This window comes from Pseudophryne corroboree, chromosome 11, assembly GCF_028390025.1.
Source record: "Pseudophryne corroboree isolate aPseCor3 chromosome 11, aPseCor3.hap2, whole genome shotgun sequence".
NCBI classification, from domain to species: domain Eukaryota; kingdom Metazoa; phylum Chordata; class Amphibia; order Anura; family Myobatrachidae; genus Pseudophryne; species Pseudophryne corroboree.
Window position 1 is genome coordinate 305,880,108 of NC_086454.1, and position 72,089 is coordinate 305,952,196.

General features: G+C 46.9%; 2 protein-coding genes across 3 annotated transcripts in view; one reads left to right on the forward strand and one right to left on the reverse strand.

Moving 5' to 3' along the window:
- The first annotated feature begins 32,431 nt into the window (after positions 1-32,431).
- On the forward strand, positions 32,432-46,470 carry RBMX2 (RNA binding motif protein X-linked 2). Its single transcript, XM_063945569.1, has 6 exons — positions 32,432-32,659; positions 33,680-33,795; positions 35,659-35,710; positions 36,719-36,848; positions 37,631-37,802; positions 45,976-46,470. The coding sequence occupies exons 1-6, from the start codon at positions 32,655-32,657 to the stop codon at positions 46,128-46,130; spliced, it is 630 nt and encodes a 209-aa protein (XP_063801639.1). The 5' UTR covers positions 32,432-32,654; the 3' UTR covers positions 46,131-46,470.
- Positions 46,471-64,241: 17,771 nt separating this feature from the next.
- The window catches only part of NETO2 (neuropilin and tolloid like 2), a 61,902-nt gene continuing 54,054 nt past the window's right edge, over positions 64,242-72,089 (reverse strand). For both annotated transcript variants that reach the window (XM_063945570.1, XM_063945571.1), the window contains exons 5-9: positions 70,581-70,625; positions 70,365-70,492; positions 68,532-68,760; positions 68,131-68,244; positions 64,242-65,529 (exon numbers count right to left, since the gene is read on the reverse strand). In XM_063945570.1, the coding sequence (XP_063801640.1) occupies positions 64,949-65,529; positions 68,131-68,244; positions 68,532-68,760; positions 70,365-70,492; positions 70,581-70,625 (1,097 nt within the window). In that variant the 3' untranslated portion in view covers positions 64,242-64,948. The remainder of the gene's footprint in view (positions 65,530-68,130; positions 68,245-68,531; positions 68,761-70,364; positions 70,493-70,580; positions 70,626-72,089) is intronic.

Here is a 72,089-nt window from a genome sequence, read left to right on the forward strand (position 1 = left end):
CGGTAGTGTCTGGAATTGGTAATGGCAATCCTGTACCACAAATCTGAGGTACTCCTGGTGAGGAAGGTAAATTGGGACATGCAGGTAAGCATCCTTGATGTCCAGGGATACCATGTAATCCCCCTCGTCCAGGCTTGCAATAACCGCCCTGAGCGATTCCATCTTGAACTTGAATCTTTTTATGTATGTGTTCAAGGATTTCAAATTTAAAATGGGTCTCATTGAACCGTCCGGTTTCGGTACCACAAACAGTGTGGAATAGTAACCCCGTCCTTGTTGAAGTAGGGGTACCTTGACTATCACCTGCTGGGAATACAGCTTGTGAATTGCCTCTAGTACAGCCTCCCTGCCCGAGGGAGTTGTCGGTAAGGCCGATTTGAGGAAACGGCGGGGGGGAGGCGCCTCGAATTCCAGCTTGTACCCCTGAGATACTACTTGAAGGATCCAGGGATCCACCCGTGAGCGAACCCACTGATCGCTGAAATTTTTGAGGCGGCCCCCCACCGTACCTGGCTCCGCCTGTGGAGCCCCACCGTCATGCGGCGGATTTGGAAGAAGCGGGGGAGGACTTTTGTTCCTGGGAACCTGCTGCGTGGTGCAGCTTTTTTCCCCTTCCTCTGCCTCTAGACAGAAAGGATCCACCTTTTCCCCGTCTGTTTTTCTGGGGTCGAAAGGACTGTACCTGATAATATGGCGCTTTCTTAGGCTGTGAGGGGACATGGGGCAAAAATGCTGACTTCCCAGCTGTTGCTGTGGAAACAAGGTCTGAGAGACCATCCCCGAATAACTCCTCACCCTTATAAGGCAAAACTTCCATGTGCCTTTTAGAATCTGCATCCCCTGTCCACTGCCGAGTCCATAAGCCTCTCCTAGCAGAAATGGACAATGCACTTATTCTAGATGCCAGCCGGCAGATCTCCCTCTGTGCATCTCTCATGTACAAGACTGAGTCTTTTATTTGCTCTACGGTTAGCAATATAGTGTCCCTGTCTAGGGTGTCAATATTTTCCGACAGGGAATCTGACCAAGCAGCAGCAGCACTGCACATCCACGCTGAAGCAATAGCTGGTCTCAGTATAACACCAGTGTGTGTATATATAGACTTTAGGATAGCCTCCTGCTTTCTATCAGCAGGTTCCTTTAGGGCGGCCGTATCCGGAGACGGTAGTGCCACCTTTTTAGACAAACGTGTGAGCGCTTTATCCACCCTAGGGGGAGTTTCCCAACGTGACCTATCCTCTGGCGAGAAAGGGAACGCCATTAGTAATTTTTTTTAAATCACCAATTTTTTATCGGGAAAAGCCCACGCTTCTTCACACACTTCATTTAATTCTTCAGATGGGGGAAAAACTATTGGTAGTTTTTTCTCCCCAAACATAATACCCTTTTTTGAGGTACCTGGGTTTATATCAGAAATGTGTAATACCTCTTTCATTGCCTCAATCATGCAACGAATGGCCCTAGTGGACATTAAATTTGACTCATCGTCGTCGACACTGGTATCAGTATCCGTGTCGACATCTGTGTCTGCCATCTGAGGTAGTGGGCGTTTTAGAGCCCCTGATGGCCTTTGAATTGCCTGGGCAGGCACGAGCTGAGAAGCCGGCTGTCCCGCATTTGGCATGTCGTCAAATTTTTTATGTAAGGAGTCGACACTTGCACGTAATTCCTTCCATAAGTCCATCCACTCAGGTGTCTGCCCCGCAGGGGGTGACATCACATTTATAGGCATCTGCTCCGCCTCCACATAAGTCTCCTCATCAAACATGTCGACACAGCCGTACCGACACACCGCACACACACACACACACACACACACACACACACACACACACAGGGAATGCTCTTAAAGGAGACAGGACCCCACAAAAGCCCTTTGGGGAGACAGAGAGAGAGTATGCCAGCACACACCAGAGCGCTATATAATGCAGGGACTAACTGAATTATGTCCCCTATAGCTGCTATAATATTTACTGCGCCTCAATTTAGTGCCCCCCCCTCTCTTTTTTACCCTTTTCTGTAGTGTAGACTGCAGGGGAGAGTCAGGGAGCTTCCATCCAGCGGAACTGTGAGGGAGAAATGGCGCCAGTGTGCTGAGGGAGATGGCTCCGCCCCTTTTTCGGCTGACTTTTCTCCCGCTTTTTTCTGTATTCTGGCAGGGGTAATTACCACATATATAGCCTCTGGGGCTATATATTGTGGTTATTTTGCCAGCCAAGGTGATTTTATTGCTGCTCAGGGCGCCCCCCCCAGCGCCCTGCACCCTCAGTGACCGGAGTGTGAAGTGTGTATGAGGAGCAATGGCGCACAGCTGCAGTGCTGTGCGCTACCTTGGTGAAGACTGAAGTCTTCTGCCGCCGATTTTCCGGACCATCTTCTTGCTTCTGGCTCTGTAAGGGGGACGGCGGCGCGGCTCCGGGAACGAACACCAAGGACGGGTCCTGCGGTCGATCCCTCTGGAGCTAATGGTGTCCAGTAGCCTAAGAAGCCCAAGCTAGCTGCAAGCAGGTAGGTTCGCTTCTTCTCCCCTTAGTCCCTCGTTGCAGTGAGCCTGTTGCCAGCAGGTCTCACTGTAAAATAAAAAACCTAACATATACTTTCTTTCTAGGAGCTCAGGAGAGCCCCTAGTGTGCATCCAGCTCGGCCGGGCACAGAAATCTAACTGAGGTCTGGAGGAGGGGCATAGAGGGAGGAGCCAGTGCACACCAGATAGTACCAAATCTTTCTTATAGAGTGCCCAGTCTCCTGCAGAGCCCGTCTATTCCCCATGGTCCTTACGGAGTCCCCAGCATCCACTAGGACGTCAGAGAAAAAAGTTTAACAAGCTTCTAGGTCATGCAAAGTATTTCATTCAATCCCTCTCATCCCGTACTTAGGATCTGTACATGGTTCAACAAACATTTCCAAGCTCATCTTTACTAGGGGCATTACTAGGAATGCATACTTCTTATATGGTAACTGAAAGAAATACCCTGGGGTTACCTTGCCTCTGTCCGCTTTCCTACTGGCAAATACTAATGTGCGGACAGGTTTTTCTCCATTTCTGACGTTACTTTCTTGATTTTTTTGTTTTATTTTTGGGTTTTACTATATGTGTACACGAATGATACCATACTTACCTGTTCCACTGGTCTCAGCCACTTCCCCCACAGGCTACTGCTCTTCTTTTACCGGTTGGATACTCCTCTGGGTGTATGAGAAATGGCTGAAAACGATCAGGTCACCTTCTCCTCCTAAATAAAACTTCAACATTCATTAGTACATATATAGGTTACAGTCATATTTTTCATATTTTTATTATTTTCTATAGTTTGTATGCTGGCCGTAACTGCTTCCACATCTACATATGGCGGTGTACTTGCATTCTCTCTTTTTTTTTTTCCTTCCTACTTATTTATTGTTGCTACAAGTTCAAACAGTTCTTATATTTCCATTCTTGTCTTATATGACTTTGGTTAGACATACCACCTGCAATACCTTAGGATAAAACTCGCCAACCCCTCTTGCTGTCACAGGTTTAAACAATTTGTATGTCTGACCCTTTGTTTTTGGGATTTTATCAGACATATTCTTATCCTTAAGTTCTGCAATACCTCTGGTTCAAAGCTGCCCACTTTAGGGAATGGTTCCCTATCATTGTTAGTCATACATACCCACTCATTGCATAAAACTTCTGTGTGTGAACCATATTTTTCACACATGATAAACCTTGCTGAGCCTTTTGGCCACAATTCTACCTGAACCCTGTCTAAACTTCTCTTACTTGAGCAACTGGCTCCCATATTTGTGGGTCTCTTCCAATAATTTTAAAAGATTCCCACAAACACCAAAATACTCAATATAAGTAGACGGTGGAAGTATACCCGAGCGCCTTCCACTCGCTCTCGCCCACGCTGGCCAGTACAACGATACACTGTTGGTAGCGGATCGCAATGTACCCAACTTAGGGCTCCTATCAGACCTTACACCGTAATTTCTTTCGGTGGAAGTTCTGTTTGGAATATTTTCCTGAGAGAGGCAGTGAAAATTTCCTTTTCGGTATCTTTCAACTGGAATTGTTTGTAGGGTGAAAAACAGAAAAATTAGATAACTATCCTTCACCCTTTCCAGTGAAGCCACCAGGGAGATTTCCCGAAGTTATCAAAGAAAAACCCCTTTGTCTATACAATCATGTCTGCGTATGCTCTTCCACAGCGCATATGACACAATAATATCACGTTGCGCTGTGCAGAACAAACGGACATGTGATGCAATAGCACAGCCTATAGATACTAGTTATCTATATGCCCTACGATTGCTGTAGACCACCTAGCCTAGACCACTTCAGACCACTAAGAGTTGTATGGGATACCACTCAGTCCACTAAGACCACCTAGTTAATAACGCAGGTTTGCGAACCCTACGCCACCGGGCCTCTACTAACCCAGTGTGTCCACCTAGACCACCTAGGTTAGACCACCTAGACCACTTCAGTTCTTGGGTTCAGTATCCACTCACTCCTGCATTCGCTCACTCAAATACACTTTATTTTTCTGTACAGAAAATTAGGATTCATTCAAGTTGGCAGCTTTACCCCCAGAGGCAATTTAAAAAAATTATTTATACTAAATTTTGTTTTTATACTAAATTTCTTTAGAAACCGGGTGGTTTGGTGCTATTGTAGCATGGCTACTGTCCAACCTTTAAACTAAACGAACTATTGTGTAATTTGTACCTAGCGACCGTACTTCTTACGCAATTTGCGTAAGCACGCGTTCGTGCGTGTCTCTTACGCTGCGTGCGCAGTCCTGTACTTTGTCTGAGACACGTGTACAAAACCCTGCGTCAGCAGTAAATCACACAGCTCTATAAATGTGAACAATACTAATTACTATTGCCCACTAGAAACAACTTGTTCTGTATAAACTTTTATGCAGAACTGCGTTTGTGTCTTTACGCTTACTTCCTTAAAATACTGTTATTTCAAATTTACCTATAAATTTACCTATATAGCAACAAATGTATCCTATTTCACACAGATCTATAATGACTAGCAATAATCAATAATTTAAATGATATGATTCAGATTGGATAGCTATCTTGCAGAACATACACTGATATAAATATACACATAATTATAATATTATAATAAGAATTTACTTACCGATAATTCTATTTCTCGTAGTCCGTAGTGGATGCTGGGAACTCCGTAAGGACCATGGGGAATAGCAGCTCCGCAGGAGACTGGGCACAAAAGTAAAGCTTTAGGACTACCTGGTGTGCACTGGCTCCTCCCCCTATGACCCTCCTCCAAGCCTCAGTTAGGATACTGTGCCCGGACGAGCGTACACAATAAGGAAGGATTTTGAATCCCGGGTAAGACTCATACCAGCCACACCAATCACACCGTACAACTTGTGATCTGAACCCAGTTAACAGCATGATAACAGAGGAGCCTCTGGAAAGATGGCTCACAACAACAATAACCCGATTTAGTTAACAATAACTATGTACAAGTATTGCAGACAATCCGCACTTGGGATGGGCGCCCAGCATCCACTACGGACTACGAGAAATAGAATTATCGGTAAGTAAATTCTTATTTTTTCTGACGTCCTAGTGGATGCTGGGAACTCCGTAAGGACCATGGGGATTATACCAAAGCTCCCAAACGGGCGGGAGAGTGCGGATGACTCTGCAGCACCGAATGAGAGAACTCCAGGTCCTCCTCAGCCAGAGTATCAAATTTGTAGAATTTAGCAAACGTGTTTGCCCCTGACCAAGTAGCTGCTCGGCAAAGTTGTAAAGCCGAGACCCCTCGGGCAGCCGCCCAAGATGAGCCCCCTTCCTTGTGGAATGGGCTTTTACAGATTTTGGCTGTGGCAGGCCTGCCACAGAATGTGCAAGCTGAATTGTACCACAAATCCAACGAGCAATAGTCTGCTTAGAAGCAGGAGCACCCAGCTTGTTGGGTGCATACAGGATAAACAGGGAGTCAGATTTTCTGACTCCAGCCGTCCTGGAAACATATATTTTCAGGGCCCTGACAACGTCCAGCAACTTGGAGTCCTCCAGGTCCCTAGTAGCCGCAGGTACCACAATAGGCTGGTTCAGGTGAAACGCTGAAACCACCTTAGGGAGAAATTGTGGACGAGTCCTCAATTCTGCCCTGTCCGTATGAAAAATCAGGTAAGGGCTTTTATAAGATAAAGCCGCCAATTCTGACACGCGACTGGCCGAAGCCAGGGCCAACAGCATGACCACTTTCCATGTGAGATATTTCAAATCCACAGATTTAAGCGGTTCAAACCAATGTGATTTTAGGAACCCCAAAACTACATTGAGATCCCAAGGTGCCACTGGAGGCACAAAAGGAGGCTGTATATGCAGCACCCCCTTGACAACGTCTGAACTTCAGGAACTGAAGCCAGTTCTTTCTGGAAGAAAATCGACAGGGCCGAAATCTGAACCTTAATGGATCCTAATTTTAAGGCCCATAGACACTCCTGTTTGCAGGAAATGCAGGAATCGACCCAGTTGAAATTCCTCCGTTGGGGCCTTCCTGGCCTCGCACCACGCAACATATTTCCGCCAAATGCGGTGATAATGCTTTGCGGTCACATCCTTCCTGGCTTTGATCAGGGTAGGAATGACTTCTTCTGGAATGCCTTTTTCCTTCAGGATCCGGCGTTCAACCGCCATGCCGTCAAACGCAGCCGCGGTAAGTCTTGGAACAGACAGGGTCCTTGCTGGAGCAGGTCCCTTCTTAGAGGTAGAGGCCACGGGTCCTCTGTGAGCATCTCTTGAAGTTCCGGGTACTAAGTCCTTCTTGGCCAATCCGGAGCCACGAGTATAGTTCTTACTCCTCTCCGTCTTATAATTCTCAGTACCTTGGGTATGAGAGGCAGAGGAGGGAAACACATACACTGACTGGTACACCCATGGTGTTACCAGAGCGTCCACAGCTATTGCCTGAGGGTCCCTTGACCTGGCGCAATACCTGTCCAATTTTTTGTTGAGGCGGGACGCCATCATGTCCACCTTTGGTTTTTTCCAACGGTTTACAATCATGTGGAAGACTTCTGGGTGAAGTCCCCACTCTCCCGGGTGGAGGTCGTGCCTGCTGAGGAAGTCTGCTTCCCAGTTGTCCACTCCCGGAATGAACACTGCTGACAGTGCTATCACAAGATTTTCCGCCCAGCGAAGAATCCTTGCAGCTTCTGCCATTGCCCTCCTGCTTCTTGTGCCGCCCTGTCTGTTCACGTGGGCGACTGCCGTGATGTTGTCCGACTGGATCAGCACCGGCTGACCTTGAAGCAGAGGTCTTGCTTGGCTTAGGGCATTGTAAATGGCCCTCAGCTCCAGGATATTTATGTGAAGTGATGTCTCCAGGCTTGACCACAAGCCCTGGAAATTTCTTCCCTGTGTGACTGCTCCCCAGCCTCGCAGGCTGGCATCCGTGGTCACCAGGACCCAGTCCTGAATGCCGAATCTGCGGCCCTCTAGAAGATGAGCACTCTGCAACCACCACAGGAGAGACACCCTTGTCTTTGGTGACAGGGTTATCCGCTGATGCATCTGAAGATGCGATCCGGACCATTTGACCAGCAGGTCCCACTGGAAAGTTCTTGCGTGGAATCTGCCGAAAGGGATTGCTTCGTAGGAAGCCACCATTTTTCCCGGGACCCTTGTGCATTGATGCACTGACACTTGGCCTGGTTTTAGGAGGTTTCTGACTAGTTCGGATAACTCCCTGGCTTTCTCCTCCGGGAGAAACACCTTTTTCTGGACTGTGTCCAGGATCATCCCTAGGAATAGAAGACGTGTCGTCGGGATCAGCTGCGATTTTGGAATATTGAGAATCCAACCGTGCTGCCGCAACACTACTTGAGATAGTGCTACCCCGACTACCAATTGTTCCCCTGGATCTTGCCCTTATCAGGAGATCGTCCAAGTACGGGATAACTAAAACTCCCTTCCTTCGAAGGAGTATCATCATTTCGGCCATTACCTTGGTAAAGACCCGGGGTGCCGTGGACAAACCAAACGGCAGCGTCTGAAACTGATAGTGACAGTTCTGTACCACAAACCTGAGGTATCCTTGGTGAGAAGGGTAAATTGGGACATGGAGGTAAGCCTCCTTGATGTCCAAAGACACCGTGTAATCCCCTTCTTCCAAGTTCGCAATCACCGCTCTGAGTGACTCCATCTTGAATTTGAACCTGTGTATGTAAGTGTTCAAGGATTTCAGATTTAAAATAGGTCTCACCGAGCCGTCCGGCTTCGGTACCACAAACAGCGTGGAATAATACCCCTGTCCCTGTTGCAGGAGGGGTATCTTGATTATCACCTGCTGGGAATACAGCTTGTGAATGGCTGTTTGTGGCAGAAATGGACAGCGCACTTACTCTTGATGCCAGTCGGCAAATATCCCTCTGTGCATCCCGCATATATAGAAATGCATCTTTCAAATGCTCTATAGTCAGTAATATACTGTCCCTATCCAGGGTATCAATATTGTCAGTCAGGGAATCCGACCAAGCCACCCCAGCACTGCACATCCAGGCTGAGGCGATTGCTGGTCGCAGTCTAACACCTGTGTGAGTGTATATACATTTTAGGATATTCTCTTGCTTTCTGTCAGCAGGTTCCTTAAGGGCGGCCCTATCAGGAGACGGTAGTGCCACCTGTTTTGACAAACGTGTGAGCGCTTTATCCACCTTAGGGGGTGTTTCCCAACGTGCCCTATCCTCTGCGGGAAGGGGTATGATGCTAATAACCTTTTAGGAATTATCAGTTTTTTATCAGGGGAAACCCACGCTTCATCACACACTTCATTTAATTCCTCAGATGCAGGAAAAACTACAGGCAGTTTTTTCTTACCAAACATAATACCCTTTTTAGTGGTACTTGTATTATCAGAAATATGTAAAACATTTTTCATAGCATCAATCATGTAACGTGTGGCCCTACTGGAAGTCACATTCGTCTCTTCATCGTCGACACTGGAGTCAGTATCCGTGTCGGCGTCTGTATCTGCCATCTGAGGTAACGGGCGTTTTAGAGCCCCTGATGGCTTTTGAGACGCCTAGACAGGCACGAGCTGAGTAGCCGGCTGTCTCATGTCATCAACCGTCTTTTGTAAAGAGCTGACACTGTCACGTAATTCCTTCCATAAGCTCAGCCACTCAGGTGTCGACTCCCTAGGGGGTGACATCTCCATTACAGGCAATTGCTCCGCCTCCACACCATTTTCCTCCTCATACATGTCGACACAATCGTACCGACACACAGCATACACACAGGGAATGCTCTGATAGAGGACAGGACCCCACTAGCCCTTTGGGGAGACAGAGGGAGAGTATGCCAGCACACACCAGAGCGCTATATATATACAGGGATAACCTTATAGAAGTGTTTTTCCCCTTATAGCTGCTGTTTTATTTATACTGCGCCTAATTAGTGCCCCCCTCTCTTGTTTTACCCTTTTCTGTAGTGCAGGACTGCAGGGGAGAGTCAGGGAGACGTCCTTCCAGCGAAGCTGTGAGGGAAAATGGCGCCCGTGTGCTGAGGAGATAGGCTCCGCCCCCTTCTCGGCGGACTTTTCTCCTGCTTTTTGCTGTATTCTGGCAGGGGTTAAAATACATCCATATAGCCCTGGGGGTTATATGTGATGTATTTTCGCCAGCCAAGGTGTTTCTATTGCTGCTCAGGGCGCCCCCCCCCCAGCGCCCTGCACCCTCAGTGACCGGAGTGTGAAGTGTGCCTGAGGAGCAATGGCGCACAGCTGCAGTGCTGTGCGCTACCTTGGTGAAGACTGATGTCTTCTGCCGCCGATTTTCCGGACCTCTTCTTGCTTCTGGCTCTGTAAGGGGGCCGGCGGCGCGGCTCTGGGACCGGACTCCGAGGCTGGGCCTGTGTTCGGTCCCTCTGGAGCTAATGGTGTCCAGTAGCCAAGAAGCCCAAGCTGGCTGCAAGCAGGCAGGTTCGCTTCTTCTCCCCTTAGTCCCTCGATGCAGTGAGCCTGTTGCCAGCAGGTCTCACTGAAAATAAAAAACCTAAAACTAAACTTTTACTAAGAAACTCAGGAGAGCCTCCTAGAATGCACCCTTCTCGGCCGGGCACAAAAATCTAACTGAGGCTTGGAGGAGGGTCATAGGGGGAGGAGCCAGTGCACACCAGGTAGTCCTAAAGCTTTACTTTTGTGCCCAGTCTCCTGCGGAGCCGCTATTCCCCATGGTCCTTACGGAGTTTCCAGCATCCACTAGGACGTCAGAGAAATATAATATATTTATATAATATATATCACTTGACTCTCATAGAACCCCCACACAGTACACACCTACTGAATGAATGCATTTCCTTTAAAGTCTCTAATTTGCATATCAACAAAGGTTCATATGCCTGTTCAAGAGGGTAGTGGGACAGGTTAATTAACATTTCAATGTCTATCCTAAACTAGCAAGCAGAGTTAACTGAATCCTAGAGGTAAAAGAAAAAAAAACACCTTTTTTTTTATATCTGTGTGTAATTCTTACACTAAGTATTCATATCACTATTAACTTTCACTAGGCCCAGCTGAAACTATTTGTAATTGACTATAGCATGGGTTAAATAAATGCATTGGTAACTCATAAATGGTGATTGATGTGACCAAGGAAAGCTGATTATTCCGAGCAGACTGAAAATCAGCCATTTAGAAAAATGACCTTCCCAAAATGGCCGCTGTTCCTCCCCCTTCCACATCCATGAGGGTTACACAAAATGGTGGACAGGCCATGTGGTTAGTCCAAAATGGAGGACAGACCATGCGGCTTCCTTTGTCACAAATAAATCACACATCATACAAGCACCTGAAGTTATTTTAGGCCTGAGTTAAAAAAACACTATATCAACGCTATGCAGCAACTTTTAAATAATAAGAATTTACTTACCGATAATTCTATTTCTCGTAGTCCGTAGTGGATGCTGGGGACTCCGTAAGGACCATGGGGGATTAGCGGCTCCGCAGGAGACTGGGCACATCTAAAGAAAGCTTTAGGACTATCTGGTGTGCACTGGCTCCTCCCCCTATGACCCTCCTCCAAGCCTCAGTTAGGATACTGTGCCCGGACGAGCGTACACAATAAGGAAGGATCTTGAATCCCGGGTAAGACTCATACCAGCCACACCAATCACACCGTACAACTTGTGATCTGAACCCAGTTAACAGCATGATAACAGAGGAGCCTCAAGAAAAGATGGCTCACTACAGCAATAACCCGATTTTTTTGGTAACAATAACTATGTACCAGTATTGCAGACAATCCGCACTTGGGATGGGCGCCCAGCATCCACTACGGACTACGAGAAATAGAATTATCGGTAAGTAAATTCTTATTTTCTCTAACGTCCTAAGTGGATGCTGGGGACTCCGTAAGGACCATGGGGATTATACCAAAGCTCCCAAACGGGCGGGAGAGTGCGGATGACTCTGCAGCACCAAATGAGAGAACTCCAGGTCCTCCTCAGCCAGGGTATCAATTTTGTAGAATTTTACAAACGTATTTGCTCCTGACCAAGTAGCTGCTCGGCAAAGTTGTAAAGCCGAGACCCCTCGGGCAGCCGCCCAAGATGAGCCCACCTTCCTTGTGGAGTGGGCATTTACAGATTTTTGGCTGTGGCAGGCCTGCCACCGAATGTGCAAGCTGAATTGTACTACAAATCCAACTAGCAATAGTCTGCTTAGAAGCAGGAGCACCCAGCATGTTGGGTGCATACAGGATAAACAGCGAGTCAGTTTTCCTGACTCCAGCCGTCCTGGAAACATATATTTTCAGGGCCCTGACAACGTCTAGCAACTTGGAGTCCTCCAAGTCCCTAGTAGCCGCAGGCACCACAATAGGTTGGTTCAGGTGAAACGCTGAAACCACCTTAGGGAGAAACTGAGGACGAGTCCTCAATTCCGCCCTGTCCAAATGGAAAATCAGATAAGGGCTTTTACAGGATAAAGCCGCCAATTCTGACACGCGCCTGGCCCAGGCCAGGGCCAACAGCATGACCACTTTCCATGTGAGATATTTTTTATTTTTTTTTTCAAATTATTTTTATTGCAATCTCACATCGTACAGGATAAGTAAGCAGCATTTCGAGACATGAAATATAGTATATAGTTAACAGTGTATAACATAAAATACATCATGCAAAGTCCTCCTAGCAGGAGATAAGGAGTCACATATTATTCAGTCTCATATAATCTCAGGTAGAGATCCAAACATATTTTCAAACTTTTCTTCTTATAATAACTTTTATACCCTTCCAAGAAAGGGAACATGTGTAGAACTAATGGTATCAGGGAATTTATGGTGTGCTTTAATCACAAGAGCGGAGAAGATTATAGATGGAACAAAATGTATCAAACACCGATTCTCCACTAGTAAAACAGGGTATCCAGAAAATCCCTAAACTTATATAAAATACCTAAAACATAAAGAAAAATAAACCAACATGTAATGCCTACTATGGGACACGGGTCGTCGATCCATCCACAGCACAATTTTCCCAAATCGGGGGTCTATATTTCCAAGCAGCCCGGTATATGGTTGAAAATAGAAGGGAGTGGAGAAGGGTCCAGAGAAGGAGAGAAAGGATAAGTCAGATATTTAAGGGGTTAGGGTGGTCTATAGCGTGGAGGAGGTACCATGAGGTGGATTGAAAGCATTTGTCTATGGCTTGTTTAGTATGTAGGGGGAGTGTCAAAATGTAAGGGTTCCAACATTGGAACAAAGCAGGGGTGAGCCTCTCCTTATGGATAGAGGTCTCCAGCCAGTCCATGGTGAATAGAAAAAATAGTCTAGAGGTCACCATCGAAATATTAGGAGGTATATTATGAATCCATTGTTGCAGGATTGCCTTCCTGCCAGCTGCTGATAATATCATAAGCAGTTTTTTGTTAGCCTTGGGGATGTCAGGTTGATCGGTTAGACATCCGAACAGTGCCCAGGAAGTGGTGCAGCTAAAGGATATGCCCAAGGATATAGTTCCATAGTGATGTACCTCATGCCAAAACTGTGACACCAGAGCGCATTCCCAGAAGCAATGGAAGAGGTCGGCCCCCTCCATTAGGCATTTAGTGCATTTACTATCCTCTGAGATGCCCATCAGTGATCGGCGTTTAGGGGAAATGTATGCCCTATGGAGCATTTTATAGGCCATTTCTTGGTAAGAACTTGCAGGAATAAGCTTCAAGGTCAACTGAAAGTGATTTAAGAGGGATTCAGGGGTGGCCGTTGAGATGTGGGAGGACCATTGGGACAGCTCCGGAAGGTCCGCATCTGGGATAAGTTCAAGACGGATACGTGAATAAATGGTTGATATGGAGTAGCAGGTCGACTGGATTAGTGTGTCCAGAGAGTTAAGAAAGTCGATCCCTGTCAGTTTAGATAGTACAGTTTTAAGATAGTGTGTTGCTTGGAAATAGGCAAACTCGTGGTGAGGAAGTAGGCCGTATTTCTCTCGCGCCTCCACGAAAGACAGCGGGGCGCGGGAGGGGTTAAGCAGGTTGCGCAGGTTGCGAACGCCAAGAGAGTGCCAGGTAGTAAAAGGTTGTAAAGCTCCCCCCTCCTGAAACTCTAAGTTGCCGATAAGGGGCAGTGAAAGTGAGTATAGATATTGGAGTTTGAGAGATTTCCTTGCCATTTTCCACGCCTGCATTATGGGGAATAGTAGTAAATTAGTGGTGATATGTAAGGCCAATTTGGAGGGCTTGGCATGTAAAAGATAACTGAGGGATAAGGGAGCACATAGTTGAGAATCTAGTCTAGAATCTGTGTAATAATTATTATTTCCAAGCCAATCCATAGCAATGCGTAAGAGGCACGCAAGGTTGTATTGTTTAATATCAGGTAGATTGATTCCCCCTCTAGGTACCGTCTGGGTTAATTTTTTCATGCTAATCCTCGGGCGTTTACCAGCCCAGATGTATTTGGAGATAGAAGCGTTCAAAGAGGATAGGTCTGATTTAGATAACAATAGGGGGGTCATCTGTAGAACATAGAGGAGCTTTGGGAAACTGGCCATCTTAAATAAGTTACATCTTCCTAGCATATTAAGGGGGAGGGATTGCCAGAGGCCAAGTTCGGTTCTAATCCTATGCAGGACTGGAGTGATATTGAGCCTATATAGGTGGCATGGTTGAGCAGGGAGTGCAACGCCTAGAAAGGTAATATGTGTGTTCGCCCATTTAAAGGGAAAGGTGGTTCCCCAACCCAGTTTCGCCTGTCCATATATGGCCAACGCTTCTGACTTACTATAATTGATGGTAAACCCTGCAAAAGAGGAGAAGCGATCAGTCATGGCAATTAGTTGCGGGATTGTATGGTGAGGGTCTGACATAAAAAGGAGGAGATCATCTGCGAATGCCACCGCCCTTAATTCCTGTGTTCCCACAGCAATGCCCTTATAGTTCTTGTGTGACAGGATATGGCGTATAAGGGGTTCCAGTGCCAGGTCAAAAAGGAGGGGGGACAGGGGGCATCCTTGCCTAGTGCCTCTTTCTAACGTGAAAAATGAAGATGTCACATTATTGACTAAGACCTGCGCCACTGGGTTGGTATATAAGGTTTGCACTAGGTTGCAAAACACTGTGCCAAACCCCTGGTGGGCGAGCACTCGGGATAAGTGAGGCCAGGCAATTTTATCAAATGCCTTCTCTGCGTCTAAATTTATAATGATGTTATTTTTGGCCTGGTTAAGGCGGGTGTAGGATATTGCAGTTAGGGCCGCCCGCACTCCCCGTGTGGATTGTCTACCTTTGACGAATCCCATCTGTGCAGGTGAAATGAGATGGGGTAAGTATACTTGCAACCTGTTAGCTATGATTTTAGTCAAGATTTTAAAATCCTGATTGAGGAGTGAGATGGGGCGGTATGACCCAACCTGAGTAGGGTCTTTACCAGGTTTTGCTAGCACTATGAGTTTGGCTTCATTGAAACGAAGGGGAGTCTCCCCTGTTGTTAGTATATGGTTATATAATCGTGTTAATATGGGGAGTATGTCGGCCTCTAGCACCTTGTAAAATTCAGCGCTGAAGCCATCAGGGCCAGGGCTTTTTCCATTAGGGAGGGACTTAATGGTGGCCCGCACCTCCTCCTCAGTTATGGGGGCATCCAACGATTCCCTCTCCTCTAATTCCAGCTTCGGTAACTGCGCCTCATCTAGGAATGATTGACCATCAGTTGCATTATCAACGTCGGCAGTATATAGAGACTTATAGAAGCGCATGAAAGCCGAGCAGATGTCAGTGGGATCAGAAAGAACACTTCCAGAGCTGTGCAACGAGTCAACCCATGTTTTGTTTCGGGGTCCCCTAACCAGGTTGGCCAGGAGCTTACCGGATTTATTCCCCCACCTATGAAACCTGTTCCTGCCGTAGTCATAGCTGATCTGGGCCTGCTCGGTGAGAAAAGTATCATAGATTTGTTTTGCCATGAGGTACGCCTCCTTGTGGGTAGGGCTATCGTTTTGTTTATATGTGCGATATGCAAGTGTGAGAGCCGCGCTGAGTTCCTGTAATTTTATATTAAATTTCTTGCGCTTAGAATTGACGTAGGAGATGATATGGCCACGGAGGACTGCTTTAGAGGCTCCCCAAAAAAGTGGAGTGTTAGATTCTTGATCTAGGTTGTCAGTAGTATAATTCTGCCAGGTGTGTTTAAGATGTAATAAGAAGTCCTCTGAGTGTGTGAGATATGCTGGGAATCTCCAACATTTAGATATGTTTTGAGGTAGGGACAGGTGTAGGGACAAGGTAATGGGGGCGTGGTCCGAAATAATGATGTCTTTAATTGAGGTGTGGGTAACTTTAGAAAAGAGGTGTTTGGATAGAAATAGATAGTCAATGCGAGAGTGAGTAGAATGTGGGTGGGAATAGAAAGAATAATCTCGTTGAAGGGGGTTATGTAGACGCCAGGGGTCTAATAAGGTGAGTTGAGAACAAAACGAGGAGAGTAGAGTAGAGGAGGGTCCGGGTTTTTTGGTACTTACCCCCGACCTGTCCATGGATGGATCGACTACCGTGTTGAAGTCTCCCCCTAGGATTAAGTTCTGGCTACCCCAGGATAAAACTCTTTGAAGAATATCTGCAAAAAAGAGATTGTTAGATCCAGTAGGTGCATACACGTTTAGAAAGGTATATATCACATTGTCGATTAATACATCTAAAAATATAAATCTGCCCTCAGGGTCGACATACTTTTTAAGAATAGAGAATTGAAGATTCTTATGAAAAAGGATGGCCACACCTCTGGTTTTATTGGTGTAAGGAGCAGACACGCATTCTCCGATCCAAGGGGCTCTCAATGACACAGGGGAGTTATGCTCCCAGTGCGTTTCTTGCAGGAACACTACTTGAGGGGACAAGCGAGAGAGATGAGCAACTACCTTCTTGCGCTTAATGGGGCTATTTAGACCCTCCACATTCCAGGAAACTATATTAAAGTCTAAAAGTGGGGTTGTCACCGGGGTTGAGGTCTGGGAAACAGTGTGGTTAGCCATGCTATCCTACCCCCGTAGATGGAGAATAGAATATCAAAATTGTACAGGTAAAACGGTGCCCCCCCCCGTCCCAGTGAGCAAGGAGGGGCCAACCTATGGAGGATCGAGACACATTATCCCAGCAGGCAAAACAAACAGACACATAAACATACAAAAATATCAAACTAACAAATAGAGAACAATGGGAGGCTAAGCCTCCAGCATGCATGAGTAGCATGCCTTGATCATATCCCGAACACTGTGTGACCTGTAGATGAAAGCAGTTGTGAAGATAGGCAAGCTATAAGTAAGGGTGGACAGTCAAGCGTCAGGGTGTGCCAAATGGGTCTTTGCCGCCATCGGATCGTCAAAAAAGCACGGTTTTCCATTGACCAAGACCCGGAGGCGGGCAGGGTATAACAATGAGAACTTGACGTTTTCTTCAAACAGTCGCTTGCATATCGGAGCGAACTCTCTGCGCTTGTTGGCGACATGGGTGGAGAAGTCCTGGAATATAAGCAGCCTTTCTCCCTTATAAAGGAGGTTCGCTGATTGCCGGTAGTGGTCCAAGAGCTTAGCTTTATCCGCGTAGTTTAAAATCCGTAGGATAACAGGTCTAGGGCGTCCCGCGGATTCTCTGCGTTCGGGGCCAATCCTGTGTGCCCTTTCAATGGCTAATGGTGAGCCCTGAAGATCCATACCTAATTTGTCGGGTAGCCAGTTGGATAGAAGGTCCAGTAGTGCGTGGCCTCTCACCGATTCCGGGATGCCCACCACCCGCAGGTTGTTTCGACGGCTCCGATTCTCCAAATCATCGAGTTTTTCCGTGAGGCCTTTGATTTCTGTGGTTTGGGTCTTTATGGTAGACTGTGCGGCTTGTAGATCGTCTTCCAATGTTGAGACCCTCTGCTCGACTTCATCTAAACGGTTACTGTGATGAGTCAGCTGGGCTAAGGTGGAATCGATGGCTTCTTTGATGCCCGCCAGTTTCTCGTCTAGCAGAGGTCCAAGAACCGCAGCGATGTCAGTGGGTTTCATTTTAGGCTGTTTGGTAGTTGAAGCGCCAGTACGTTTTCTTTGGGATCGAGATCGGGTGGTGGAGCAATCGGAGTCAGATGAATTTCTGCGGGACGTGTCTTCGCGTGTGCCTGAAATAGGACCAGTCGAGGACATTGGGGTGGATACCAGGAACTTTTCCATAAGAGGTCGCTAGAATTAAATATGTAGAGTAGAAGCAATGTAGGGCACAGCGAGTGGTTTAATGATGGTCACATCAGCGTTGGGAGGGTACTAGAAAGTTACATTGCTATGAAGATAGCAGGCATGTCAGGACGTTACGGATCAGGGTTGCCGGCAGCAACGTTGCAGAGGCGTCAGAGCGTGGCACCGCTGGGTACCTCAGCGACGTGATGTATATGTCAAAAGGTTCGGGGTAAGGTAGCGGGAGCCAGGCATCCACCGCTATGAGTCTGTAATTCCCGGGTGCGGCAGGTGACGATCGGGCCGATAAAGTATCACATCTGTTGTTGTAAGGCGTGATATAATGGTTCCTCTCCAGCCACCAAATAGGAGATATGAGAATAGGTAAAATGATGGGATTAGCTGTATAGTGGCTGCAGGTTGTCTAATTTAGAAGTCGCCACAAGAGGGAGCTGTGGTCATGGCTATTTCCAGCCATGAAGTGTGGACTGCGCCAATCGCAAGATGGCCGCCGCTTGTCAGAAGTTGCTGTGCCAGTCGTAAGATGGCCGCCGCTTGTTGGTGTGGCCTGGTCCCTCCGGAGGTCACCCAGCCGTCAATTTTCATCGGTGAGGGGGGAAATCCTGCATATGAGTGGACATGTGAGGCGGGGGCCAGAAGGTGAGCGCTCAGTGGAGCCAGGTATTAGTGAGGCCCGGCGCAGGGTTCGGGCGGTGCCAACCACAAGATGGCCGCCGGCTGCCAGCCACACGCGGCCCAGCCTTCACCTCCCGCCGGCCGCCTGTTTCTCTGTCTCCCGCGCTGGCCAGCGCTCGATGGGCAGGCTGCCAGGTGTCAGGGGGTGCCCCTCAGGTGGAAGAGGGAGTTTGTAGAGCCGTCGTACCGGCTCCGATGCGTCGACGGGTCTGTTTTAAAATCGAGGCCCCGGCTTCTGAGACGGAGGTAGGCCGCAATCCGCAGGGGGCAACGCAGGGCCCCCCCGATTCCGCAGCTTCAACCTCCGGGTGTGGGGTAGTGCAGCAGGGTGAGGGGTTGGTGTTCCTGCAGGTGGGCTCTTAGATTTGGGTCGGTAATGGGTTTTTTTTGGGTTAACTAGCTGGAGCTGCACAAAAACCCCGACCTTCCCTGATGCCAGCTAGGCCACGCCCCCATGTGAGATATTTTAACTCCACAGATTTAAGTGGTTCAAACCAATGTGACTTTTGGAACCCAAAAACTACATTGAGATCCCAAAGTGCCACTGAAGGCACAAAAGGAGGCTGTATATGCAGTACCCCTTTTACAAACGTCTGAACTTCAGGGACTGAAGCTAGTTCTTTTTGGAAGAAAATTGACAGGGCCGAAATTTGAACCTTAATGGACCCCAATTTCAGGCCCGTAGACACTCCTGTTTGCAGGAAATGTAGGAAACGACCCAGTTGAATTTCCTCCGTCGGGCCTTACTGGCCTCGCACCACGCAACATATTTTCGCCAAATGCGGTGATAATGTTTTGCGGTTACATCCTTCCTGGCTTTGATCAGGATAGGGATGACTTCATCCGGAATGCCTTTTCAGGATCCGGCGTTCAACCGCCATGCCGTCAAACGCAGCCGCGGTAAGTCTTGGAACAGACAGGGTCCTTGCTGGAGAAGGTCCCTTCTTAGAGGTAGAGGCCACGGATCCTCCGTGAGCATCTCTTGAAGTTCCGGTTACCAAGTCCTTCTTGGCCAATCCGGAGCCACGAATATAGTGCTTACTCCTCTCCATCTTATCAATCTCAGTACCTTGGGTATGAGAGGCAGAGGAGGGAACACATACACTGACTGGTACACCCACGGTGTTACCAGAACGTCTACAGCTATTGCCTGAGGGTCCCCTGACCTGGCGCAATACCTGTCGAGTTTTTCCCAACGGTTTATAATCATGTGGAAGATTTCTGGGTGAAGTCCCCACTCTCCCGGGTGGAGGTCGTGCTGAGGAAGTCTGCTTCCCAGTTGTCCACTCCCGGAATGAATACTGCTGACAGTGCTATCACATGATTTTCCGCCCAGCGAAAAATCCTTGCAGGTTCTGCCATTGCCCTCCTGCTTCTTGTGCCACCCTGTCTGTTTACGTGGGTGACTGCCGTGATGTTGTCCGACTGGATCAACACCGGCTGACCTTGAAGCAGAGGTCTTGCTAAGCTTAGAGCATTGTAAATGGCCCTTAGCTTCAGGATATTTATGTGAAGTGATGTCTCCAGACTTGACCATAAGCCCTGGATATACCTTCCCTGTGTGACTGCTCCCCAGCCTCGCAGGCTGGCATCCGTGGTCACCAGGACCCAGTCCTGAATGCCGAATCTGCGGCCCTCTAGAAGATGAGCACTCTGCAACCACCACAGGAGGGACACCCTTGTCCTTGGTGACAGGGTTATCCGCTGATGCATCTGAAGATGCGACCCGGACCATTTGTCCAGCAGGTCCCACTGGAAAGTTCTTGCGTGGAATCTGCCGAATGGGATTGCTTCGTAGGAAGCCACCATTTTACCCTGAACCCTTGTGCATTGATGCACTGAGACTTGGCTCGGTTTTAGGAGGTTCCTGACTAGCTCGGATAACTCCCTTGCTTTCTCCTCCGGGAGAAAAGCCTTTTTCTGGACTGTGTCCAGGATCATCCCAAGTCGTCGGAACCAGCTGCGATTTTGGAATATTGAGAATCCAATCGTGCTGCCGCAACACTACCTGAAATAGTGCTACACCGACCTCCAACTGTTCCCTGGATCTTACCCTTATCAGGGAATCGTCCAAGTAAGGGATAACTAAAATTCCCTTCCCTCGAAGGAATATCATCATTTCGGCCATTACCTTGGTAAAGACCCGGGGTGCCGTGGACCATCCATACGGCAGCGTCTGAACTGATAGTGACAGTTCTGTACCATAAACCTGAGGTACCCTTGATGAGACGGGTAAATTTTGACATAAAGGTAAGCATCCTTGATGTCCCGAGACATCATGTAGTCCCCTTCTTCCAGGTTCGCAATCACTGCTCTGAGTGACTCAATCTTGAATTTGAACCTCTGTATGTAAGTGTTCAAAGATTTTAGATTTAGAATCGGTCTCGCCGAGCCGTCCGGCTTCGGTACCACAACGGTGTGGAATAATACCCCGTTCCCTGTTGCAGGAGGGGTACCTTGTTATCACCTGCTGGGAATACAGCTTGTGAATGGCTTCCAAAACAGTCTCCCTGTCAGAAGGAGACATCGGTAAAGCCGACTTTAGGAAACGGCGAGGGGGAGACGTCTCGAATTCTAATTTGTACCCCTGAGATATCACCTGAAGGATCCAGGGGTCTACTTGCGAGTGAGCCCACTGCGCGCTGAAATTCATTGAGACGGGCCCCCCACCGTGCCTGATTCTGCTTGTAAAGCCCCAGCGTCATACTGAGGGCTTGGCAGAGGCGGGAGAGGGTTTCTGTTCCTGGGAACTGGCTGATATCTGCAGCCTTTTTCCTCTCCCTCTGTCACGGGGCAGAAATGAGGAATCTTTTGCCCGCTTGTCCACGAAAAGACTGCGCCTGATAATACGGCGTCTTCTCATGTTGAGAGGCGACCTGGGGTACAAACGTGGATTTCCCAGCTGTTGCCGTGGCCACCAGGTCTGAAAGACCGACCCCAAATAACTCCTCCCTTTATTAAGGCAATACTTCCAAATGCCGTTTGGAATACGCATCACCTGACCACTGACGTGTCCATAACCCTCTACTGGTAGAAATGGACAACGCACTTAGGCTTGATGCCAGTCGGCAAATATTCCGCTGTGCATCACGCATATATAGAAATGCATCTTTTAAATGCTCTATAGGCAAAAATATACTGTCCCTATCTAGGGTATCAATATTTTCCGTCAGGGAATCCGACCACGCCAACCCAGCACTGCACATCCAGGCTGAGGCGATTGCTGGTCGCAGTATAACACCAGTATGTGTGTAAATACATTTTAGGATACCCTCCTGCTTTCTATCAGCAGGATCCTTAAGGGCGGCCATCAAAGGAGAGGGTAGAGCCCTTACAAACGTGTGAGCGCTTTATCCACCCTAGGGGGTGTTTCCCAACGCACCCTAACCTCTGGCGGGAAAGGATATAATGCCAATAACATTTTAGAAATTATCAGTTGTTATCGGGGGAAAACCACGCATCATCACACACCTCATTTAATTTCTCAGATTCAGGAAAACTACAGGTAGTTTTTCCTCACCGAACATAATACCCCTTTTTGGTGGTACTCGTATTATCAGAAATGTGTAAAAACATTTTTCATTGCCTCAATCATGTAACGTGTGGCCCTACTGGAAGTCACATTTGTCTCTTCACCGTCGACACTGGAGTCAGTATCCGTGTCGGCGTCTATATCTGCCATCTGAGGTAACGGGCGCTTTAGAGCCCCTGACGGCCTATGAGACGTCTGGACAGGCACAAGCTGAGTAGCCGGCTGTCTCATGTCAACCACTGTCTTTTATACAGAGCTGACACTGTCATGTAATTCCTTCCAACAGTTCATCCACTCAGGTGTCGACCCCCTAGGGGGTGACATCACTATTACAGGCAATCTGCTCCGTCTCCACATCATTTTTCTCCTCATACATGTCGACACAAATGTACCGACATACAGCACACACACAGGGAATGCTCTGATAGAGGACAGGACCCCACTAGCCCTTTGGGGAGACAGAGGGAGAGTTTGCCAGCACACACCAGAGCGCTATATATATACAGGGATAACCTTATATAAGTGTTTTTCCCCTTATAGCTGCTGTATATTTAATACTGCGCGTAATTAGTGCCCCCCCTCTCTTTTATAACCCTTTCTGTAGTGTAGTGACTGCAGGGGAGAGACAGGGAGCTTCCCTCCAACGGAGCTGTGAGGGAAAATGGCGCCAGTGTGCTGAGGAGATAGGCTCCGCCCCCTTATCGGCGGCCTTATCTCCCGTTTTTCTATGTATTTTGGCAGGGGTTAAATGCATCCATATAGCCCAGGAGCTATATGTGATGCATTTTTTTGCCATCCAAGGTGTTTATTATTGCGTCTCAGGGCGCTCCCCCCCAGCGCCCTGCACCCTCAGTGACCGGAGTGTGAAGTGTGCTGAGAGCAATGGCGCACAGCTGCAGTGCTGTGCGCTACCTTGTTGAAGACAGGACGTCTTCTGCCGCCGATTTTCCAGACCTCTTCTGCCTTCTGGCTCTGTAAGGGGGCCGGCGGCGCGGCTCTGGGACCCATCCAGGCTGGGCCTGTGATCGTCCCTCTGGAGCTAATGTCCAGTAGCCTAAGAAGCCCAATCCACTCAGCACGCAGGTGAGTTCGCTTCTTCTCCCCTTAGTCCCTCGATGCAGTGAGCCTGTTGCCAGCAGGTCTCACTGAAAATAAAAAACCTAAACTAAAACTTTCACTAAGAAGCTCAGGAGAGCCCCTAGTGTGCACCCTTCTCGTTCGGGCACAGAAATCTAACTGAGGCTTGGAGGAGGGTCATAGGGGGAGGAGCCAGTGCACACCAGATAGTCCTAAAGCTTTCTTTAGATGTGCCCAGTCTCCTGCGGAGCCGCTAATCCCCCATGGTCCTTACGGAGTCCCCAGCATCCACTTAGGACGTTAGAGAAATACTTTTAAACCTACTTAAACAGATAAACAATCCAATCTGAATCAAACACAATATGACTTATTTGAACCTTGTTTTGCAACAATAAAAATACATTTTAGCATCTTAAATATTATGAGAAACGCATTGTCCTTTGAATTTCATATCATTGGCTTACTGATAACACAAAAATACATTAACGTGAATGTTATTTTCATCAGCTTCTCAATGCGTCCATTGGAGCCGGTCAATTACAGCCACATTTGTAATGTACAGTGCCTCATTAAGACCCTGATATCCCGTAAGAGCCCTCATCTAAGAATGCCATTTCGATTTCTCACAAATATTTAAAATGCCCGCTCTAATATATATTGTAAATGCCTGCAACTCTTATTACCATATCCCATGAATGTGCGCTGTACATCGCACAACACTGCATCCCATAAGAGAAAACAATACACCCACACGTTATCTGAGTTCTAAAGCTCATTGATGTATATATTTGTTGTTAAAAGGATATGGATTCAATATATATTACAAAGTACAGTATACCTATAGTTACATGAATACAACTCACACAGTAAACAGTTAGAACATACAATTACATACAGTTATATGCAGTTTCAGTTACATGCCAGCGATACAATACCATATCTTTCTCATATAAGTTTGTCTCCATATGACTCTCTCTCTCTCTCTCTCTCTCTCTTTCCTCTGTAAAATCATGCTGAGACTTCATCTTCTTCTGAGACCAAAAAGCAACTAACTCTGAGACCAAAAGAAACAGGAACTACCTTCCTGTGTGACCAGCAAAATGTGTTAACTAGTTTCTGGGGGAGGGGTCTCTCTCTCATTCATGATTGAGTCACTAGTTTCTTTGTATGTGCTGAACATGCTCAGCCCTTGGGGACGTCCAAAGGGGCTGGCCTGAGTTTACTGTTTGGAACTTCTATTGTTCAAATAGAAGTGATTTTAGCTTTTATACATGTAATCATAATTATCCGCTGCAATGTCCCACAACTTAATAACAAGTATCAAATTAATCTACACACCAATCTGCTTGTTTTAATAGTAAACATGACAGGTGTATCTGGTTCCGTTCAAATAATACACATTCATGACATTAATTCATTAGGTAATTTTAAATCATCATGATGTCTGGCGCTTGATATTATTATAATTATGTACTGTATGAAATAAGTGTCGAATCCATCTCTGTGGCATGTCCGTGTAAATGCATGTGTTACCATATTTTGCTGTGCTCGGTGCGCGTATTTGCAAGTATAGCGACTTAAATGTGTGTAGTTTGTATGTTCTCTTTATGTAATATTTTTGACTTTGACAATAGAGCAGAGTTGCGGACGCGTCAGCAGTTTCTGCCGAAAGTGGTTTCATCGTTCCACTTGAACCAACCTATTGTGGTGCCAGTGGCTACTGACGCCTTGCTGGAATCGAAGTTTCTCGACGTAGTCAGAGCTTTGAAGATTTATGTAGCCAGAACGGCTCAGTTTAGGAAAACGGAGGCTCTATTTGTCCTGTATGCTCACAACATACGATTCAGCAGGCTCATTCTATGGCTGGATTGCCGTTACCGAAATCGGTGAAGGCCCATTCTACCAGAAAGGTGGGCTCGTCCTGGGCGGCTGCCTGGGGGGTCTCGGCATTACAACTTTGCCGAGCGGCTACTTGGTAGGGTTCAAACACCTTATCGAAGTTCTACAAGTTTGATACCCTGGCTGATGAGGACCTCGTGTTTGGTCAATCGGTGCTGCAGAGTCATCCGCACTCTCCCGCCCGTTCTAGAGCTTTGGTATAAACCCCATGGTTCTTGAAGTGATCCCAGCATCTTCTAGGACGTATGAGAAAATAGGATTTTAATACCTACCGGTAAATCCTTTTCTCTTAGTCCGTAGAGGATGCTGGGCGCCCATCCCAGTGCGTACTGTATCTGCAGTTATTAGTTATGGTTACACACATGTTGTGTTACATTTATAGTCAGCCTGTTGCTGATGTTGTTCATGCCGTTGACTTGCGTTGTGTTGAATGCCATGTTGTAGGGCGTGCTTGAGGTGTGAGCTGGTGTGTATCTCACCTTGGTTTAACAATACATCCTTTTCCTCGAAATGTCCGTCTCCCTGGGCACAGTTCCTATAACTGGAGTCTTGAGGAAGGGCATAGAGGGAGGGGCCAGTTCACACCCCTTTTAAAGTCTTAAAGTGCCCATGTCTCCTGTGGATCCCGTCTATACCCCATGGTTCTTGAAGTGACCCCAGCATCCTCTACGGACTAAGAGAAAAGGATTTACCAGTAGGTATTAAAATCCTATTATTTACACCTCATACATACTTGTCCCACATTATTTACACCTCATACATACCTGTCCCACATTATTTAAACCTCATACATACTTGTCCCACATTATTTACACCTCATACATACCTGTCCCACATCATTTACACTTCACCATACCTGTCCCACATCATTTACACCTCATACATACCTGCCCCACATCATGGAGAGGGTAGCCAACTCAGTGCAGCAGAGGGCAGGGAGGGCGGGCGTGACACCACATGGGGCATGACGGGGCGTGCCTATGTAGCTGAGGCTGCACGGAGGCGTGGAGTTTGCAGTCGCGTCATTGTGGCCATGCTCTGCTATACAGGGCCGATATTACAAAGAACAGCGGGGGCGGGGCTATTATGACGCGATTCAGCAGGAATCGCGTCATCGAGTCCCTTGGACTGCCCACTTGTGCTCTGCAAGTGGGCGGCCAAGGAGGGGGGGGGATTTGCAGGAGACTTGGCCACCATTCTGTGGGTGCGGGGAGGGGCACCCGATTTTCGGGAGCCTCCCGGCCCTTCCGGGAGGCAAGGCATAACCCAATTTATTTATTTTTTAATGAGGTGTCGAGACACCAGCGAAGCCCCGCCCCCATGCATGTTCTGATTGGCCCACGGGCCAGTCAGTGAAAGAACATGATGACCATCGGTTGTGGAAACCATCGACGGACATCCACTGCATAGTTGGCGGCCATTGATGGTTACTTGTCGTCATATTGCTTTCGATGGTAACTATCAATGGCAACCACACCAATAGCCATCCCTACTGGCGGGATCCCGAACACCGAGATCACAACTACATCCCCCCACTAACAGCAATCTATATGGTCCTGCTAACGAAGTTGTCAATTTGGGGTGCAGGTAGGTCATACTTGCCTACCTGACCCTCTCCATGAGGGAGAAAATAAGAATTTACTCACCGGTAATTCTATTTCTCGTAGTCCGTAGTGGATGCTGGGAACTCCGTAAGGACCATGGGGAATAGCGGGCTCCGAAGGAGGCTGGGCACTCTAGAAAGATTTATGACTACCTGGTGTGCACTGGCTCCTCCCACTATGACCCTCCTCCAAGCCTCAGTTAGGACACTGTGCCCGGACGAGCAGACATAATAAGGAAGGATTTAGAATCCTGGGTAAGACTCTTACCAGCCACACCAATCACACCGTACAACTCGTGATACTATATCCAGTTTGACAGTATGAAAACAACTGAGCCTCTCAACAGATGGCTCAACAATAACCCTTTAGTTAACAATAACTATTTACAAGTATTGCAGACAATCCGCACTTGGGATGGGCGCCCAGCATCCACTACGGACTACGAGAAATAGAATTACCGGTGAGTAAATTCTTATTTTCTCTAACGTCCTAGTGGATGCTGGGAACTCCGTAAGGACCATGGGGATTATACCAAAGCTCCCAAACGGGCGGGAGAGTGCGGATGACTCTGTAGCACCGAATGAGAGAACTCCAGGTCCTCCTCAGCCAGGGTATCAAATTTGTAGAATTTTGCAAACGTGTTTGCCCCTGACCAAGTAGCTGCTCGGCAAAGTTGTAAAGCCGAGACCCCTCGGGCAGCCGCCCAAGATGAGCCCACCTTCCTTGTGGAATGGGCATTTACAGATTTTGGCTGTGGTATGCCTGCCACAGAATGTGCAAGCTGAATTGTACTACAAATCCAGCGAGCAATAGACTGCTTAGAAGCAGGAGCACCCAGCTTGTTGGGTGCATACACGATAAACAGCGAGTCAGAGTTTCTGACTCCAGCCGTCCTGGAAACATATATTTTCAGGGCCCTGACAACGTCTAGCAACTTGGAGTCCTCCAATTCACTAGTAGCCGCCGGCACCACAATAGGCTGGTTCAGGTGAAACGCTGACACCACCTTAGGAAGAAATTGGGGACGAGTCCTCAATTCTGCCCTATCCATATGGAAAATCAGATAAGGGCTTTTACATGATAAAGCCGCCAATTCTGACACTCGCCTGGCTGAAGCCAAGGCCAATAACATGACCACTTTCCACGTGAGATATTTTAGATCCACGGTTTTTAGTGGCTCAAACCAATGTGATTTTAAGAAAACTCAACACCACGTTGAGATCCCAAGGTGCCACAGGGGGCACAAATGGGGGCTGAATATGCAGCACTCCTTTCACAATGTCTGAACTTCAGGTACTGAAGCTAATTCTTTTTGAAAGAAAATCGACAGAGCCGAGATCTGTACTTTAATGGAGCCTAGACTTAGGCCCATATTCACTCCTGCTTGCAGGAAATGTAGAAATCGACCTAGTGGAAATTCCTCTGTTGGGGCCTTTTTGGCCTCGCACCATGCAACATATTTCCGCCACATGCGGTGATAATGCTTTGCCGTAACATCTTTCCTGGCTTTAATAAGCGCAGGAATGACTTCTTCCGGAATACCCTTTTCCTTCAGGATCCGGCGCTCAATCGCCATGCCGTCAAACGCAGCCGCGGTAAGTCTTGGAACAGACAGGGCCCCTGCTGAAGCAGGTCCTGTCTGAGCGGCAGAGGCCATGGGTCCTCTGATATCATTTCCTGAAGTTCCGGGTACCAAGCCCTTCTTGGCCAATCCGGAACCACGAGTATCGTTCTTACTCCTCGCCATCTTATTATTCTCAGTACCTTTGGTATGAGAGGCAGAGTAGGGAACACATAAACCGACTGGTACACCCACGGTGTCACTAGAGCGTCCACAGCTATCGCCTGAGGGTCCCTTGACCTGGCGCAATATCTCTTTAGCTTTTTGTTAAGGCGGGACGCCATCATGTCCACCTGTGGCCTTTCCCAATGGTTTACCAACAGCAGGAAGACTTCTGGATGAAGTCCCCACTCTCCCGGGTGTAGGTCGTGTCTGCTGAGGAAGTCTGCTTCCCAGTTGTCCACTCCCGGAATGAACACTGCTGACAGTGCTAGTACGTGATTTTCCGCCCATCGGAGAATCCTTGTGGCTTCTGCCATTGCCATCCTGCTTCTTGTGCCGCCCTGTCGGGTCACATGGGCGACTGCCGTGATGTTGTCTGACTGTATCAGTACCGGCTGGTTTTGAAGCAGGGGTCTTGCCTGACTTAGGGCATTGTAAATGGCCCTCAGTTCCAGAATTTATATGTAGGGAAGTCTCCTGACTTGACCATAGGCCCTGGAAGTTTCTTCCCTGTGTGACTGCTCCCCAGCCTTGAAGGCTGGCATCCGTGGTCACCAGGACCCAGTCCTGTATGCCGAAACTGCGGCCCTCTAGAAGATGAGCACCCTGCATCCATCACAGTAGAGACACCCTGGTCCTTGGAGACAGGGTTATCATTTGATGCATTTGAAGATGCGATCCCGACCACTTATCTAAGAGGTCTCACTGGAAGGTCCTCGCATGGAACCTGCCGAATGGAATTGCTTCGTATGAAGCCACCATTTTTCCCAGGACTCGTGTGCAACGATGCACCGATACCCTTTTTGGTTTTAGGAGGTCTCTGACTAGAGATGACAGCTCCTTGGCTTTCTCCTGCGGGAGAAACACTTTTTTTCTGTTCTGTGTCCAAAATCATCCCCAGGAACAGTAAGCGAGTGGAAGGAACCAGCTGTGACTTTGGAATGTTCAGAATCCAGCCATGCTGTTGTAGCACCTCCTGAGATAGTGCTACTCCGACCAGTAACTGCTCCCTGGACCTTGCCTTTATAAGGAGATCGTCCAAGTATGGGATAAATAAAAACTCCCTTTTTTTTTTTTTTTTTGAAGGAGTATCATCATTTCTGCCATTACCTTGGTAAACACCCTCGGTGCCGTGGACAGTCCAAACGGTAGTGTCTGGAATTGGTAATGGCAATCCTGTACCACAATCTGAGGTACTCCTGGTGAGGAAGGTAAATAGGGACATGCAGGTAAGCATCCTTGATGTCCAGGGATACCATGTAATCCCCCTCCTCCAGGCTTGCAATAACCGCCCTGAGCGATTCCATCTTGAACTTTGTTATGTAAGTGTTCAAGGATTTCCATTTTAAAATGGGTCTCACCGAACCGGCTGGTTTCGGTACCACAAACAGTGTGGAATAGTAACCTCGTCCTTGTTGAAGTAGGGCACCTTGACTATCACCTGCTGGGAATACAGCTTGTGAATTGCCTCTAGCACAGCCTCCCTGCCTGAGGGAGTTGTCGGCAAGGCAGATTTGAGTAAACGGCGGGGGGGAGACGCCTCGACTTCCAGCTTGTACCCCTGAGATACTACTTGAAGGATCCAGGGATCCACCTGTGAGCGAGCCCACTGATCGCTGAAATTTTTGAGGCGGCCCCCCACCGTACCTGGCCACGCCTGTGGAGCCCCCGCGTCATGCGGTGGACTCAGAGGAAGCAGGGGAAGAATTTTGATTCTGGGAACTGGCTGCTGGTGCAGCTTTTTCCCTCTTCCCTCGTTTGACCCGCCTGCTTTTTTGAAGCCGAAAGGACTGTACCTGATAATACAGTGCGTTTCTTAGGCTGTGAGGAAACCTGAGGTAAAATATTTTCATCCCAGCTGTTGCTGTGGATACGAGGTCCCAGAGACCATCCCCAACCAATTCCTCACCCTTATAAGGCTCTATGTGCCTTTTAAAGTCAGCATCACCTGTCCAGTGTCGGGTCTCCAATACCCTCCTGACAGAATGGACATTGCAATAATTCAGGATGCCAGCCGGCAAAATATTCCTCTGTGCATCCCTCATATATAAGACGACGTCTTATGTTCGCAAAATAGTATCCCTGTTTGAAAGGGGTACAGACCACGCTGCAGCAGTCTGCAGGTCTCAGTCTAGTACCTGAGTGTGTAATTACAGACTTCAGGATAGCCTCCTGCTATTTATCAGCAGGTACCTTCAAAGTGGCCGTATCCTAAGACGGCAGTGCCACCTTGACAAACGTGTGAGCGCCTTATCCACCCTAGGGGATATCTCCCAGCGTAACTTATCCTCTGGCGGGAAAGGGTACGCCATCAGTAACTTGTTAGAAATTACCAGTTTCTTATCGGGGAAACCCACGCTTTTTCACACTTCATTCACTCATTTGATGGGGGAACAAAACACTGCCTGCTTTTTCTCCCCACACATAAAACCCTTTGTTTTTAGTGGTACTTGGGTTAATGTCAGAAATGTGTAACACATTTTATATTGCCGGGATCATGTAACGGATGTTCCTAGTGGATTGTGTATATGTCTCAACCTCGTCGACACTGGAGTCAGACTCCGTGTCGACATCTGTGTCTGCCATCTGAGGGAGCGTTGATGGCCTTTGAGACGTCTGGGCAGGTGCGGGCTGAGAAGCCGGCTGTCCCATAGCTGTTACGTCATCCAGCCTTTTATGTAAGGAGTTGACACTGTCGGTTAATACCTTCCACCTATCCGTCCACTCTGGTGTCGGCCCACAGGGGCGACATCTCATTTATCGGCATCTGCTCCGCCTCCACATAAGTCTCCTCATCAAACATGTCGACACAGCCGTACCGACACACCGCACACACACAAGGAATGCTCCAATGAGAACAGGACCCACAAAAGCCCTTTGGGGGGACAGAGTGAGAGTATGCCAGCACACACCAGAGCGCTATATAATGCAGGGACTAACAGAGTTATGTCCCCTATAGCTGCTTTTATATAATTTATACTGCGCCTAAATTTAGTGCCACCCCTCTCTGTTTTAACCCTGTTCTGTAGTGTAGACTGCAGGGGAGAGCCAGGGAGCTTCCCTCCAACGGAGCTGTGAGGGAAAAATGGCGCCAGTGTGCTGAGGAGATAGGCTCCGCCCCTTTTTCGCAGACTTTTCTCCCGCATTTTTATGGAATCTGGCAGGGGTTAATATACATCCATATAGCCCTGGGGGTTATATGTGATGTATTTTTGCCAGCCAAGGTGTTTATATTGCTGCTCAGGGCGCCCCCCCCCCAGCGCCCTGTACCCTCAGTGACCGGAGTGTGTGGTGTGCATGAGGAGCAATGGCGCACAGCTGCAGTGCTGTGCGCTACCTTGGTGAAGACTGATGTCTTCTGCCGCCGTTTTTCCGGACCTCTTCTTGCTTCTGGCTCTGTAAGGGGGACGGCGGCGCGGCTCCGGGACCGAACACCAAGGACTGGGCCTGCGGTCGATCCCTCTGGAGCTAATGGTGTCTAGTAGCCTAAGAAGCCCAATCCGGCTGCAAGCAGGCGAGTTCGCTTCTTCTCCCCTTAGTCCCTCGCTGCAGTGAGCCTGTTGCCAGCAGGTCTCACTGAAAATAAAAAAACTAAATCTATACTTTCTTTCTAAGGGCTCAGGAGAGCCCCTAGTGTGCATCCAACCTCGGCCGGGCACAAGATCTAACTGAGGCTTGGAGGAGGGTCATAGTGGGAGGAGCCAGTGCACACCAGGTAGTCATAAATCTTTCTAGAGTGCCCAGCCTCCTTCGGAGCCCGCTATTCCCCATGGTCCTTACGGAGTTCCCAGCATCCACTAGGACGTTAGAGAAAATGCTCTGTTCCTGGACTTTCCTGGTAATGTATGATTGCCATCAGCTGTGGTGAGCTAGGTAATTGATAAGAAAGGTGTTTCACCACAGGTGATGGCAATCATACATTACCAGGAAAGTCCAGGAACAGAGCATTTTCTCCCTCATGGAGAGGGTCAGGTAGGCAAGTGTGAGGTAGGTCTGTGCAGGTAGGTCTCCCCACTTTTTCATCCTCTTTTCCCAATTCGATTTTTTGGACAAAAGTCGCACACCTTCGCTGCAAGTAGTGCAGACATTTGTAATTGCATTGAGCTATTGCTGTACATACTGTGTAAATCCATTCCCTCTCTACTCAGCTCATCACTGACTGTCTTGGGGACACTCAGCTTTCTGTGCGATATCTACGCACAAACGTGAAGCGAGAGGGGGAGGAGACATGCATAATGTAAAAGTAGGACAGCAGTCACGCGTCCGGAAGTGGGCGTGGTAATCGAGGCCTACCGTGCCCACTTCTTTTCCCGGCTCCCGTGCCTTTACGTCATCACACAGCGCCGCAGCAATCTCTACAGCAGCAGCGGTAATGAAGTGAGTATGTACAGGGCTGGTGATGGTGACCGTACAAGGCTGTTACTGAACGGGGTCACACGGGGGGGGAGGGGACGCCTTCTGTGGCTGTCACCTTACTGAGTGATCTGACATGATGTAGTGTGTGATACAGGGAACTTCTGCTTCTGTGACTTACCCTCATCGTTACCTGAGTACAGCTACCATATATGTAAGAGAGCTAGAGAAGGCTGCTGCCACCTGTACGTCCGGTTACTGCCCCTAGGTTGCTGCCATAGCGGATGTGTGTCACCTGTATGGTCGGTTACTGCCCATAGGTCACCGCCGTAGCAGATGTGTATCGCCTGTATGGCTAGTTACTGCCCCTATGTCACCGCCATAGCGTTTGTGTGTCACCTCTACGGCAGGTTACTGTACCTAGGTCACCGCCATAGTGCACGTGTCTCCAGTATGGTTGCCACCATAGTGCACACGTCTCCAGTATGGGTGCTTATGATTACTGCCACCATAGTAAATGTGTGTACATGTACAGCTGCCTGTGATTACTGCCACTGGTCACTGGTAAATAAAAGGAAGTCTGTTTTACCAGATAAATGGGTTTTCTCCGTATAGTAAATAGACCTTATAGTAGCTTTTATGCAATCAGTTCAACTCCACAATCAGTTTTTCAGTGTAGTTCTCCCAAGCCTCCATACGTTACTCAGTCTGACATAACAATAGCTTCCCGAGACACAGGTGTACATTTTTAGTTTTATTTTCTTCTTCGGGTTCCATAGGGTTCACAGGAAATACCATGGGGTTGTAGGTGGCTGTAAAGGACCGGGCACCAAACAGTTAAGGTTTTGGACAGCTGAGCTTGGTGTGGAAACTCCTGCATGCCACATAGTGCTCACAATGGGTCTCCTAGGCTGAAGTACAATGGAAGTGTCCCATTTCCTCCTTGGGTTTAGCACATCCTGATTGTCATAAGGACCCATCTAAATCCTTATTTCTTTATGTCAAAATGTATGTTGAACCTTATTTCTTTGAATGATTTTTCAGTCCCCTCACAAAAGTGAAGCTGATTAATGAGCTGAATGCCCGCGAGGCCAGCCTTGGGGTGCGGGAGTCAGTGTCGTGGCATCAAGACTACAAGGACAGCGCTTGGATCTTTCTGGGTGAGCGAAGCCGCAACAGTGCGCGGATAGTAAGGGTATGGTGTGTGCCTTGTAGCTTGGCGCTACAATCGTGAATAACTGTTTTTGCCACCTCGGGTAGGATCTGGCCATTCTGATCCCTGACGTATCTTAAGGCCCGTACACACTGGGCGATATATCGGCCGTTCTATTGAACGGCCGATATATTGCGGGTCCGTCAGCCAGTGTGTACGGCTGATACGTCTGTGAACTTCGTCGTTCACAGATGTATCGCGTCGGCCCCGCAGCACAGCCGACGGCCAATATATCGGTAGATATATTGGCGCGTCGCTGTGTGTACGGGTGGTCGGCCGACCGCCCGTACACATGCTGCAGCGGCCGGCGGTGATTGACAGCGGCGGGCGTGTGTACACGCCCGCCCAGTTCAGTCCCCGATGGATCGGGCAGTATGTACGCTCAACACACTGCCCGATTCGTCCATAACACACTGCCCGATCCGTCAATTGATCGGCAGATATATCTTCCAGTGTGTACCCACCTTTAGGCTTGCTGAGGTGACCTTTGGATAAGGACCTCAAAAGCTGGATGACAGCAGTCCTATTCTGTCCACATCTTCCAACATGGCCGACAATGCTCTGATTGACCATGAAACAGATTATGATCATTGTGCTTATTGGGAGGCACACACCCTGACGTATTAATGCAGTTGCTATGGGTAACCATGCATACCTTTTCTCCAATCTCTCCTTTTATTTATTTTTTATAGTGGAGAAAAAATACAATAGTGCATGACAGCCTGTTAACAGCACTAGGATACATACATACATACATACATACATACATACATACATACATACATTTAAAATAAAGATAAAACAGTTCCAGAATGAACAATCCCAGTTGTTCTCCACAATCTCTTAAGTAACATGTCTGGGACTTCAGCTACTTGCATTTAATATTTCTTCTGTTTTCAGGTGCTGATGAAAATTTCATAATAATTATACCGTATTTGGCTTCCTTTAATCCCATAATTTAGTTCATTTTATACAGTATTTCCAAATCCATGTAGATGTTGATGTTACAGCACTCTACTTGCTTTTACAAGAAACATAATTACTTTGGTTTACAAAAACAAAACAAAAAAAACACTTTGGTTTTTTTTTAAATTATTATTATGCTGTGACTACAGGCACAGCACCGTGACTTCTTAAAAAAAATTAAAAAAAAAGCCTATTATATGTATTATTCCATATTATTGTTGCTTGTTGTTTTCATTTGAATGAGCTGAACCAATGCAGTAAATTCACACACACACACACACAACAGAGAAATAGAGAGGTGAACCAGATCAGAGAGGTACTAAATCTGCCTAGTATCATCTAAGACATAGGTGTTCAACCTGTGGCCCTCCAGCTGTTGTGGAACTATACTTTCCAGCATGCCCTGCTCAGTTTTAGCATGCCTTAATAGCAAAACTGTGGCAGGACATGCTGGGATGTGTAGTTCCACAGCAGCTGAAGGGCTGCAGGTTGAAGACCCATGATCTAAGACTTCACATACTCCTTCCCTAATAATCCTACAAGAGAAAACCACAACTAACATTCTTATATTCAATTTCATATGTGTACTTTGTATGTTTTAATATGTTTAGTCTATCTACATCTATTCAGATGTAATAGGGATAATACGCAGTAAAAATTTGGTTTTATTGATGTCAAATAAATCATATCAAAGCCTAATAACCGGATTGTAACTGTTAAGACAACATGGTTGAATAAGGTTTGGAACGTTTCAATGTCTCCTAATGTCATGCTGATATCTGCTGATAATACTACTGTCAGTTAATCATTTGTATGACTTTTCTCTCTTTTTTTTTTTTTGTAGGTGGTCTGCCTTTTGAGTTGACTGAAGGGGACGTTATTTGTGTATTTTCACAGTAAGTTTCTCTTCTTACAATAGACTAATGCTGGACAGACAGCCGGCAGTGTAGCAGTCTGGGGTCTTTCCAGTTGGTCGAAAAGATGATTCCTTTCCTCCCACTAGGATTTCTCCAGAAATCAGTCCAGTGCTACATTTAATTTGGGTAAACTAAGGAAAATCAAGTGAAATTGAATAACGAGTCGAGCACATTTATTTGAACAAACCTGTATTTTAAACCCTTCATGGTGCATGATAATTCTAAGTGCACCTCATTAGTGACAAAGGAGGCGTTATGCGGCCCCCCCCCCCTACCTACCCAGCAGTCATTCCAATGACTTCCACTGATATTCTATTCATGAGCAAGAGCTGAGATCTTGTGGACGGGAGGCAGAGCTTAAGCTACTCCAATTTGTGTATTGCAAATTTGCACTGTGCATGTCCATAAACAGTATATATGTATATGTGTGTGTGTGTGTATATATACACACACACAAAGGCCCGGCACTCCTCGAGGAAGAAGCAGCTTGGTTTGGTGCCCTTACAACAAAGGTAAATACAGCAGCGCAGGTGTACGGCACTCAAAACCATTTGAAAAGGGAGACAACAGCACGTTTGTTATACAACGTTTCAAACTATTTGAGTTTTTCTTCAGGTAAACACGAATATAATTATACATACACGCCAATGCAGACTTGCGCATAACTGAAGGGCTATGAGTACAGTAAGAGGTGACTTCTCTATTGGGCATGCACAGATTTTGGGTAAATTGGGGCCTGAGCCGTTTTGCAGGTGACTTCCGGGGCATCAGTGGAGAGGTAAGTATAGACTGTGGGGGCACGGTGTGTGGTTTGGCCCCCCCTAGCCAGGTGCTCATGTGAACCGCACACCTGCACCCATTATAGTATGTGTCCTGCTACTATAATGTTATAATTACTGACCAATGTTTTGTCATGTACGGTAGTGGCACTTGTTTGCCAGTAACATTGTATTGTCCCCATTTGCTGATCTTATGCTTCCTGTACAGGTATGGGGAGGTGGTCAATATCAATCTGGTTCGTGATAAATCTACCGGCCGCTCTCGTGGCTTCTGCTTCCTGTGTTACGAGGATCAGAGGAGCACAGTGCTGGCTGTGGATAATCTGAATGGGATCAAGGTGAGAGGGTGACAGGTAGAAGCAGGAGCTCTCAGTTGACTGTAATAGGAACATGCATAACTTAAGGTTATTGTTATTACATGTAATTTATAAGGAGCCACAAGTAGTTTGCAGTGCCGTACATACGGCAGACATTAGAGCAATACAGAACTTAACATTACAGAAACTGAAACACTAAAACAGAGCACAGGCAACAATTAGCAGCACAGTTCTCCGTACACACTACAGCTGAGATATCAGGAAGCAAAGGAGTAATCGGCGTACTACTGGGGGTGAGATGAGTGGTTAGGAGCGAGAGGAGATGCGGGTATAGACAGTCACTGAGGAGGAGAGAGCTGTAACTGAAGTGCGAGAGAAGAGGGCTGTGAGAACAGGAGGGAAGAGGACTCTGCTCCATGGAGCTTACAATCTAGGGGGAGGGGGGAGACAGGTGACATGAGCAAGTGGAAGGTGGCCTTTTGCCAGGCAGTAAGCGAGGCAGGAGGTTGGGAGAGACTGGGTTATGCGGAAGGGTATACTTTGATGAACAGGTGAGTTTTCAGAGACTGTTGCAAGGTCGGGGGAGTCTAATAAGGAACTGGTTTCAGTGAAGGGGGCAGAGCGGGCAACTTCTTGGAGTCCTGCATGGGATGCAGTAACCAGGGTAGAGGAGAGGTGGCGGATCGGAGAGGGCGGGAGGGAGTATGTCGGGGGATGTAGGGAGCAGTGGAGTTAGAGAGGTCCTTGTATTTGAGGGCAAGGTTACAATATAATATTTACATATTTATTTATTATTTTTGTAGTTGAAGGGGCGCACAATTCGTGTGGATCATGTGGCTAATTATCGCCCCCCTAAAGACGCTGATGATATTGATGAAGTTACTAAAGACTTGAGGGAAAAAGGCTGTGGAGCACAGACGCCATCTCCATCTGCATCAGAGGAGGAGCCGGTGGAACCACAGAAGACAGAGAGAGGTTTATGTTATAATATTATTATTACCATTTATTTATCGGGTGCCTTAAAATGCTGCAGCACTGTAAAGAACTGCAGTACAGACAGGGTATATGTACTTCCATAAACTGTAACATAACACAAGTCAGAGCTTACATTGTAAATTAGGTTGGTGGGGGGAAGTTTGACATGAAGAGATAACATGGTAGGGGGGCTGGTGAGGGAAAGGTGGGGAGGGTAACGATTTGAGAAGGATGGAAGACGATGAATCAGTCTTGGACATATTTGGCTTCAGAAAGCATTGAGACATCCAGTGGGAATTGTCAGAGAATCAGAGAGAAGGAGGAGGTGAGTGGAGTACAGGTAGAGTTGTGTATCTTCAGCTTATAGATCTACAAGTGAGGGAGTATACCAGGCATTCCCAACCGGGGTCCTCAAGGCACACCAACAGTGCAGGTTTTAGTGATATCCAGGCTTCAGCACAGATGGTTAAATCAAAATAACTGAGGTACTAATTAAGTCACCTGTGTTCAAGCCTGGATATCGCTAAAACCAGGACTGTTAGTGTTCCTTGAGGACCGAGGTTGAGAAACACTGGAGTATACAGTGAGAAAAGCAGGGTCTGCAACCCAAGGGGCCCTATATATACAGATGTGTCCTTTTATACTGTGGCCTTCTCAGTATACCAGGTCCTGTACATCTCGGCCGCGCTGAATGTCTTTTCTCTGACGTCCTAGTGGATGCTGGGAACTCCGTAAGGACCATGGGAATAGCGGGCTCCGAAGGAGGCTGGGCACTCTAGAAAGATTTATGACTACCTGGTGTGCACTGGCTCCTCCCACTATGACCCTCCTCCAAGCCTCAGTTAGATTTTGTGCCCGGCCGAGGTTGGATGCACACTAGGGGCTCTCCTGAGCCCTTAGAAAGAAAGTATAGATTTAGTTTTTTTATTTTCAGTGAGACCTGCTGGCAACAGGCTCACTGCAGCGAGGGACTAAGGGGAGAAGAAGCGAACTCGCCTGCTTGCAGCCGGATTGGGCTTCTTAGGCTACTAGACACCATTAGCTCCAGAGGGATCGACCGCAGGCCCAGTCCTTGGTGTTCGGTCCCGGAGCCGCGCCGCCGTCCCCCTTACAGAGCCAGAAGCAAGAAGAGGTCCGGAAAAACGGCGGCAGAAGACATCAGTCTTCACCAAGGTAGCGCACAGCACTGCAGCTGTGCGCCATTGCTCCTCATACACACTTCATACTCCGGTCACTGAGGGTGCAGGGCGCTGGGGGGGGGCGCCCTGAGAAGCAATAATAACACCTTGGCTGGCAAAAATTCCACAATATATAGTCCCAGAGGCTATATATGTGGAAAATACCCCTGCCAGAATATGGAAAAAAGCAGGAGAATAGTCCGCGGAAAAGGGGCGGAGCTATCTCTCACAGCACACTGGCGCCATTTCTCCTTCACAGATCCGCTGGAAGGAAGCTCCGTGGCTCTCCCCTGCAGTCTTCACTACAGAACAGGGTAAAAACAGAGAGGGGGGGCACTAAATTTAGGCGCAGTATATAATATATAGAAAAAGCAGCTATAGGGGACATAACTCAGTTAGTCCCTGCATTATATAGCGCTCTGGTGTGTGCTGGCATACTCTCACTCTGTCCCCCCAAAGGGCTTTTGTGGGTCCTGTCCTCATTCGGAGCATTCCTTGTGTGTGTGCGGTGTGTCGGTACGGCTGTGTCGACATGTTTGATGAGGATAATGATGTGGAGGCGGAGCAGATGCCTTTAGAAGGGATGTCACCCCCTGCGAGGCAGACACCTGAGTGGATGAGCTTATGGAAAGTAATGAGTGCACGTATAGACTCCTTACATAAGAAAATTGACGACATGCCAAATGTGGGACAGCCAACTTCTCAGCTCGTGCCTGCCCAGGCGTCGCATGGGTCGTCAGGGGCTCTAAAACGCCCGCTACCGCAAGCAGACCCAGATGTCGACACTGATACTGACACCAGTGTCGACGACGATGAGTCTAACCTGATGCCCACTAAGGCCATTCACTGCATGATTGAGGCAATGAAAGAGGTGTTACACATTTCTGATATAACTACAGGTACCACTAAAAAGGGTATTATGTTTGGGGAGAAAAAACTACCCGTAGTTTTTCCCCCATCAGATGAATTAAATGAAGTGTGTGAAGAAGCGTGGGCTTTTCCTGATAAAAAATTGGTAATTCCTAAGAAGGTACTAATGGCGTTCCCTTTCCCGCCAGAGGATAGGTCACGTTGGGAAACACCCCCCAGGGTGGATAAAGCGCTCACACGTTTGTCTAAAAAGGTGGCACTACCGTCTCCGGATACGGCCGCCCTCAAGGAACCTGCTGATAGAAAGCAGGAGGCGATCCTGAAGTCTGTATATACACACTCAGGCATTATACTTAGGCCAGCTATTGCGTCAGCTTGGATGTGCAGTGCTGCCGCTGCGTGGTCAGATAAACTGTCAGAAAATATTGACACATTAGACAGAGACACGATCCTGTTAACCATAGACCATATAAAAGACTCAGTCTTATATATGAGAGATGCACAGAGGGAAATCTGCCGACTAGCATCTAAAGTAAGTGCATTGTCCATTTCTGCTAGGAGAGGCTTATGGACTCGCCAGTGGACAGGAGATGCAGATTCTAAAACCTGGATCCTGCAAATAGTATCTCAGGGGTACAAACTGGAATTCGAGGCGTCCCCACCCCACCGGTTCCTAAAATCTGCCTTGCCGATTGCTCCCTCAGACAGGGAGGCGGTGCTAGCGGCAATTCACAAGCTGTATTCCCAGCAGGTGATAATCAAGGTACCCCTACTTCAACAAGGCCGGGGTTATTATTCCACACTATTTGTGGTACCGAAACCGGACGGTTCGGTGAGACCCATTTTAAATTTAAAATCCTTGAACACGTACATAAAAAAATTCAAGTTCAAGTTGGAATCGCTCAGGGCGGTTATTGCAAGCCTGGACGAGGGGGATTACATGGTATCCCTGGACATCAAGGATGCTTACTTGCATGTCCCCATTTACCATCCTCACCAGGAGTACCTCAGATTTGTGGTACAGGATTGCCATTACCAATTCCAGACGCTGCCGTTTGGCCTGTCCACGGCACTGAGGGTATTTACCAAGGTTATGGCGGAAATGATGATACTCCTTTGAAAAAAGGGAGTTTTAATTATCCCGTACTTGGACGATCTCCTAATAAAAGCGAGGTCCAAGGAACAGTTGTTGGTGGGAGTAGCACTATCTCAGGAGGTGCTGCACCAGCACGGCTGGAGTCTGAATATCCCAAAGTCACAGCTGGTTCCGACGACACGGCTACTGTTCCTGGGTATGATTCTGGATACAGTCCAGAAGAAAGTGTTTCTCCCGGAGGAGAAAGCCAGGGAGTTGTCATCTCTAGTCAGAGACCTCCTGAAACCAAAACAGGTATCAGTGCATCGCTGCACACGGGTCTTGGGAAAGATGGTGGCTTCTTACGAAGCAATTCCCTTCGGCAGGTTCCATGCCAGAATCTTTCAGTGGGACCTGTTGGACCAGTGGTCCGGATCGCATCTTCAGATGCATCGCTTAATAACCCTGTCTCCAAGAACCAGGGTGTCTCTACTGTGGTGGCTGCAGAGTACCCATCTTCTAGAGGGCCGCAGGTTCGGCATACAGGACTGGGTCCTGGTGACCACGGATGCCAGCCTTCGAGGCTGGGGGGCAGTCATACAGGGAAGAAACTTCCAAGGACTATGGTCGAGTCAGGAGACTTCCCTTCACATAAATATTCTGGAACTAAGGGCCATCTACAATGCCCTAAGTCAAGCAAGATCCCTGCTCCTACACCAGCCGGTGCTGATCCAGTCAGACAACATCACGGCAGTCGCCCATGTAAATCGACAGGGCGGCACAAGAAGCAGGATGGCGATGGCAGAAGCCACAAGAATTCTCCGATGGGCGGAGAATCATGTACTAGCACTGTCAGCAGTGTTCATTCCGGGAGTGGACAACTGGGAAGCAGACTTCCTCAGCAGACACGACCTCCACCCGGGAGAATGGGGACTTCACCCAGAAGTCTTCCAGATGCTGGTAAACCGTTGGGAAAAACCACAGGTGGACATGATGGCGTCCCGTCTCAACAAAAAGTTAAAAAGATATTGCGCCAGGTCAAGGGACCCTCAGGCGATAGCTGTGGACGCTCTAGTGACACCGTGGGTGTACCAGTCGGTTTATGTGTTCCCTCCTCTGCCTCTCATTCCAAAGGTATTGAGAATAATAAGAAAGCGAGGAGTAAACACAATTCTCGTGGTTCCGGATTGGCCAAGACGAGCGTGGTACCCGGAACTTCAAGAGATGCTCTCAGAGGACCCGTGGCCTCTACCGCTCAGACAGGACCTGTTACAGCAGGGGCCCTGTCTGTTCCAAGACTTACCGCGGCTGCGTTTGACGGCATGGCGGTTGAACACCGGATCCTAAAGGAAAAGGGTATTCCGGAAGAAGTCATTCCTACGCTTATTAAGGCCAGGAAAGATGTTACGGCAACGCATTATCACCGCTTATGGCGGAAATATGTTGCATGGTGCGAGGCCAATAAGGCCCCAACAGAGGAATTTCAACTAGGTCGATTTCTGCATTTCCTGCAAGCAGGAGTGGATATGGGCCTAAAACTAGGCTCCATTAAAGTACAGATCTCGGCTCTGTCGATTTTCTTTCAAAAGGAACTAGCTTCAGTACCTGAAGTTCAGACATTTGTGAAAGGAGTGCTGCATATTCAGCCCCCATTTGTGCCTCCTGTGGCACCTTGGGATCTCAACGTGATGTTGAGTTTCTTAAAATCACATTGGTTTGAGCCACTAAAAACCGTGGATCTGAAATATCTCACGTGGAAAGTGGTCATGTTATTAGCCTTGGCTTCAGCCAGGCGAGTGTCAGAATTGGCGGCTTTATCATGTAAAAGCCCTTATCTGATTTTCCATATGGATAGGGCAGAGTTGAGGACTCGTCCCCAATTTCTCCCTAAGGTGGTGTCAGCATTTCACCTGAACCAGCCTATTGTGGTGCCGGCGGCTACTAGTGAATTGGAGGACTCCAAGTTGCTAGACGTTGTCAGGGCCCTGAAAATATATGTTTCCAGGACGGCTGGAGTCAGAAAATCTGACTCGCTGTTTATCCTGTATGCACCCAACAAGCTGGGTACTCCTGCTTCTAAGCAGTCTATTGCTCTCTGGATTTGTAGTACAATTCAGCTTGCACATTCTGTGGCAGGCATACCACAGCCAAAATCTGTAAATGCCCATTCCACAAGGAAGGTGGGCTCATCTTGGGCGGCTGCCCGAGGGGTCTCGGCTTTACAACTTTGCCGAGCAGCTACTTGGTCAGGGGCAAACACGTTTGCAAAATTCTACAAATTTGATACCCTGGCTGAGGAGGACCTGGAGTTCTCTCATTCGGGGCTACAGAGTCATCCGCACTCTCCTGCCCGTTTGGGAGCTTTGGTATAATCCCCATGGTCCTTACGGAGTTCCCAGCATCCACTAGGACGTCAGAGAAAATAAGAATTTACTCACCGGTAATTCTATTTCTCGTAGTCCGTAGTGGATGCTGGGCGCCCATCCCAAGTGCGGATTGTCTGCAATACTTGTAAATAGTTATTGTTAACTAAAGGGTTATTGTTGAGCCATCTGTTGAGAGGCTCAGTTGTTTTTCATACTGTCAAACTGGATATAGTATCACGAGTTGTACGGTGTGATTGGTGTGGCTGGTAAGAGTCTTACCCGGGATTCTAAATCCTTCCTTATTATGTCAGCTCGTCCGGGCACAGTGTCCTAACTGAGGCTTGGAGGAGGGTCATAGTGGGAGGAGCCAGTGCACACCAGGTAGTCATAAATCTTTCTAGAGTGCCCAGCCTCCTTCGGAGCCCGCTATTCCCATGGTCCTTACGGAGTTCCCAGCATCCACTACGGACTACAAGAAATAGAATTACCGGTGAGTAAATTCTTATTTTTTTCAGCTCAAAATACGCATCTTATTTGCATAAATAAAATAACTGCGATCAACAGTCCTGCACTGCTAGCGTGCACTGACCACTGGGGTATTCTCCATGTGAATCTGTGTAAGAAGGGCTCATATGCTGAGGCCACAGCCCAGCGTCTCTAGTACACTAAGTGACATTATGCTGCATCTGCAACGCGACTAAGACGCAACATCTAAAGAAAGTTATGGTGCAATACTCCCTGCATCTCGGTTGCACCAGGCGTCTCCCGCCATATGGCGTAAAGATCCTGCCGTATGAGGACGCATCTGTATCAAGCAGATTTTTTTTATTTACAGTGATGCCGGATTTTGCTGCTTTTAATTGTACCGTGAAAATTAGCAATTTTGAAAAATCGCAATTTATAATAAAAAAAAACAAAAACCTTTTCGGCTCAATTCAGTTATGCAAGATGTTAATGGCAGGGGTGGGGTCCTGGGGTGCACACGGGTAATGAGAGGTGCGACCCTGCGGAGACCTTTCAGTAAAACTGCATACAAAGAAAAAGGTTGCAGGTGCACAATTCAAACATTACCAATTTATTAATAATAATCATTGCAATCAAATTTTGCATTTTGAGCGAGGTTCTTCGCATAGTAATGGCCATAAGTAACGGCTTGCCCACCGCGTCCAGGTGATCTCATTGGTCGGGCAAGTCCCCAACATTTGGGGGGGTACAAATCCTGGGCACGGGACCCCCCAAAATGAAGCAGCTGAGTGACCCCAGGGCAACACAAAAGTGAAAAAATATATAATGAAAATAGGTTAGTGAGAGAGGCTGCTGAAAAGAGTAGGGGTAAATTAGTGAGAGGTAATGAAGTGAGAGATAAAGTAGTGAAAAGTGAAGGTAGGAAATGAATTACATTGAAACAAAACACACGATAGGGATGAAAGTAAATATGAAAATAAGTGTTAATATGTGTTGCTCCTGAGCCAAAACAGCCACAACAGCCCAGGGGGACCCACACCCCGGAAATGCACCCCCATCTGATAATCCAATATACATTTGTGCAGGACTCACCTTGTTCTGCATGCAGTCTAGGAAATGTCAGGAACCTAATTAAAAGCAATATATAGGACAGGTGGGCGTGGGTGCTACCACCAGGCAGAAGGGGTCTCTGGCCTTCTATTGTATATGTAAATACACAGCATTAGGTATACAGGGGAGGGGTCCTGGGGTGCACACCGGTAATGAGAGGTGCGACCCTGCGGAGACCTTTCAGTAAAACTGCATACAAAGAAAAAGGTTGCAGGTGCACAATTCAAACATTACCAATTTATTAATAATAATCATTGCAATAAAATTTTGCATTTTTTGCGAGGTTCTTCGCATAGTTATGGCCATAAGTAACGGCTTGCCCACCGCGTCCAGGTGACCTCATTGGTCGGGCAAGTCCCTAACATTTTGGTACAAATCCTGGGCGTGGGACCCCCCAAAATGAAGCAGCTGTGTGACCCCATGGTGCAATACTCCCTGCATCTTGGTTGCACCAGGTGTCTCACGCCATATGGCGTAAAGATCCTGCCGTATGAGGACGCATCTGTGTCAAGCAGATTTTTTTTATTTACAGTGATGCCGGATTTTGCTGCTTTTAATTGTACCGTGAAAATTTGCAAATTTAAAAAATCGCACTTTATTTAAAAAAAAAAAAAAAACCCTTTGGGCTCAATTTAGTTATGCAAGATGTTAATGGCGCCAGAAAGGCTGTTCCAAAGCTATTCAATTGGCCACAAAGTTAAGCCAAACTAAAAGATTTCTGCTTGCATCCCTCCTTAAGTCAGAGAATACCGGTACTCGCGACTAAAAACCCGACTAAAGGCGCGAGAACTGGCATCTCACGACTAGCGTAAAGGACAATTAAATAGCTCCAGAATCTCCTTCCTAGTACTGTTAACATTGTGTTGAATTAAATCGAGCCCTGTGTGTCATTTCATTGTGTTCACTCAAACACTGCTTCATATTTAGTGAAAGGATTATTGCAGATCAGAAGGTGAGATTTAGGAGTGACAAGAGCAGTCATCTCTGCTTGTACCTTGGCTGTATATATTACAGAGAAGTTTGGTTAATTTGTGCAACAAATATATATGGATCTTGTGCTTGTAACAGTTCAATTAATTTGTTTTTGTTTTCATCTCTTTTTGTAACAGAAAAAAGAAAAAAACGTAAAAAGGAGCGCAAGGACCGTTCCCATGAAAGAAAAAAAAGCGCAAACGTTGATCAGCCAATCAAGCAAGAACGCAACGATCCAGGCTACGAAAAATACAATACTAAACCGCACAATTCCAGACTGGCGAGAGATTAGCAGAAGTCTTCAGAAAAAGAAACAGACGCAGTAAGCGTTTCTAAACCGTCGGCTAATAACCAGCACAAAATGCACCGGGCAGGATCAGAATGACAGACGGAATGAACGCATCAGGAACTGGCAAATAAGCATTGAGATGTGCGAAGGACTATGACATTTTATAGTGTAAATAGGGCAGACAATAGAGACTTTCCGGGATTTTTTATTTTGTTATTTATGGTGGACAGAGGTTCCTGGGAGACTGCGTCAGCTGCTGAACCGTGTGAGAGGAAGACGTCAATGTAACGTAACTGTTAAATTAAATTAAAAAAAATCTGTCCCCAGGTATTTTTATACAGCCCCCTAGCCTCCTGTGTGCATATGGGTAATATCTAATGTCCAATTTACTGTAAGGAGAATGCTCTGGAAGCCAAACTACACAGACCACAGGGGGACGTAAAGGTAAATGTATGATAATAGTAACTGCTACAGAGTCTGTGTGGTATCCGGTCTTTAGGTTAACAACACTTAGGTTGACCATTATTGGTCGACACATGAAAAGGTTGATGAGTTTTTCACTTTTTTTTTTTTTTCCCCCCCAATCTTTTTCATACTTTACGATCCACATGGACTATGATTGGGAATAGTAACCTTGCCTGAAGCATGGCGAGCGAAGCAGGCCATGCGAGGGGACCACGGTGCACTAACTGGGGTTCACTTGACGAAGAAAAGAACACCAATTATTTTTTTTATTTTTTTTTAAACCTTTATGTTGACCTTTTCCATCACTACTAGTGTTCGACTTATTCAGCCAGATGTACTAAGCTTGAAAAGTGATAAATATCACTGTGATAAAGCACCAGCCAATCGGCTCCTAACTGTCATTTTTCCAACACAGCCTGTGACATGGCAGTTAGGAGCCGATTGGCTGGTGCTTTATCACAGTGATATTTATCACTTTTCAAGCTTAGTACATCTGGCCCATTGACTGTTGACCCAACGATCCACACCCGTCTGTGTACGGTGTATAATACTGCCAGTGGGGGAAATTTTTTTATTGGATAAAAAATTTGGGGATTTAAAACGTGTATTTTTGAATTGCTGAATTCTTGTTATGACATATGCACCTTATTACAGGTGTGTGGGGCCAGGTAACCCACTCGCATATAGCCAATGTTTATGAGTGGAATACACTATGATTTGATTTATTTATTTTTTCCCCCTGTTTCTGAACCCTGATTTTGGACCGGGAAGGAAACCGCCGCTAACTACGGTGATTTGGTGCTTTTCATGAGATGCACTGTGGAGAAACCATAAACTGCAGGCGGTGTGAGGGGGTGATAGGCAGCGCCTTAGTCCAGAGCCAGGATTGGGCAGATTGGCAAAGATCAACAAACAGGGGATATATATTAATTTTGGAACTGCCCCTGTGATTTATTATGTAGCTCTGCCATCTTCATTTTTAAAATTGGGTAAATGAATTCCAGGTATTTTTATGCATAAATCCAGAAATACGCCGCCGCCTCCCAGGTTGAATGGCTTTACCGGCCAACCAATCTGAGGCATGGGAAAAACATCTGTCTGACCATTGGCTGGACAGGGCAGAGGGGTCTAAAACCTCCTGCTTCATTCATTTTGCATTGTGTGTCAGTAATTTGCATGGGGGGGAAGGGAGGGAGGAGCTGTTTCTAATAAAGGCCCTCATTCCGAGTTGTTCGCTCGCTAGCTACTTTTAGCAGAAATGCAAAGGCAAAGCCGCCGCCCTATGGGAGTGTATCTTAGCATAGCAGGATTGCTAACGAAAGATTAGCAATTCTGCTATTAAGTATTTTCTTGCAGTTTCTGAGTAGCTCCAGACCTACTCCTAGATTGCGATCACCTCAGTCCGTTTAGTTCCTGGTTTGACGTCACAAACACGCCCTGCGTTCGGCCAGCCACTCCCCCGTTTCTCCAGCCACTCCTGCGTTTTTACCTGGCACGCCTGCGTTTTTTAGCACACTCCCTGAAAACGGCCAGTTTCCGCCCAGAAACACCCACTTCCTGTCAATCACACTACGATCAGCAGAGCGATTGAAAAGCTTTGTTCGCCCATGAGTAAAATAGCATAGTTTTGTATAAAATTGCTTAGCGCGTGCGCCCTGCTGTGCATACGCATGCGCAGAACTGCCAGATTTTAGCCTGTTCGCTCGCTGCTATTTTTAGCAGAATTGCTAACAACTCGGAATGACCACCAAAGTGTCTTATAAAAAAAACAAAGTTCCTCAAATGTCACGTTTTGGCAGATGAGGATTTGTTTGGGTTACGATTTGGTTTCTAACACGGGATAATATGACAAGCAGAGGAAACAATCACTGGAATTAGTGGCAAAGAGAATACGCACATCTAGATATTACTCTTAGAGCTTTCTAAAGCAGATGGCAGGTGTCTGTTACCCGCAGTATATATGTTGCACGGCTTTTATATATACCTGGAGAAAAATTGTACAGTATAGCCCACAGCAGACGGACGCTTGTTTCCATTGTCTGACTAAAGAATGGTTACCATGGGTGGTGAAGGTTGGTTACCATGTACGTTCTTGCCTCTGTATGAGGGAAACAAGTCATCCACTTGGGTACAAGGCTCTGCATGTCCCACTCTATAAACGCTATTACTTCAGTGGTTTAGGTATAGGGCTCGTCTATCCATTTTGCTGCCTGCAGGTGGCGCCTGAAATAACGTCCTTCTCACATCGGCTACCATAAACATTTGTACATGGGTTGTGTCCACTATAAGAGACAGATAAATTAATACCACGAATATAGACCCTTGAGGTAGGAAAATTGGATTTTTATTTAAATTCCCTTCATTTTGGTGACACCACAAGACTCCAGCTCTTCTTTTTAATTAGGTTCCCTACCCCCCTCCCAAAATCACATGTGGGTGTGGGAACTGGTGTTGTAGGCAGCATATTATCATACATTACTCTATATCTATTTATATATTTTTAGGTGGCTTATAATGTATTCAGTTATAGGCAACCACATACATTTAGGGGGGGAAAACCCCCTTCCCTTCCAGTGAGAATAATGAATGATATATCCAAAGGACCCTGAGCAGCAGCACAAACCCAGAGCCTCTGCCATCCCCTTACTAATAACACCATACATGCCTTATACAAACCAATTGTGCCCATGTGGATTTCATTTATAGGGGCTCACTGAAATATGTCCTGTCATAGTTTCCCCTCATCCTTCTCTTCTTTACCCCTCCACGTCTCTGTTCCTCTTTGCCTCTGTTGAGCCTGCACAGTATCCAGGGACCGTAGCCTGGTCAACAGGGCCGTCTTTTTCTATGGGCTCAATGGGCAGTTGCCCAAGGGCCCTAGATTGATAGCTGAGGGTCCTCTTTTTCCAAGGGTACCAGATTTTTGTCCCTGGGGAACAGGAGCTATCCAACTTCAAAGTAGTGGTCCCCATCCAAGCCTGTTAGTTGCTCTTCCCAGCCCAATATCTTGGGTTCTTTCTCATGTAGAGTTTTTCTAATGCTATAGTCTAAAAGCTGGGACTGTCCCCATTTGGTGCACACTGGCAGCTTGTCTCTACTATGCCTAGAACCAGAGATATCAGCCTTCCAGCAGCTGGTCCCTGCTCCAGCAACACATGCCTGAGATGCAGTTTTATATTCTTGTTGGTGGATTGCTCTGGCTTCTGAACTCTGATCCCTAAGTCCCCAGTATCTCCTGAAAGGTGGGACCCTCTAGTTTCTTTTGGTATCCAGTCTTTAGGTTCGATCACTATTGGTTAACATGCATCAGGTCGACATGGTCAGTAGATTGACTTGGCAAAAGGAGACACATGAAAAGGTTGACATGAGCGGACTACGATTGGGAATAGTAACCGGTGCCGAGCGCAGCTGTAGCAGAGTGAGGCACCTTGCACGGTGTATTAATTGGGGTACCCAGTTACTTTACGAAGAAAATGACACAAACCCCCCCCCCCCTCATGTCGACAATTTCCCATGTCAGCCTTTTCTGTGATGACCTTATGACCGTGTTGACCTACTCACTGTCGACTAATAGTTGTTGACCTAATGACTGTCGACCTAGTTAGGGTGGACCCAATGAACCACACCTGTTTTTTCTCTTTCATCCATCTGGGGGACGCTGCGCTGATACTTGTGGGTTAGAGTGTGTGGATGGGAGTTTGGCACAGAACCTATCCAAACTAACTCCTCCCCCCTCTAACCCCTCCCATCTCCAGCCTACCACTAGATCACCTCAGTTTTAGTTTTATGCCTGAGGAGTACAGGCACAGATTTCCTTATCTATAGATTTTAGTTAGGTTTTATTTATTTCTTTTAGATTTTTCAGCTATACTTAGTCCCTGTTCACAGGTGACAAGTATAACAGGAGTGGGGTTAGTCAGTTATGCATTTTACCCACTCCATTTCGCCTCTGGGGAGTCACCATACTTATGTCACTGGGGCTTGCTCGTTCCGGGCTCAGATCCGAGGAGGCAAAAATTTGTCACGGTAGGACTGCCACAATCTGTAGGCAGCGGTGGGTGGCTACTTTCATAAAATTTCAGTAATCCCCCCTCTTCCCCCCCCCCATTTATCCCCTCTCCCCTTCTTCCCTCTCATAAGTGTGTGGGGACTGTTGGACAAGGGGGGGGGGGGGCCCTGTTTATATATGACAGCGGCAGCACTAGCGGACGGGATCACTCAGATCACCGCCGCTAGTTTGACTGAACAGAGTGCTAAGGTCCCTTCACGGAACGGGACGTATAGCGCGGTGCCGGCAGCACTAGCGGACGGGATCACTCAGATCACTGACGCTAGTGTAACAGAGCAGAGCGCAGAAGGTCCCTTCACGGAAGGGGACATATGGCGCTCAGGCTACTGAAGGGAAGCGGTAACCGTGGCGGGACGTAGGGGGGGGAAATGACGTCTTCCCGCCTTGCATTCCCGCCCTGCAGCGCCTTCCCGTCTGCCGAAAGCTAAGAAATCTATTTCCAGGAAGTGGAGATATCTGCAGTCAAGCAAGCTGCCCTCCCACCAGAAAATGATGAATACGGTCATGTCTCGACCCCCTCGAAAACGTCATATAATAACCGCATTGAAACACCCTACAACTGGCGCCACTATAACTAAATCGATGGAAATTCTATCTCAATTTCAAGATTAACACAGGGGCTTCGAAACACAATTGCTTGACTATATACGGTATATATACAATAAACCTTCTGCCTCCCTTCTTATAAATGGAGTTAGAGGGCCGCGATTTTATCTAGAACGGGGCACCCGTCAGGGCTGTCCTTTATCCCCTCTCTTGTTTAATCTGGCATTAGATCCTTTATTGTGTATACTACAAGACTGGACAGCATTTCAGAGGATCAAAATAGGTACACAGGAAATTAATTTATCTGCCTTTGCTGATGATATACTCCTTTATATCAGCAATCCTGAACTGATCCTCCAACAAATACTCGACAAAATTTGAACGTTCGGCTCTATTACAGGTTTTAGCATAAACATTGACAAATCCAGAACAATGCTATTATGTGGAGCTACCACTAATACGTGATGGACTGCTCAATATCATCTACACTGGGTTGATGCACATATCCCATACCTGGGACTATTGATACCAAAAAACATAGATGCTTTATACAGAATAAATGTCAGTAAAGCTATAACTACCCTATCTGCCGATATAAAGGGATGGGACCGACTTCCGTTATCTTACTTGGGCAGGGCCAACTTACTTAAAATGGTAGCCATCCCCCGTTTACTCTATCCACTACAAGCACTTCCAGTCCTGCTTACGAAAACATATTCAATCAACACACTCATTAGGTGATTTGTCTGGAAGGGTGGCAGAGCTAGGATAGCATTGCAGAAGTTGGCCCAGCCTAAGTCGAATGAAGGGATCAACTTCCCTGATGTTGAAGTATACAATCACGCTGCTCTTTTAAGACACCTGAGAGATTGGATACAAAAAAGTTCAGTTTATACAAACACATCACTAGAATAAAATTTCTTGCAGGGCCTAGATCTGACGTGTTTCCTTCACCAGCATGACCAGGAGATTCCGGATTATATCAAATCCAACCCACTTCTGTGGACTACCTGAAAATTGTGGCACATTCTGCGCCACCATGCTAAATTGAATCAATACCACTCCCTACATCTACCCTTACTCCAAAACTCTGAATTTTTAGACGGCATGGTTTCTCACCCCTTCACCATGTGGAGATTGGTTGGGTTGCATTCTATTTGATCTTTGGTTTCCACAGAGGATCAGAGAATACTAACCTTCACTGAGGTATCCTCGACGTTTGCTATGATCAGCTCATACCCCTTAGCATTCATACAAATGCGATTTTACATAACCCGTGGTCTTAAGCATTTTACAATAGCGGATTAGACTAACTCTCTAGACAGTCTTTTATCTTACCCGATCCCGCAACACAAAGCTATTTCTTACCAGTACACTTTCTTGATGAAAATTTTAGACCATGCTAAAGTTACGGGAGGCATGTCTAAGTGGTTAAGTCATTTCCCTAGTTTATCGATACCTATACTGGAAAAAGCCCTATTGTTTTCGCGCAAAGTTTTACCGGCCAGCATGTATACAGAATTATTTTTAAATGTATATCACAATACATATTGGTCCCCATTGTGACGTTACCACATGGGAACCTCAGAAACTCATTTATGCCCAAAATGCCATCAATCTGAGCTGATACTTATCACTGTTTATGGGCCTGCCCAATCGTTCAATACTTTTGGCATCTCGTTAGGCGATATGCTGAAGCCAAATTAATAACCTACGTTCCATTCACACCAGAATGGGCGATTCTGGGCATTATTGATCCGAATCTTAGGATGCCCCTAGAATGCAAAAAATTGCTTGTAGCCCTTAGCGCAGCAGGGAAAAAGACAATTCTCCAGGGATGGATAGACAGTACACCTCTGCAGATACCCTATTTTTATCTAAAATGTATTATCTGTTCCGGATGGATTGGGTAGAGGCGATAGTGGACAAGGGCAAACGGGTGGATCTTTTTTTTACGCTATGGGAATCATATATTTCTACCCTTCCTCTTACCACACGGCAACAAATACATCATAGCCTGAAAAACACCACGTGGTATTTAACGAGGCTAGCAGCTCAGGATCCACCTGTTTCCCTGTCTTGATGCCAGAAGTCTGTTGGCGGCTCCCTTCAAAGCTAATATGTTAACTTTGAGGATTTGATGTTACCTTGAAAGAACAAATAGACATACTTAACACACCACGATCAACCATTGCTACTGTTTTATTTATGTTAACATATGTTGAGCTATATGGTGTCAAGTCTATCTAACATGAATGACAATTATTACTGATATGTTACTATTTGTTAACTCATGATGACTCAACAAAGAAAAGAAAAAGAAAATGATGAATATTAAGCCCACTCCACTATCCACCCCTCTCCTGCGTATTAAACACCCCCTACCACCCTGGAAGTCATGTACCGGGGCCCCTTCATTCAGCCCAATGCCCCCTTATACAGATTAGTGTTCTCCCTCCCGTCTCATCTCCCACTATCTGTGCAGTAAAGGAGTAATTAGCAGAAATTACTGCTCCAGGTCCTACATGCTGAGCGGAAAATAGAACACCCCTACCGCCCGCGGGACATCACAGCTGCCGCTGATAGCACCCCCCACCCCTACCGCTGGAGGATGGGTAGGGGCCACAGTGCATTGCTTTGCCCAGGGGCCCACACAGCTGTTAAGCTGACCCTGCACCTCAGTGTTGCTGCAATTATGCCACAGACCCCCATATCTCACCGAATAAACCCTGCAATACTAACAGGTAAGTAATAAATCATAAAGCAGATGAAAAAACAAAGATATTCCTAAATAGGAAAAATCAATACAGGCGCTTCGATATTAGCAGAAACCACACTAATAAATTATATTATTTGCAGCTCTTATAAGGTATTCTGATATACCTGAAAAATTGATTTTATATATATATATTTAAATATAAAAGAGAGCGCAGATAATAAGATATATAAAACAATTTATTATTCCACTAAAAACATTGGTATCTTTGTTAAAACATTAATACTGTGACAATAGTAATTTGATATGTGGTTCTATTGTCTCAGTATAAATGTTTTAACAAAGATACCAATGTTTTTAGTGGAATAATAAATTGCTTTATATATCTTATTATCTGCGCTCTCTTTTATAGTTAATTCTATATATATAAAGTAATAAATCACATCCAGGTATTTCTTTGTTATCATTATTTTTTATAAATTCTTTTAGGAGCCATCAATAGTTTAACCTGGGAATAGCAGCTGGCTTACGCTCCGCTGTGTTTCATATCCCGGCTCCATCACCCATGCATCATTGTATTGGAGATTCAAACAGAAAGTTTTATCAAAGTCTCCGACTCCATTCTAGAACAGAACAGTGGAAACATTCATCAAGGAATAAGTATTCCCTTTCATAGATGGCCGTATATTTGCGCTGATAAATCTCACGAGGTGGTGTATTGCTGTGAGTTTTGCAGCTGATAGACTTGATAAATGACCCAGCAATCTCTGATTTCATTTAAATATCCCATGATAATTCTCTCAGCCAAATGGAAGAGACTTGATTAAATCTTTACATGCCGCAGCTGCTAGCAATTTTTTTTTTCCCTTAAATGACTTTATCCGAAAGAAAACTTATTTGTGCGGCGACACGGAGACTCCAGCGAATACATTTTGTTGTCGGCAGTATTTATGGAAATGTGAGCAGTACATAATCTTCACCGAAATCTCTCTACTTCCAGATTATTTATGATCAATTATTACCAGTAACAGCGCACAAATTAGTTTTTTGGGTTGTTTTTTTTTCTTTAACCCAGAAGCAAAATATATCAGTGATTTTATAGCGCGATCTATTAGGAAGGAATTAAATATTTCTGACACGATTTACTAAATATTTGCTAAATAAAATGAAATGTTCCCTTTATCTAATCAATCCAGACACATATACACAATTTTACTGAAGATTCAAATTGTTTGATAAGTGCTCTACGTTTATTCCGATACATGCATTGAGGGGCTTATTCTGAGTCTCGCAGGCGCAAATGGGGACTTCCTGCACATATGGTAGCACGTGCAGAAACTATTTTATGCATTTTTGCACATGTCTGTCCTTTTCTAATTCAGATGCAAATTGGCCGGATCTTTCCATGCAATATGGTGTTTCAGGACGGGAACTAGACAGTGGCAAATCAGTTGTACGGAACGGCCGAGACTTGTGCGCGGCAATCAAAAGCTCTGTATTATTGGTGCATACAGGAAGGAAAGCTTGTGTCTGACATCTCTCTTGCACCTATCATAAGGCTGATGCAAGGGCCGATGGTAATATGGACTGTTGTGGCACCTGGAGTAAAATTTTGGGGTTCCTCTTGCACACACATAATCCCCTGCATTAGTTGAAGGATTCTTGGTCACTTGAGGAGGTACTCCTAATAATCCTGTTCATTCATTTATTAATAAATTCATCTAATCAGCCAAACATGCTGCAGCAATACTATGCATAAAAGTATGGAGACATGGTTAAGAGGTTCAGTTGTTGTTCAGGCCAAAGAAGAAATATCAAAGTGAGCATGATTGTTGGTGCCAGACAGGGTGGGTTTATAGCAGGCATGTCAAACTCATGGTCATCTAGCTGTTGTGAAACTACAAATCCTAGCATGCTTTACCAGCTGATCAGTGCTGGCAAAGCATGCTGGGGCTTGTAGTTTCACGACAGCTGGAGGACCACGAGTTTGACATGCCTGGTTTAGAGTATCTCCTGGGATTTTCATGCACTCTGGAGTTTGCAGAGAATGGTGCACAGAACAATAAACATCTAGTGAGTGGTGGTTCTGCTGATGAGAAACAGTGTTAATAAGACGTCAGAGAAGAATCACTGGTGCAAACTGGCAGAAATGCAACCGTAACTCACCACGTGTGGTGACAGCGGTGGGCAGGAGAGCATCTCTGATCAGACAGCACATTAAGCCTTGCAGTAGTTGGGAAATGGCAGCAGAAGACCACACCGGGTTCCACCCCAACAGCTAAGAACAGGAAACTGAGGCTACAGTGGGCACAGGCTCCCCAGCACTGAGCCGAAGGAGATTAGAAAAATGTCACCCGTACTTCAGTTTCTGCTGGGAATATTTTTCGGCACACGAAGCCCCTTAAGACCTATTGAGCATTGTTTGAAATCCACAGAGTATTGTCACTGACCAAGTCCATACCTTTATGGCAATAGTCTGCCCATCTCCTAACACAGGCATGTCCAAACTGCGGCCCTCCAGCTGTTGTGAAACTACAAATCCCAGCATGCCCTGACACAGTTTTGCTGTCAGAGAATGCTCAAGCTGTGTCAGGGCATGCTGGGATGTGTAGTTTCTCAACAGCTGGAGGGCCGCAGTATGGACATGCCTGTTCAGACAGATACGTCGAGCAGCATAATGCACCATGTCGCACAGCACACATCATCTCACACTGATCCCATTGCCTCGGCTTCCACAGTCACCAGATCGCAATACACTATGGCACCTTTGAGATGTGGGAGAACGGGGGACTTGCAGCAGCTGCGTAATGTCATCATGTCCCCATGGGGCACACTTTTTTTTCTACTTGGGCCTACTGGTGTGTTCTGAATTACAGAACGTTGGTGACTCTATCTATCCAGCGCCGTAACTAGGTGTGGGCAGATGGTGCTTTGCCCACAGCGCACTTGCCCTGTAGGCGCACCATCTGCCGCCACCGTGATTACCGGCCGCCTATGTAGCTGCTGTGCTGGTTGCTGTGTACATTACAGTAGGCAGCGCTGCCGAGCACCAGCCAGGCAGTATATCCCTCTCGTGCTCCGCCCCCTCCCCTCCTGCTTACTGTGAAGAGAGACCAGGACCGGAAGACCACTTACACAGTACGGCGCCATCATAGTCTGCTGCGCTTGTGTGAAAATACTCACCGCAGCTGCCACTCAATGACCACCAGTCACCCACACCTGCCGCAGCCAGCGCACACACTGCCTGCCAGCTACCGGCCCTCCGAGAGCTCTTATCCTCAGCCAGTGCTCAGTATGCTCTGGGTATAGGAAGATGGCCTAGGCAGGGGGTGCTGTTGTGCAGTCCAGTTGTAGCAGCTCCAGTCCAGTTGTGGGGCCTCCAGTCTCCTCTCTCCATTTTTCAGTGGCGATGCCAGCAGTGAGTCACCCTGCAATTTAATTAACTGAGATTGTGTGTGTGGGCTGTAATTGTTATGTCTGTGTAGAGGAGGGGGCAGTGTGCAGTTCAATTAGATTTGTGTAGGGTAAGACAGTCTGAAGTCAAAGAATGGAATGGGGGGGGTGTATAATTCAAGTGTGTGTGTATGGGGAGAACAGTCTGCAGCCTATGGGGGTAATTCCAAGTTGATCGCAGCAGGAATTTTGTTAGCAGTTGGGCAAAACCATGTGCACTGCAGGGGGGGGCAGATATAACATGTGCAGAAAGAGTTAGATTTGGGTGGGTTATTTTGTTTCTGTGCAGGGTAAATACTGGCTGCTTTATTTTTACACTGCAAATTAGATTGCAGATTGAACACACCCCACCCAAATCTAACTCTCTCTGCTCATGTTAAATCTGCCTCCCCCTGCAGTGCACATGGTTTTGCCCAACTGCTAACAAAATTCCTACTGCGATCAACTTGGAATTACCCCCCATGTGTGTGTAATATGCTGTTTTAGTTTGTGTGTGTGGGTGCAATCTCTAGCATGCTTTCATATACAGCACACTAGGAGCACGCTGGAGATTGTAATTTTGGGGATCATTCCGAGTTGATCGCTCGCTAGCAGTTTTTAGCAGCCGTGCAAACGCTAAGCCGCCGCCCACTGGGAATGTATTTTAGCTTAGCAGAAGTGCGAACGATAGGATCGCAGAGCGGCTACAAAAAAATATTGTGCACAAACACGCCCTGCGTTCGCCCAGCCACGCCTGCGTTTTTCCTGGCACGCCTGCGTTTTTTCAAACACTCCCTGAAAACGGTCAGTTGATGCCCAGTAACGCCCACTTCATGTCAATCACTCTGCGGTCAGCAGTGCGACTGAAAAGCTTCGCTAGCCCTTGTGTAAAACGTCATCGTCCGTTGTGAAAGTTCGTCGTGCGTGCGCACTGCACCGCATACACATAAGTGCCGTTTTTTGGCATCATTGCTGCATAGCGAACATTTTCAGCTAGCGATCAACTCGGGAATGACCCCCTTTGTCTCTAGGGCTGCACTTTGTCTGTTTGGAGGTGGGGAGAGCATGTGCAGGGTGATGCTACTGTATTTGGCAGGGCCGTAACTAGGTGTGTGCGGATGGCAGAGCATCAACCCCGTTTGGCCACCGCAAGCAGCAACGCTGAGCACTACCTAATATCATAGCAGCGTTGCGCCCAGCTCCTTCTTTGCTGGATGCACAGCAGCTGATATACTTACAGGTGGCAGCAAGCAGCCCTCCCCCCCTCTCCCTTGACTCCAGCAGCGCAGTGACCACACAGAGCCAGGACGTGCCTCCGGCTTCTTCTGGCGTGGAGCCGCTCGTAGGATGGTAGAGCTTTAACTAGAGTGCAGCAGCAGCTCCATACCGCGTTACCCGCATGGAGACATCCCCTACCGCTGCCATGGCCACCCACACTCCGAAGAAGACCAGCTCAGACCGTCAATGGGTGAGTCCTCTGCAGCAATTCTTGAGGGGAGGGGGGGTGTAGCGGCGGCGGTTGGGAGTAGGGGATACTTGCGGTGGCAGGTCCATGGAGGGGTGGTCGGGATATTGTAGCTGGCTGCACAGTAACTGTCTCCACTGACTCTGTGTGCCTCTCACATGCCTGGGGTGCTGACTGGGGGGTCACAGGTAAGTATAATTCTTTCACTCTCTCTTGCTATCTCGAACTCTGCCTGCCTAGTGAGTAAAAGGGGACTCTACCTGCCGTACTGTGTAAAAAGGGACTCTACCCGCCGTACTGTGTAAAAAGGGACTCTAACTGCCGTAATGTGTAAAAGGGAGCTCTGCCTGCCGTAATGTGTAAAAGGGAGCTCTGCCTGCCGTAATGTGTAAAAGGGGGCTATGTGGCCCCACCCCTTCCCCATGAAGCCACTCCCCCATATTTTATATATGGGGTGGCACCGATGTGGTTTCTTGCACACAGCGCTAAAATGTCTAGTTACACCACTGTATCTATCTATCTATCTATCTATCTATCTATCTATCTGTCTGTCTATCTAGTACAAGCGATGCATTCCTGTCATTCGGTTAGCTAAGCACTTTGCCTTAAGAAGCAGCTACTAGGTAACAGCAGAGAAGTATTTAAACCATCCTCCGAGGCACCTTGGTTCTCCCCTAGTACATTTCGCACATGCCAGTCACCATCACCAAATTGAGCTTCTTATACAGTACATCAATGGGAGGAAGTGATTGGTAATTGGTAATATCACGTTCACATTGCCATTGCCGGGACACACCTGGAAGTTGAAAATGGGTCCTTCCCGGGTGTGACCCGGCATTGGACCTGATCAATGTGAACGGGGTGAGTTTCCCGACCCGGCAATATGCCGGTATGCCGGGACGGGTTGCCATCCGGGGGGCAGGGTCAAAGGTGGCGCTGGAGATGAGATCATCTCCAGCGCCACCTCTCCCTATGCTGTGGACGGGTGACGGGTCGCATCGACCAGGGTAACCCGTCAGGTGACCCAGGAATTCAGCAGTGACCTGCTCACACTGCACAGCGACCCGTGTCGACCCGGCAAAATACCGGATTTTTGGTGCAGTGTGAACGGGGTATTATTGAGCCATTCCAACACCTGCCTACTTCACACTGCAATGGGTGGCAAATGTACTAAGAAATGCCTCATATAGAAGTTCCTATGGCATCACAATTCACCAGTATCTGTGCTGCTGGAGACCCTGCTCCCACCACTATATAACGCTCAGTCTGTGGCGTCCTGCTCCGTCCATTCCCCTCCTCACATCATGTAACTGCTCCTGTCACATGCAGACCTGTCCTCACTGACACATCACTAATCTCCTGATACACTCTGTGCTGCTGGGGTCCCTGCTCCTCCCACTATATAACTCTCAGTCTGTGGCTTCCTGCTGCTTCCATTCCCCTCCTCACATAATGTCACTGCCCCTGTCACATGCAGCCCTGTCCTCACTGACACATCACTCATCTCCTGATACACTCTGTACTGCTGGGGACCCTGCTCCTCCCACTATATAACTCTCTGTCTGTGGCTTCCTGCTGCTTCCATTCCCCTCCTCACATAATGTCACTGCCCCTGTCACATGCAGCCCTGTCCTCACTGACACATCACTCATCTCCTGATATACTCTGTGCTGCTGGGGTACTCCGCTTCTCCCGCTATATAACTCTCAGTCAGTAGCTTCCTGCTGCCTCCATTCCCTTCCTCACATCATATCACTGCCCCTGTCACATGCAGCCCTGTCCTCACTGACACATCACTCATCTCCTGATATACTCTGTGCTGCTGGGGACCCTGCTCTTTCCACTATATAACTCACAGTCTGTGGCTTCCTGCTGCCTCCATTCCCTTCCTCATATCATGTCACTGCCCCTGTCACATGCAGCCCTGTCCTCACTGACACATCACTCATCTCCTTCCACTATTATGTAACAAGTTCTGAGATTACGGAACTGGTGTAATTTTTGTAAATTTGCCCATAAACGTGTAGCTGCAATCAGTCATAAGGCCAGTTTTAAAAACTAGTTGCAGTAATCTGGGTACCTATCACATACAGCAGCCCGCTCCGCCTGCGACTTAACACTGCACCCACCTTCCCACAGGATCGGCGGCCTTACTTTTTGCCGCTATGAGTGGCGATCTCTGTCCACATAAAAGAATGAATATAAGAATTGTTCTGACCTTTAGTTAAATGCCCCCATAAGCATACAAGTAACACAAAGACTACTTAACATGGCGTTCTTTCTTCCCCTGAGTACCACTCACAGATAACCAGTTTGTACGGACTCATTTCATGCTTTCTCCCGTATTTTATTCACTTCCTCTGTGAAGGCTAATCCTATTCATTCATAACTAGTAGCATCCATTTCTCTCTGTAACATGAGAGTAACAGGACAAGGCCACCCGCCATTCTCACGCCCCATACACAGCCAGGGCTATTCTAGGCTACATGCAGCACAGTGCATCCGAACCCCCAACACAAATCCCAGGGGTGGTCTTCTGTTTGCTCATTTGCACTCGCCCAGCTGTCGGTATGCCGGCGGTCGGGATTCCGGCACCGATATGCTGGTCGCCGGGAGCCCAGCCGCCGGCATACCCTACTACACCCAAATCCCAGTTACACCGGCAGCCGGAGCCAGCAGCGCTCCGTCATACATGTGCGGGAACTGCCAGCAGGAATACATGATGCTGAAAAGTATATGAGCCGGGTGGGGGGTGGGGGAAGGCTGCAGCCTTTAGGGGGCACTCTCTGGATCAGGTTAATGCAAGTCTGAATCCTGAAACTGCATTTACAAATGTTCCTATCTACCTCTCCATGGTGGTCATTATACATAGGGATTGTCGGTGTCCTGTGATTTGCTGTTGCTAGTCGGTAACTTGTGACTTTTTCAGCATTGTGGAACTATAAGTACCAGCAGCATCACGTGGGCATAGTCGTTCCACAGACCTGCAAGGTGCCTAAACCTGGCTGAGAGTGAGTCGGATTCCCAATAGTCACAAACCTGCTCTATGGAACTTTCCATAAGAAAAATACAATCTAGGGCCCCCTGCACGCAACTCTGAATGCGGACAGATAGAGCGCATTTGACCAAACTGCGCATACGTTGCGGACTGCATACGCATATTACGGTCCAGCGAATCACACGCTTCTCCCTGGAGAGGTGCCACTATGCACTGATAGGGTGTCCCACATAGGGGCCCATTTATCATTAAATATTTGCTGCTGTAGCCTTTGGACTACACAACACAAACTTAGCTGGGAGAGGGTTCCCCTGGAACCGTCCCCAGCAATGGTTGGCGCGCATGTGTGATGCAGTTACTTAATACATGGCGCCGGTGTAATTGCATACTGCAATGTGATACTGGACGATAATATTGTATCCAGATCTCATTGAATATGTGACTAATGATAAATAGACACCATACAATAAATGCGTCTTATTCAGAGCTGTGTGTTTGCAGAGATCCGTCAGTATCATTCAGATCTGGTGCAGACGCTGATGGTAGGGGCCGCTCTTGGAAGCGGCGGAAATTATCATAGAGAGTAATCCACTAACACCTGTCGCCATATGTCAGTCATTAAGACATATTAACAAATCATCCTGTGATGTGAACCTGAATGCAGGTGCCTGTACTGCCCCCCCTTGGTGTCCCCCTCCCCTCCCGCTGCGTGTAGGCGCAGTGTTTATAGAGGTAGAATCCCTCAGCCAGCTACAGACAGTGCACCGCACCAGCCTCCCTACTCTGGATTTGTTAATGTCCCTTTTGTTGCGAAGTTCATTTGCTGAAAATGTTTAGTCATAAATGAGATGAAACCGCTGCGGGGAAGAGCTTGTCGCTCTAATTTCACATGTTTCACAAATGCACAGTACTGGGAACTGATAATTACAGGCAAACATTTAGCAAGTGGATCAGATGCATTCAGACAAAATGCGCCTCTAATTGACACTTACAGTCTGAGGGGGAGGAGGTAGGGGGGGAGGGACAGCGTTAAATTATACACCAGAAATGCTTCTGAAACCCGGTATAATGAGTAAACGTTAGTCCCCGAATTACCTAGAATTAAATTGCTAGCTGGGACTAAATTGTTTGCCATTCTGTAAGAATAATTCTAATGAAGTGCAATTAAAGTATAGCACTTTACAGGGCACAAGGACGTACCAGTCATAAGAAGCCTTTTTGGAATTTAAAAGGATTCCTTAGTAAGTCACAGTAATACTTATCACAAACATGGTACGGGATTTTAAAGGGGCAATCATTTACAAAGCGTGATTTATTCTTTGTACAGGATTGCCCCTTTAAAAAAAAAAACAGCCTGCACCTCGCATTATTACGTCCCGCCAGTGGGGTCCATCGTTCCTCCCAAATCTGATAGGTCCCCAATGGCAGTAACGGTCCAACAACATTCTCCTCTTCTGTCTCTTACATGTTTCCAGCACCCAACTGTGTTGTCAAAGCCCCTCCCCTTTGGGCCACCTGTGCACGTGTATGGGCACTGGCAACAAACTGTACAAAGAAAGTCTCTACAGTTTTCAACGGATACTTATACTCCTTTCAGGCCTAAATCCCGGGTGCAAGCCGGGAAAATGAATCCGTGGTAGGCCCTACACACTTGGCGATGTCAGCGATTTGGACGATGAGCGATCTGAATGATGATCGTTATCGTCCAAACTGACTTGCATTGAAAAACGATGGAAAACCAACGATGAACGACTGCGGGGACGCACATCGTTCATGATCGGTGCCTCCACACTTAACGATATAAATAATATACCGTTAATTTCTTAACGATATCGTTCATATCGGCCGTCAACATCGCTAAATGTGTAGGGCCCATAAATTGGACCCGGGTTAATCCCGGTCATCACCTTTCACGCTCCACCCGGTCTGCCCTGCATATGAAGTTGGAGTCATTAAAAGTTGACGTTCCTCACACAAGTCATCACACAGTACTTGTGATCCACCAATGAGCCCCCTTTCACCCGCAGCACAATTGGCTCAGAGACCTGGGAATAACCAGGTTGACCCTTTCACATCGATACACGACCCGGATTTACCTGGGTTTTTCCTGGGTCAAAGTCTCGGTGCAAAAGGGGTATTGCAAACATCTGTGCTCTGGACCCCAGGGGTGGGGAGGAACGAAAGACCCCATACAAGCAAGATTTACTATTATTGCGTCCCCTACTGTAATTATGGCTATGACATTAATTATGAGACCGCATTCCCCGGAAAAGTTTATACACTATAATGTGAGACTCTACTGCCATTGTAGGCGCAATCTACCCTGCGCGGTTATGGTCTGAAAATGTTACTAAAGAATATGAAATGAAAATTCAGTAAAAACCAGACCTGTTACAACGTTGCTGTAAAACAATTCACTCACATTGCGCTCAAATACGTTTTTTTATTTATTTATATAATTTTGTATTTTATTTTTTTACAAATCACAAATTATACGTTTGTAAATATATTTACTTTTGGGGCATCTTTATTTTATCTTTGTACCTCAGAATGCCTATTACTCTTTCCAATTTTTTTCCCCCTTATCGGGTTATTTCAAATAAAATTTAGGGGGAAAAAAAGAGGAGGAAGATTCCTCGGTGGAACATTTCCACTGCAACCTAGAGCACCCGATCCTTGAGTCCAGACGAGTTTGATGGTTGTATCTTGTCATCGGCAAATAAAAATTAAACGAAATCGCTAAATAGAATTTTCCAATTTCCCCACAATTTTGTAGCACCTCTATTTCATGTAAAAAAACTTAAAGGCAAAACATATAAAGTATCGGTAATTACAATATCAATCCATGTGATTTGTCTCGCGTTACGGTGGGCGCAGTTCATGTATAATCCTACTAATACGGAATACGGATGCCATGCAAAACTCACTTTTGTTTTTGTTTTTTTCATGATTCCTGCTCAAAAAATATAGAGCTTTATTTTACAATTCTGGGTAGTTTATTTCGGGCCTCAGTTTCTGAGAGTTAGAAAATGCAAATGATTGTTGGAGATCTCAAAAATATATATATCACTTTGTAAAAGGTAACCATTATTATTGTTTGAATAATTGTTATTTTTTTACTGTGACGCGATTAAAAGTCGATAGACATTGAACCCTGAGCGCACTCTTCTCTGCCGCGGACGTAAATTTCGCAGGGGATCTCCTCCATGACCCGATCTTCGATGCCTTTGTCTGGACAGTCGTGGGACTGCTTGAAAGCGTAGGTACTTTTCTTGAAGGTGCTGTTGAAGGTCTTCATTGGTTGGGGCTGGGCAAAGTCATTGCGGAAGGGTAGCTCCATGGAGCTGAGGTTGGTCCTGCTCTGCTTTAGGGTTGCCGTCTGCGACCCGCAGTGATGGTCGTGTATGCACCGAGATGTGGTGGATGAGCGCCGGGTCTTTTGGTAGTTTTCCAGTTCCTCTGACAAGTCGGCCAAGTCTGCGGAAATCTCTTTGTCCCTGAGGGAGAAGAGCTCGTAGTGGGGAGGGTCAAAAACCTCCTGAAACCCAGTTTTGTTGAATGTCGTCTTCCTGGCCATGATTTTCTTACGAGGCTGCTTTACTTGGACCAGAATGGAGATGATGAGGAGGACCAAGACGATGCCGGATGTTATGCCAATAACCGTCCCATGGGTTTTGGTGATTTGCTCGAATAGTCCGGCTTCCTTCCTTTCTGTAACAAGAAGTATTTTATTATTAATACTACTACAATGATGATGATTAAACATTGTATGTTTGGCATACAGAAACTTTCTGAGGACCACGTAGTATCAATGATTATCAAACTGGATATTTTTGGCTGCAAATTATGACTCCAGTTAAGGTCTCCAATGGTTTTTGAGTATTAGGTAATTGTTGCAATTACGCTACGGTGTGTACTTGCATGTGTTCCTTCTATAGTACTGTGCAAAAGTTTTAGGCAGGTGTGGAAAAAATTCTGTAAAATAAGAATGCTTTAAAAAATAGAAGTGTTAATAGTTTATTTTGATCAATTAACAAAATGCAAAGTGAATAACAGCAGAGAAATCTAAATTAAATCAATGGGCCTAATTCAGACTTGATCGCTAGGCAGCAATTTTTACTGCCTTGCAATCAGATAGTCTCCGCCTACAGGGGGAGTGTATTTTCGCTGTGCAAGTGTGCGAATGCATGTGTAGCAGAGCTGTACAAACAGATCTTGTGCAGTCTCCGCGCAGCCCAGGACTTACTCAGCCGCTGCGATCACATCAGCCTGTCCGGGACCGGAATTGATGTCAGACACCCACCCTGCAAACGCTTGGACACGCCTGCATTTTTCCAGACACTCCCTGAAAACGGTCTGTTGCCACCCACAAACGCCCTCTTCCTGTCAGTCACCTTGCGATCGCCCGTGTGATCACTTTTATCGCACCATCCCATAGCTGTGCTGTGGACCGTCGTGCCTGCGCATTGCGGTGCATACGCATGCGCAGTTTGGACCTGATCGCAGGCTGTGAGAAAACGCAGCCTAGCAATCAGGTCTGAATTACCCCCAATATTCGGTGTGACTACCCTTTCCCTGCAAAACAGCATTGATTCTTCTAGGTGGTATCCAGTCTAGAGGTCGACATGAGTTTTTCACATTTTTTTCAGTTTTTAAACTTTTTCATGCTGTACGATCCACGTGGAATACAACTGGGAACGGTAACCTGGCGAAGCGAGCCATGCAAGGGGACGCGGTGCACTAATTGGGGTTCATGGTAACTCTACGGAGAAAACATCACCAATTTTGTTTTTAAAAAAACCCTCATGTCGACCTTTCGTCGTGTCGACCTTTCGTCGTGTCGACCTTGTACATGTCGACCTAGAGACCATGTCGACCTACTGACCATGTAGACCTACTTACTGCCGACCAATAGCGGTCGGACTAGACACTGTCGACCTAAGTGTGGTCGACCCCATGATCCACACCCCTTCTAGGTACACTTACACAAAGTCAGGGATTTTTCTTAAAGCATTCTTACTTTGCAGCATTTTTTCCACACCTGCCTAAAACTTTTGCAGAGTATTGCATATCATATGTTCTGGAAATGAACACGTTAAACACGAGGTTCACTCATTTCTATTAAGCGCACTAGTATACCCCAATTTACAATAATCTGCAAATCCATTGGTAATATTTGTTTTCTGATGAAAACAAACAATAAGTGTAACAGCGCTATAACAAGGTAACAAATAAAACACACATACAGTATAAGAGTAATTTGCTTATAAATGCTTGGTCTAATGAGAATTAAATCTTACAAGGATAATCTGCTGTTTCGTAAAACTCTGATGTAAAGCAACCAGATACATTTTTATTAAAAGCAGATTAAAATCCAAATAGATGAACTAGTACAGTAGCTCAACATGCTTTGTGCATCAGTGATAATGGGGGTCATTCCGAGTTGATCGCTAGCTGCCGTTGTTCGCAGTGCAGTGATCAGGCTAAAAATCAGCATTTCTGCGCATGCGTATGCACCGCAATGCGCACGCGCGACGTACGGGTACAAAGGCTTTTGTGGTTTTGCACATGTTCTAGCAACATTTTCATTCGCACTGGCGGCCGCAAGAAGATTGACAGGAAAGGGGCGTTTCTGGGTGTCAACTGACCGTTTTCAGGGAGTGCTTAGAAAAACGCAGGCGTGCCAGGGAAAACGCAGGCGTGGCTGGGCGAACGCTGGGCAGGTGTGTGACGTCAAAAGCCAACCCTCCAACGTTAGAATCAACGCACACGAAGAGTAAGTTCAGGGCTGGTCTTGTTTTGCACAAAATGTTTTTACAGGCGCTCTGCTGCACAGGCGTTCGCACTTCTGCAAATACACTCACCGGTGGGCGGCGACAATGCGTTTGCACGGCTGCTAAAAACTGCTAGCGAGCGATCAACTCGGAATGACCACCAATATTACAGGTCTTTTGTGCACAAGCTACACTGCTGTATGATCACAGGACGGAACAAAACCTGAGAAAGACCACCAGGGGGCACTCAATAGCCATATAGCCTGACATCCCTGCGTATTCCCACTATATATCTTCTAGAGCCTTTTAATGTCAGAGTATATCTTTCATGTGTGTTTAGAAAACCTCAGACAGCGTCATTTTTTCTCGCCACGGTCTCTTTCAGCGTTACATAATTTGTTGTATTACAATACTCTACGAGGTGCCGTGTAACGCTGTAGCAATGCAGTTGCATTATATTTCAGCATGGCCTGTACAGCACGTGTGTCATACTCTGCATTGTTGCGCCGCGGTCTGCCGTGATCCGCCACACGCTCACCTCTGCAGTGGTTCTCGTCCCAGGGATAGGCGCAGTTCTGAATCCCATTGCAGACCAGCGAGTTGTTGATGCACATGTTACTGTGGCAGAAGAAAGTGCTGTCCACACAAGGAGCTGTCACAACGAGACAAAGACACATTTATGTGACCGGCGAGCGTCTGTGACGTGAACGCAGTAGCAGGATGGCCTGGTCTCTGTGCGTTTCATCACTTGTACAAGCGGAATGTGGAATGAAATGTAACCGGTGCTTGGAATCTACGTGCACAGCACAGGCAATGTTACGCACAGAGTAATGAGGTGACGATGGAGATGCGGCGAAAGGCGAGAGTGAACTGTGCTCTCCGTTCCGTGAACTGGTAGTTGGATGACTGCCGATGACAAATCCTTTCCAGTCTACTCACGTTCCACAAAAGATGTGAAGAGCATGCGGAAGCGACTGAGCCGGCTCCCCTCGTCCGCCCACATCCGTACGACCCCCGTCCCTGTTTGCAGCATGACGTCATTGGCCACGGTGCTGCAGAACTTGGCCTTCAGGTTCTCTATGGAGCTGCTTCCGTCGTAAACCGCCACAAAGTTCCGCTTGCATTCATTCGAGTGTTCCATTTGGTATTCCAGGAATCTCAAGTAAATCTGGGTGAACAAATGACAATTCAAAGATTATTACACACAAACCAGGACTCGCTGAACCGTAAGAAGCACAGATGGGGTTTCGTAAATCATTTTTGTGGAGATTGTACTTTATCATTTATCCAAATCTGTATGTGCCCCGGACACGCAGGTCATATATAGAAGTCTGGTTGATCATTTTTGCTTGCAATGATATAAATGTTTATAGATAACTCATCTTTGTTCTTCCTGGGTATTCTGGCTTTTAGAAAGTGTTCCAGCATTTAGGGGGACATTTACTAAGCAGTGATAAGAGCGGAGAAGTGAGCCAGAGGAGAAGTTGCCCATGACAACCAATTAGCACTGAAGTAACATCTATAATTTGCATACAATACAATTGTACGGAGCAGCTGATTGGTTGATGGGGCAACTTCTCCACTGGCTCACTTCTCCGCTCTTATCACTGCTTAGTAAATGGTACCCCTCAGTCTTAGACAATGGTAAGGGTGTCCCGAGTTTGTGTCGGGATTCCGGCATCGGCCCCATGACCGACGGCATACAGACCGTCGGGATGACGAATGCATCCCAATGGTAATATTATAACACGCGCATTACTACAGAGAATGGGGGATAAATTGCTTCTGATTTTTCTATATTTAGAATCTACCGCCCCTAGGACTCTCCGTCCTCATCCTGAGTTATTTCTGATTCTGGTTAAAACGTTAAAAGGGAACGACTGTGTGAATATAAATGGAGGAGGCTGATTCAGCACAGGTCTTATCTGAGCAGATGGCGGGATAGGAATCTAGAGCAGTTTCTAGAGGCATACTGACCCTTATTTTTACGTCGCCTACATGTTGGTTTAATTTCAATAATCAGAAATAAACATATAGGCGCTGATTTTCAATGCCGCTGTGTAGTTATTACAGCAAATGCAGGTAAGGAAGGTATAACATGTGACGCAGCAGAATTTCCACTTCTTGTAATTGTACAGATGTGCCCTTTATACTGTGGTTCAATTCACACCAAATAGCCCAGCTCGGTGCACCAGGTCCTGCGTGACTTGGCTGCACTGAGGGTCTTTTTCGCAAAAAAAATTGCTATTTATTTGCATCAATAAAACTGGAAGCCAGAAAACTGCATTACTAGCGTACAAAGACCACTGCGGTGTGCGACATTTGTACATCTGTGTGCGACAAGGGGGGGGGTAATTCAGACCTGAACGCAGCCGCGCATCTGTACGCACTGGCTGCATTCGGATGGTCGACCCTACACCTACCGGCTGCATCCTGGAAGGATGTGGCCATAAGGTGATTGCTAGCGGTGGCTGTCGGGGGGGGGACATCAACGCGGCGTTTTGCTTGCCGGAAGCATTATGAAAAAGCATCACAATATACTGTGCAATAAAGCGGAGTATAACCCAGTCTCTATCAGCTGAGTCACACTGCAGCAAATAAAGACATATTCACAGACAACAGAACAGCGCCATCCAATGGGCACAGTATGACAAAACATCATGGAGAACAGACTGATCTTACATAACTGACCATTGTATCACCGCTTTAATGAACATTACACATAATGAGTAACAAGGTTTCCCCCCACCCACCCCCATACCGAGAGTCTACCTTGGCTTTTGGCGTTGCTTTTATAGTCCATATACAGTCCACAGCCTGACCAGTCTTCAGCTTATCCGCCTGCTCCACCTGGCTGGAGCGGATTATCCCGTCCGGTCCTGATAGCTCAAACTGACAGTCTGAGATGGGAAGAACACAGAAGATTGTCAGTGGAAGAACAGCCCCATTCAGCATCTGACAGGCAGAGAGCGAGCAGGAGACTAATACCTGGAATTGGGTTCAGTATTCCTCCGAGATAGCTGAAGTCGGGGTCTGCAAGGAAGAGAGATCTCAGTATTACACCCCGCTGTGTGTCCTGTGTGGCAGTAGTCACTTTCCCTGGCTTTACTGATCTAAATATGGGGGTTATTCAGGTGATGTCACGCAGCCGCCGCGCCCCACCAACGGCGTTCTAATGCCATTGACACGCCCCCTCCCGCCCCTACGACCGCCTCTGCCTATCAGGTAGAGCCGATCGCAGCCCTGAGATGCTTTTAGCATCTCACTGGGCCTCCAGGGAGCGGACGCGCAGTGCGCCCGCAATCGCTGCCGCGATCCAGTCTGAATGAGGCCCTAAGACCTTTACCTGCCCTAAGCACTTAAAAGATTTTGGTGCCCCCATATATATCAAATTCAGAATCTAAAAAATAATAAACCATAAAATGTAATTTTATTTTTCAAAATGAAACAAAACTTACAGTAAGATGGAAAATAATGTGTATTGTGTATACTGCCACTTTATTTATATTTTAAAAAGTGTTAAGTTTTCTCCAAAATCTATAAGTTTAATATTTTGCTCCGCCCCCCCCCCCCCTCCCAAAAAAAAACAGGTGAAAAGTTATCTCTAAATTTCTCGCCAAGGCCTTTAAAAACATCCAAATGTGGAGAACACCCCCCATCTGGCAACACTGTACTGAGCGCCACTGCACTCACTCTCAGTGGATGACTGAATGGGTAAATCCGACAATGGAAAGTTCTGTGGTGCCCCGTTTCCCATGATGCTCTAAGCACGCGCTTATTTTGCTTAATGGTTAATCCAGCCCTGCCAATGCTGAAAGCACACCAGCACAACAGAAATAAGCAACTAGTCCTGGATGATACACAATGTCTGCTGAAAAGCACGTAAGAAGGACAGCAAGATAAAGCAATGTACTTAGAGCCTAATTCAGACCTGACAGCTGTTGTGCGAATTTGCACAGCAACCAATTATTGTTTGACGGCGCATGTGTACAGATCGTAATGCACATGCGCGATGCCAAACAGTGAAAAAAAACGGCGTTTTTTTGATCGCTAGGTGAACGCAGACTGACTGACAGGAAGTGGGCGTTTGGGGGTGATAACTGCCTTTCTGGGAGTGTCAGGAAAAAGCGTTTTCAGGGAGGGTGTGTGACGTCAGCTCCGGCCCCGATCAGCCTGTTTCTATCGCACTGTAGGAGTAAGTCCTGGTCTGCGCACAGACTGGAAATATAATTCGATGGCGAGTTGTGAACGGATTTGCAGATGTCCGCTGTCTGGTGAAGTTTTTGCACGGCGTACGCATGCATTTGCACACTTGCACAGGGCGGGTTTTCACTCTCTATGGGCAATGGCTATCTGACCCAAAAGGAGCGATCAAGTCTGAATTAGGCCCTTAGTTCGGGAACCCATATAAGGCAATACATTTGTGCAATCTTAAGGCGTACAACCCTTTAAATGGAAGAGGAAATTACACTATACCAAATGAGACCCCTTGTTTCT

Bases quoted from the DNA above. Each gene is read 5' to 3' on its own strand.
- RBMX2 (XM_063945569.1), top strand. The intron at 35,711-36,718 runs GTAAGTTTCTCT...CTTCCTGTACAG, and splicing joins GTTATTTGTGTATTTTCACA to GTATGGGGAGGTGGTCAATA. The intron at 36,849-37,630 runs GTGAGAGGGTGA...TTATTTTTGTAG, and splicing joins ATAATCTGAATGGGATCAAG to TTGAAGGGGCGCACAATTCG.